This window comes from Centroberyx affinis, unplaced genomic scaffold (genome assembly GCF_046629955.1).
Source record: "Centroberyx affinis isolate AG114_WGS23_722 - 3 ecotype Tasmania unplaced genomic scaffold, CSIRO-AGI_Caff_v1 ptg000868l_1, whole genome shotgun sequence".
NCBI classification, from domain to species: domain Eukaryota; kingdom Metazoa; phylum Chordata; class Actinopteri; order Beryciformes; family Berycidae; genus Centroberyx; species Centroberyx affinis.
This window is the reverse complement of record NW_027279462.1, coordinates 10917-83005: the sequence shown is the minus strand read 5'-3', so window position 1 is coordinate 83005 and position 72089 is coordinate 10917. Positions and strand designations below refer to the sequence as shown.

The window sequence follows — 72089 nt, the reverse complement described above, 5'->3', positions numbered from 1 at the left end:
CAGACGATCGTTCAGGGAGAAAACTGGACAACGGAATACGTTTTTTCGCCTTTCCTATGTGGAAAAAACACGAAGGGAAGCAGGTTGAGGAGGTGACGAGAAGACGCCGGATGGTGTGGGTAGCTGCAGTAAGAAGGAAAGACATTAACATTCCTGCATCAATGAATGTGTGTTCTCTGCATTTTCAGTCGGGTGAGTTCTCTGGTCTCTAACTTTGACCTAAATTGTACAATATTTTCATTTTCATTTTTTATATTTCTTAAAAAATACACCTGCTCTCATTATCTTTCTTATGATGGTCTGTGAGTTTTAAATATAAGTGTGTGTGTGTGTGTGTGTGTGTGTTTGTGTGAGTGTGTGGAGCAATGGTTGAAATCAGAAAAACAGGCAAATATAAAACCACAACAAATGCTCAGGGATGCAACGTATTTATTACTTAGGCTACTTATTATTGTCTGTCCTGCCAGGCCATTTCATTTAGTTCTTCTGTCAGCATGAGATGTTGTTGAAATGATATTAAGATTTGCATCATTGTGTATAACCTACAAAATTGCTGTATTTACAGGACAACCAGCATATGAAATGCTGGACACCCATCCTGACTGGATGCCATCTTTGCTTTTGGGCCATGAAGTGAAAGTGGCACACAAAGAGAGGTTTGCATGTCAGTTAAGGAGACACTTAAAACATGAGAAGACTGGGGACAGGGCAGGAGAGGAAGTGGAGGAGAAGGTTCAACAGGAAGCGGACGAGAGGGTTCCACGGGAAGCGGACGAGAGGGTTCGACGGGAAGCAGACGAGAGGGTTCCACGGGAAGCGGAGGAGAAAGCACAAGAAGAAGAGGAGGAGGTGGCACAAGAAGCGGAGGAGAGGACACAACTGGAAGCGGACACGGCACAAAATCCTGATGACCAGAGTGTAGAGGAATGTGTGCTCTGCAAATCTAGGCATGATGAAATCATGCCTAGAAATCAAGCATTTCAGGACACAGTGAGTGTTTTGTACTCACGCTTGTCTCCACTGGTGCATTGGCCAGACAGAGAGAGTTTATGGGTCAGTATGCCGCACCAGTTTGTGGAGACATTTGAAAATCGTGTCGCTGCCATTGTGGACTTGTGGCTTTGAAGTTTTTATAGAAAGACCATCCAATCTACAGGCAAGGGCACAAACATTTTCAAACTACAAACACAGTCACACACTGAAATACCTCATCGGCATTACTCCACAAGGAGTTATTTCTTTCATCTCCAAAGGGTGGGGTGGGCGCACTAGTGACAAACGAATAACAGAGAACAGTGGTTTTCTAGACAAACTACTGCCAGGTGACATAGTATTGGCAGATCAAGGTTTCGACATAAAGGAGAGTGTGGGAATGATGTGTGCTGAAGTCAAGATACCAGCATTCACAAAGGGTCGGCATCAGTTGGATGCGGAAACAAGATGCATTGCACATCTCTGAATCCACGTGGAGAGAATTATCGGTCTTGTACGCAACAAATACAAAATACTGTCTTCAAAAATTCCAGTCAATATGGTTCTGCCATGTGAGGGTGAGAATGTGACATTCTTAGACAAAGTTGTTGCAGTTTGCTGTGCTCTGAGAAACGTGTGTCCAAGTGTTGTGCAGCGATTGCTAAAAAGTACGCTGCAGCCCTGTGCATTTGTTGTGGTTTTACATTGGTCAGTTTTCCCAATTTAACACACACACACACACACACACACACCTATGTTTACATTTCACAGTGTATGATAGATGAGAACAGGTGTATTTTCGATGCAATGAAAATATTGAAATTATGCAGGAATAAAATCTGTGACCACACACCATACTGTGACCAACTGCAGGGGACACCGTAAATGGACACTGTTAGAAAAAATGTACTGTTGTAGCTCTGTCCATGATAGTAGTTCCATTACCTGTGTTGTTGACCCTCAGCTACACTAGTCATAATCTCAGAGGTTGAACAAAGCAGAGGTCATGTAATTGTATCTCCCTGAGAATCCCCCCGCCCCCCCCCCCCAGTTTTAAAAGGCAATTTGACTAGTAGGATAATAATTGCTGTTGTTGAATTCATGGTTATGCAGACAATATGGAATTACAAGACGATAAAGCCATGCTACATGAGTCAAAATAAATTTATTTTTAGTGTTTTCAATGAACAGATTGCTCACAGATTGCTTTGTTAAGGCTCTTGTTTACATTTTTTTTACATGCCTTGTTTCTATTGTTTGTGAAGCAACTTTTTATATAAGGCTATAATAAAGACTTTAAACGACTGTCCTCTGTTTATTTAAGTACAGAGTGCTTCCACAAAGATCCTTTGTGAGATCACACAACTTGCTTATTGACCATAACTTAAGCTTGACTTTAAGTCAAGCTTAAAAACTTTAACCTGAGGAACTACACATAAATAACTTTGAAATCACAGGTCAGCTCAGGTCAGGCTGTAATGCAGCCTTTAACCCTTTTAAACATGAGCAAATTCACCTGATGAGCAAATGAGCAAAAAATTACCATAACATCATTAAAAAAATAATAATAATGATGTAATAAATAATAATAATGTAATATAATGTAATAATTACATAATAATAATGAATTAATGCAAAATAATAATAATAAAAAATACATTTTCAAGAAAATTACCAGAAAATAAGCAAAAAAAACCCAAAACTGAAAATTAGCAAAATAAATAGATAAATAAATAAATATAAAATAAAATAATAAAATAAAATATATTAAAAAATTACATATTTAAAAGTCAGATCAGTGATGCTGGATCAGATTTCTTGTGTTTAAATGCTGGCGTTTAGACGCCTTTGGTCACAAGCCCAAAACTTTAACCTGAGGAACTACACATAAATAACTTTGAAATCACACTTCACGTCTAATGTTTATAACATTGTTATGCAATAACATGTAAAATAACTCTTAAGTAACAGCTCATGTAATGTCAGTTTTAATAGCACATTTACTTTGAACAAGAGGGACAAAACCAGACATCGTCTGCTGCAGGGGCATCCTCAAGTCCGACACATTCGAGATGAAACCACTGGACTCTACAGTTTTCATTTTCGCATGCCACCATGTCACCTTTCTCTTCAGGTCCATGACACAGACACCATAGTGTTTTCTGTTTCTTTGTACACTGCTTTTTAACTCTGTTACTGGCCTTCCTTACATCATTTTGCTGTATTTCTCTTAGAGGCAAAGTTTTGTTGCTCACTGATGCTCGAGAGACTGTTTGAGTGAAGTGTTGTGCAATGAGCTCTGGGAGGGACACCGCCATGAAAAATTGTTGTGCCTTCTGTAGGCGTGCCCTCCAAAACTCAGGGTTTGGTTCTATGCGCAGAACAACACAGTCTTTGTGTCCAAACCACAAAATTGCAGTAATTACTGTCTGTCACAAATATTTGTGTTTGGACTTGTGTGTAATATTGGTGACCTTGTTTCAATTGTACCTCTCCATGGCATCGCTCATGGCAGAAGTTGCTGTCTTTGGCCAAAAGTGCCTCTTAAATGGAGTTGTTTCTGTACTTGGAAGGACACTTAATTTCAACACAACCTTTCCCACAGCAATTGCACCTCACTGTGCCATCTGGTGATGCTCCCACTTGAGGGAAAGCCGGGTTTTTGAAAAACCCACATGTTGCAACCTCTTGGCTGTTGTGTTGTTCCTTGGTTTTTTCGATATAGGTCTTCCTTGCCTTTTCTTCATGTGTTATGCCCCAAGTGACATCAGCTGTGGTACATTTGCTGTCCTTAGGATAGCAAACTTTTTTGACAGTTGACAGAGCTGGTGACCTGAGATCAGTAGCATAAACAGTGTGCATATTAGAGGCGGTGATCCTGCCTGCTCGAGCAGCAAACCAAAATGACGATTTCTGCTGTTTCCGTGTCCTCTTTTCAATCTGTTCAGCCTGATCCTCTGAAATATCAGCTTGTTTTTTTAGTGCCTGGCAGTGCTGTTCCAAAATTGACAAATTACATCCATCAAACCTGGTGTCACGTAGGCAGAGAAGGGATTTCAGATTTGTGACAGGCTGCACAGGGACTCTGAACAGTAATGTGGCAGCACACTCAGTATAGCAGATTTGCCACCTGCTTTATGGAGATCAGCGTAAAATTGTGTTAGATCCGAATGTGTAGGTGATGGTGTAGTGATCTTACTGGCACAAGTCCTCAAGCCAGGCCTGTTGTCAGTCTCACCATCCAGAAGACAGTTCAGTGATTTCCGTGTGGCAGCAGCAGAAGTGTAATCAATCTTATGGCCCACCGAAGCATGCACTTTGTTCACATTACTTGGTAGGATCCAGTATGCTGGTTTGTCTGTGACGGTCGTCATTTCCCTGCACCGGATAGTTGCTTCCACTTTGAAAAGCAGGGCCCCAACGTGAGTGCATGTCTCTACAACATCAGCCATGCATGTACAGTGGGCTGAGGAAACTTCACCAGTGGAGCTGATGATAACCCAAGCCTTCAGAGGAACCTCGCTGTGGCGCTGGGAGTGCATGACATGTTGCACAACAGAAATGTAATCAATGACAAATCATGTATGAATTATAATTATAATTATTATTATTAATTATGAATGAATTAGAGATGAGTAACAGCAGGGACCCTGCATACAAACCTAAAGGATCTTCTTTTTATGCACACACTGTAGGACTAACCTGTAATCCATATCTACTCGACATAACCAAATACTAAACATATCTGCCCACTGCAAGTAGAAAAACCCACGTTTTTTAACAAGGTCCAAGATTGTAGCAAATCTTTTTTATTAATAATGCGACTGATCAAACCCACTGCCTATGACTCAATAAAATAATCACATAGCTGAATGTTTTTGAAAGTTTTTTATTTTGTTTGGTTTAATAATTGGGCCAAAAAGAGGAGTGCCACCTTACCTTTGTGAGTATGACTGTGCTCTCGCAGTTTGCCGGCTTGTGAATTAACAGATCTTGCACCCAGCGACTGCAAAACTGTTCATGAGCTTCTAGGGATTTGTAACTTTTAAACTCACGCAAAGTGTATGCACTCAGTCCAAAAACAAGATAGTTTACAATGTCCAGGTATGAGTGGAGGTAGTGCATTGGGGTCTGTAATCCAGTCTTGGGCTGCCAAGTCATATGGATCGATGTTGTTTATCGCTGTTAGTTTGTCCAAATAACGTTGTTTGGCATTGACATTCAATTTCTCCCGGTAGGGTCCCTCTTCTTTTTCTTTTCCCTTCTCCATCTCCTTCCATCTCCATGACAGACAACACAAACAAACAGGTGTGACGTACCTTCACATTTCCTATATAGGTAATGCTATCGTAATCTAGCTAACGTTAGCTCGCTAACCTACTTGGCTGATATACCGCCTACGAGGAAACTTTATTCATTTCTCAAACGTCTTTAGCTTACCAAGCACAATTACACTCATTTCTGAGATAATATACAGCGTGGCATATATCTGTGAGTAACATGTAAATGCTCAATGTTTGTTTTTTTTAATACCAGCGTTTCTTCTTACCTGGGAATCACACATCGATCAGTAGCTCAGTTCAGTTGACAGGCGAACTCATGAACGCGCATGAGGCTCCTTTGGGGGGGAGGCGTTACGAACGAGTGGGAGGGGTTACGGGGCAGAGGGAGGGAGCAGAAAGGCTGTGTATGTTCAAATTCTACCTCTGTCTTGCTCTTTTCTCCAAAGTTGCCTACCCCAGCTTTAAATAATGTCTCTGTGGCGATTCTAAGCATATATAATTGTTTCTGTTGTGTATTTCATTTTTGTTTAGTAGCCTCTAGATACGATATGAATGCGATATGATAAGATGTGATTCAATATCATGGAAAAGGTTCCATTTTAATTCTACATCCTTTGACACTGGTTGCAATCTAGTAGGCAGACTTAAATCAACAGAATCCAGTTACAGCAGAGAAAGATTTACACTGAATGGGTCCTTTAAATGACCTGATAACATCCTACTTGGAATCTAATTTGTTGTTGATAGTAAAAAAATGTGAAAATCAGTCAACTCAACATAATACTTTCAAACTGGCCACAGTGTTTACTGATAATGCATTGCTGCAGTGTTACATAGTGTGAAGCAGGTAGGCGACACTTTCTCCTACTGCCTCATACTGCCACACTGTTGTCCAGTGGCTTTTCTTATTTAAGTGGGCACACTTGGGGTTTATAGACGTTTGGTGATGCATCACAGAGTTTTTCTCTGTTGTTTGACATTCTCTGATATTTTGCGTTCTCCGTTCGACAACGAGGGAAAAAGTTTTTATCTGCCTGAGGAGGAGAGGAGCCTCTTCCCTGCTCACAGACTGACAGACAGGAGGGAGGAGAGGAGCCGCCTCCCTGCTCACAGACTGACAGACAGGAGGGAGGGGAGGAGCCGGTTCCCTGCTCACAGACTGACAGACAGGAGGGAGGAGACGAGCCGCCTCCCTGCTCACAGACTGACAGGCATGAGGGAGGGGAGGAGCCGCCTCCCTGCTCACAGACTGACAGGCATCAGGGAGGGGAGAAGCCGCCTCCCTGCTTAATTTAAGAGTATTGAATTGTGCATTATGTGTTTTGCTGACAGGCAGCAGGCAGAGACACACAAGCCTAGATAGGAAGAGAGAGAAACACACCGTGCGAAACTAAATTAATTCAGTAGCCCGCATCGATTCAGTCGCGATTTGCTCTCAACTTTTGACAGATACAAGCTGTTTGAATCGATGTAGCCGTATCTTAAATATTTAGATCGGTCATCGATGTGAATAGGTGAATTGTTACACCCCTACCATCATGTCTGTTCTATCAGAAAGACCCGGTTTTAACAAGGCAGCCAGGCAACACTATCTGTCTCTTGCCAAAGGCTCCGTGTGCCTGGTGACTTACATTTGGATTGATATTACTGGAGAATACCTACAATGCAAAACCAAGATTCTGGACACAGAACCAAGTGGAGTTAAAGGTAAAGCAGATTGGGCTCTCCATGCCAGTACAACAAATCATATAGCTCCTGCACCTATTCATTTTTAAAATGTTTAAATTGGGAAGGTGGCTTTGTTCATTTGTACCATTGTATCGTACTGTGTATGAATTATATATATCTGCCTGTTTCATGTGACCATTTCTTTTGACAATGTGCACCCCTGATAGATATCCCAGAGTGGGACGCTTCCTGGTTGAGAGACGGGAGAGTGAACGAAGTCCTTTTGGTCCCGGTCAGAATGTTTCGAGACCCTTTCAACCTCGACCCTAATAAACTGGTGCTGTGTGAAGTGCTTGACAGCAACTGCGTGCCCACGGGTAACATATTACAGCTTTTAACTATGTCTGCCAATACACTTTGAGCTGCAGGACATAGAAGTAGTTTCAGGATGCTATAGGGGTTTTAGTCAGAATTGTTCTACAGGTTTGTTTTATGTACTCCAGATTTGGCAATTACTTTTGGGAAGAGTGCTAGAAAATGTATCTGTTTATCCCCATCTTAGTTACACATTATTTTCATATGAAAATATCTAGCAAGTGTAGAGTCAATTGGATTTACTGTTGTTACAAATGTACTTTATAAAGATTTGTGGATTAGTGTCACAACAAATTGCATAATAATTTAGATTTTAGCCTGTGATTTATGGGTTTGTCTATTAACCAATAAATCAAGTCCAAATGGCTCACCCAGAAACATGATGATGACAAGATGAGCTATTTTGAAAAAATAGTGAGTACTTTAGAAAGTACTTTACTGTTAGATTGTCTAAACAAATTGTCTTACAACCATGTCGCTGAATTTCATATAAAAGGGTGTTATATATTGTATATAACATGGTTCTCGGTTGTATGTCTTGCTTGATACACTGTGGCCCTTTCTTGGTCCTTTCTTGATCGTCCTTATTATATTCATGGCCTTTGTATCGTTTTGCATCGTCTGTGTAATATTTTCTCTGGTTATTTGGGCCCAGAGTGTGATGTTGTGCTGAATTTCTTTTTGCACACAGAAACTAATCAGCGTTCACAGTGTGCTAAAGTCATGGAGCAGGTGAGACAGTTTCATCCCTGGTTTGGACTGGAGCAGGAATACAGACTGTTTGGTTTGGACGGGCAGCTTTTCGGTTGGCCTCCACAGGAATCCTCAGCAACTCAGGGTCTGATGATAAATCTATGTGTGGGTTTTGGACTGAGAGTGATATGAGAGAAATATGTCATCTGTTTTATGTTACTTCAAATTTCTTTTTTGATATTCACAGTTGCAAACTGCAAATTCTTACGATGATTTTTACATTGCAAACTGGTTTTCCCGGTGGTTTTGCCCCCAGGGTATTGCAGCGAGCCAACTAACAGAATGTATGGCAGGGACATATGTACCAGTCACTGCAACGCCTGCCTCTACGCTGGTGTGAAGATCTGTGGCACCAATCCAGAGGGAAAGCCCTCCCTGGTATGCACACTGTCTAATGAGATATGATTTACTGATTTGGTGCCCAGAGGACATTAACCTCCAAACCTGAATGGAAAAGAACATGCAAATACTTAAGGGTTTGAGTTCACAGAATTTGAATGGAGCCTAAGGGCCCTGCCCCACTACAGCCATCAGCTGTCAGCCATGGAAGGAATGATTCCTTTACCAGCACTGAAAGATGCTCCACTGCTCACGTTGCGTCCGCATTGCGTTGCGTCCGCGTTGCGTTGCGTCCGCGTTGCGTCCGATGGCTGCGTCCAAGCGAAAAAATCACTGAGGTTCAATTCTCGATGGCTGATGCACGCGTTCTCCCTCATTGAAATAAAGTTGAATTGATTGTTTTCTGGTGAATCCATTCAAAAGTCAACGCGCTCTGTGGAGCAAGGAGAACGTCACGCTGGCGCAACGGTGATGGCAATGCGACGCAATGCTGGTAGTGGAGCTCTAACGGAATCAAGTGCCAAAGTGAATGTGTGTTTGTGTGGGTTGGAGCAGGTCAGGGAGTTAAACACAGGACCAAACAAGTCTAGATAATCACCTGATTTCTACTGTCTCTGCTCTCTGTGACCGATGTCTTTACCTGTTTAGTGGGAGTTCCAGGTCGGCCCGTGTGAGGGGATTGAAATAGGGGACCATCTGTGGGTGGCACGCTATATTCTGCAGCGTGTGTGTGAAGACTTTGGAGTTGTTGCCACCTTGGATCCCAAACCAATTGCGACGGCCCGTGGCACGTCAGGCTGTCATGCCAACTTCAGCACCGAGGAGATGAGGAGCGAAGGGGGACTTCAGTAAGTGAAGTGTACATGTGTCAGCCCGATGGCTGACGCACTAACCCTAACCTGTTTGTCTTCCTATCGGCCTACTTGTGAGGTCTTTCCATTGACTACATTCTTTCCTTAGCCCCTAGTCCTAACCCCTCTTCACTACATATTAACCCTTACCTAACCCTAATTCAAACCTAATCTTAATTCAAACCTTAACCCTAAACCCAAGTCCTAACTCTAAACTAGCCCCTTGAGTGAGGACTGCCCAAAATGTCCTCCAGCTAAAGGTTTTGAGGACTCAAACTGATTCTCACAAGGATAGAAGTACAGGAACACACCCACACACACACAAAACCCTCAAAACAGTCCAAATTCACATATCACACGCTCCTCCTGAGCCACTTAAAAAATAACTGCCTAAATCCAGTCTATTCCCTGGGAAACCACAGGCACATTGAGGAGGCCATCCGAAGGCTGAGCAAGCGTCACTCTCAGCACCTGCGTGTGTACGACCCGCACGGCGGCAAGGACAACCAGAGACGCCTCACCAGTCAGCGCTGTACCTCCAGCTTCTTTGACTTCTCTGCAGCCACGGCCCAACGCAACGTTAGCGTCCGCATACCTGGCCACGTCAGCCGGAAGGGCCGTGGGTACCTGGAGGACAGACGTCCCGCTGCCAACTGCGACCCCTACGCTGTGATCAGGGCCTTGGCTGAAACCTGTCTGCTGGGAATCACCGGGGAGGATTAGCATGGCAGCCTGAATGGGGAGGAAAGGGCATCTCACACACCCTATAGTGAAAGATGAGTTGTCAGTTGTTCTCAACCTTTTTGATCCACAACCCCTTAAAATGAAGCAATGCCTTCTGGTGACGCAGCTGTAAAGGCAAGCATACTGTATGCAGAGTGGTGAACAGTTCAGCCAAATAGTGATTTTCCCTTTAAAGGTTATTTCAAAGGAGGCCAAGAGGCTGAAAACTATTCAATATTTCACAAGAAAAAAGCAAAAATGATAAATCCTAAAATAACATTATCTTGTGACCCTGTGGATGGTCCCGACCCCCAGTTTGAGAACCACTGCTTTAGATGTAGTTGTACTGTAGCCTAACCTACAGTAAGTGCCTTTTTGCATCTTGCCACAGGGGAAATATTCTTGCAAGTTTTTAATGTCCACTGTCCCTGTTGAATAAAAAAATAAATAAAATACAAATAATGAGCTACAGAAAGTGGAAATCAGCTCTGTTTTTTTGGCAAACACACGTTCTGATGCCTGATATCTCTCTTGTCAAAGTTATTAGAGGTGTTACTCTTCACCAATGACTGTTTCAGCACCACAGACAGCTCCCTTCCTTCCACACATGCAGTGACATTTCCATCAATACAAACTGATTTCTATGGAAGCGTATCGCATGCATAATTCAAATGGAAATGTAATATGTAAAATGGCCATGTAATTCTACACTGTAATTTTAATTTGTCACTTGTATGTGCAGTTTTTGGCTCAAAATAAAAATTCAAATTCAATAATGTAATTTGCATTTGACATTTCCTATACTAGTATTGACATTTCATTTAAACAGAGATTTGCACGCTTTATTTTTAGCTTTATTTAAATGATGATGCAAATTGGAAAATTAAAATGTATTTCTTGAACTGCATAGATATGTTTCATGTGATTATGCAATAATGGTGTCAAAATTATAATTGATATGTCATTTACCTTATATGGTTTTGCACTCTCTAATAGAGTGTTTTACATTTCATTATCAAAGACAATATTATGCTGTAAAGGTGGCAAAATGCAAATGGTTATCCAAATGTAAAAAGCGAAACAGCGCCTCCTGTCTTTGCCATTTAATACACTCGCCACTGCGCTGATTCCCTGGCAAAATGCAATTGCAAATGCATTTCGAGAGGACTGCATTAACATTGTCACAGGCGTCCACCTGTCAGTCATCCCAGTAAGGCGGGTCTTGCGTTGCGCAATCAGAAGTAGTTCACAACGTTGAAAAGGAGAGAAGGCGGGGAGTTCTGTGAAGCTGGCCACAATATCATTTCCGGTTCTGTCGTCGAAGCACATTTTCTTTTCAAAATAAATGCCCGACGAGACTGCCACTTAAAACACGGTGGTGAGTCACGAAATCTCCCTAACTAATTGTTAATAATTATGCAAAATGTTTAAGAAGATCGCCCTTTAATGTCCACGAATCAAGTTAATGCTGAGCTGGAATAACAAATAGAAAGGTAGGGGGCCTACTGTAGAGTTTTATTGTAATAAGTAGTAGGCCTATAATTTCCTCATCGCTTTGATATAATAGAGTAGCTACTTAGAATGGAACTTGGAAATGAAAATGTTAAATAAATGTTTTTGACAACAAAATAGAACAACAAAACGATTTTCTTTAGTTTCAAAACTCTGTACAATTTTGGATAATACATAGGCCACAGAGAGAGAGAAAGAAATAACTGAAATAACTCGCTGCTGCTCTTTTCACCCAAATGTGAATGCATGAAGCTTTTGAGCTCGGCGACGGTTAGGTCATCTTTATTAATGAGCATGTCCTTAAACTGTCCTGGTTTAGTGATGCGAAGCATGCCTTGGATTATTAATAGTATCTCTCAAATACAGTAACTGAGAAAGTCCCTGGTCCTCTAAATCAAGCAGTGCTTCACAATGTAAATAAGTACATATGTAATCAAAACAACTCTCCTCATCACCCTTAGTTACACTAGAAGAATCAAGATTCGGTACCGGTGTAATGCACTCGACGACTTGAAAGAGTTCATCTGCTGTCAGCGTGTGAAGATTCTTCTTTATCTTCCAAGTCAGTCTTTTTCTTTCACTGTCATCCATGTCGTTCTTCTCTTCGTCGACCATGTTTCACAGTTCCAGTCACCTTCAAGCCAGTAGGGCTGCACTCTTCCAGCCAGGATCCCCTTCACTCTCTATGGTCACCTTGGCTGCCTCAGTCGCACACCTGCTGCTCCACCATGCTGGTCATGTGACGTCTGCCTTTGGTTCGTAGGTTAAAGGATCAGGACCAACAGCCGTCGGACGCTGATCCCAGCGGTGCCTCCAAATTTCTGGGGTCCCAGGCATGAGATACCCGTGAACAGGTAATTACTCCTGTTTAAAACAGGAAAAAGCAGAGACAGCAGACGTTAGTTGTATTCTTCAAGCAGGCTCTTCTCTGTCTCTATTAAACATTTCGTTTTCTCATCTAACCCATTTTGTTTCTCTTTTCTTTCCTTTTTTTTTTTATCAAAATAATCTTTCACAAAAATACAAAAATGGATTTCCATAACATCTCTTGAATTCCATATTCACATACAAAACTATGAATTCTCCAGTCTCACGCATCTGAATTAACAAATCTTTTGTAGTTACTATGAATCTATGAAAATTAATCACTAATATAAGGTTGGTGGTTTAAATTCCCTGTGGTAGCTAAACCATATTCAGTCACTATCCTTTTGTAGGCACTGAAATTATCAGGATATCTTTACTTTTAAAAGTATAAATGAAGCTGCCTACTGATCTAAAACAAAAACAACTAAACACAGTAACAGGAAAACTGCTATGGCAAATATAACAGGTAAGTACCGTATGTAGCATTTAGTAAATTCACATTCTAAATTCAGTAATAGTACAACCACAACTCACCCTTCTGAACGTGGCTACAGTGAATTAATCTGGTAACATGTAAACATTCAAATAACTTAGTCTTCAACATCTGTACCTTACATTTTCCACTTGCGTGTAATGTTAGAACTTAATTTTAACCATTTCCTTAAAATAAAAGTGTCAAGGAGCCATAAAAATGACAAAGAAAAATACTGACAGCGCGATCGCCATTTTCTCACAGGCCTACTTTCACTCAAAGGCTAGCATGCGTCCATTATAGACAACGAGAAAATTCTCCGTTTCCTACTTCACTAAACATGTATTTCTACCAACCCATTCAACATCAAACTTCATAATAATAAAGTTAGATATGTAATCATTACATTCCGTGCACCGGATGAGTTGTTGTTTAAAACAGGAAAAAGCAGAGACAGGAGACGTTAGTTGTATTCTTCAAGCAGGCTCTTCTCTGTCTAAAGAACGGAAGCCTGGCACAACTCTACAAACTAGCGCTCCTGTTTACCCAAAGCTCCCCCTGGTGGTGCAATTAGGAAGCTTAAATTAAAGCCATACAGCATATCATGAAATCTGGTTCACACAAATAAAAATACATCACTCATTTCAAACATAAAATGTGACCATACATTTGTGTGTGTCACACACTCCCCAACAAAAATAAAGTGGCTCCTGACATTTAGGCTACCTCTTAACTCGTTCCCACACCATTCCTCAAACTATTCAGCATTTAACAACATTCAAAAGACTTTTACCCTTCATAGACTCTCACCATGTGTAAACCGGCATGGTGTAAGGTGCTGCTAAGGTGTAAGGGTGTGTCAAGTCTGATGGTGGAATGTAATATGCTGGTGGGACAGAATAAGGTGATGGGTGGTATGGTTGTATACCCCAAAGTGGCATGAATGGTGCTCCAAAAACTTCTACAGTGTAAACTGAAGGATGTGGCTGAAGTGAAGGTTGGCCTACTGTAAGTGAATTGTGTTGGTGGCCGTTTATTACGAGTGGAACTTCTGATTGAGTTTGTTTGATCATCATCAGAGACAGACCAGGAGGCAGAGACACAAGGGGGGCAGGGAACACAAAGAAACACAAGGAAAACACAAGGGCAGGCAGAAAGCATGACACCTAGGTTACGTACAAGCAGTCAAGCACCCTGTCACCAGGTTCCTATGCTGGTCATATAATAGTACTTCTTCCCTGTAGCGGAGTTCTCCGACGCAATCCGTTAGGCTTCAGTCGTTGTCTTGGCCCATCTCTCTGCATAGCCTTTTGGGGTCTGAGCTTCCTTGTTCATGTTTCGCCTGAACAACAGATCCACTGGTAGGCACGGGTGGCAACCATATATAACCCAAATTTAAGAAACCAAGAGAGAGTGTCAAAAAACTCCACTCGAAAATTTTGATATGAACCAATGCAATTAAATTTGATATGTTCATTGCTTCAGTCTGTCTCAGATTGCCATTTAATTCGCAAGTCATCATTTTTTGCGTAAACAGTAGATGGCGTAAACCTCAGAAACGCTTTGGCTTTGCGTTTCTGAGGTTTACGTCTGCGTCTTTTCGACAAGAGTATTAAGGGCGGGGCTTTGGAGTTGTGTGGATCTGCTGCTCTTCTATTGTGTGGCTATACATTCCCATTTCTTCTCATTATGTGAAGTGCTGAGAGGAGAGCTCTACGATGAGAAGGTCAACCTAGGTCACCTTGGTCACTGGTCTTTGCCCAGCTGAAGTGAACACCAACTGTAGTACAACTGACTCCCATGCTAAATTATGACTCTTTCATTCTCTGCTCATGCCAAGACTGGGTATAACCTCAGATGTGTACTAGGGTTAGAACAATTTATCAGTTTTCCAATATAGGCCTTTTATTAGAAATCGGATATCAGATCGGATGTCAGTGTGGTCCACCTCTGATATGAGGGATATGATGCAGTGTCCCATGATGGTCTAAATGCTGTTTCAGAGGCCTTTCCACCTTGAGAAGAATAGTATTCAAGGAGAAACACTAAATACTTGGAATTTTCTTTGACATTTTAGGCATGAAAATTGTCAGTGTTAAAGATACTGAATATCGGCACAAATTATTGGCAGCTTCAATCCAAAAATCGTTATCTGTATCAGCCTTCAAATAGCTATATCGGTTGAATCCTAAACTGTTCTAGCCTGGTCAGAGCTAATATACAGGACGGCGCTAACATGCTTCTTCCCTCTTTTCTCCATAGGTGGATGTGTTTGCATACAGCATCATCCTGTGTGAGATCATTGCCAGGATTGAAGCCGACCCTGACTTTTTACCCAGGACGGAGGTAGGAATCTTCACCTTGTGTGTGTGTGTGTGTGTGTGTGTGTGGATTGAGACTACTGTATCAAACATTGGATGTTTAAAGGGATTTCAAGATGAAATCAGCTCTCTGACACTCTTATCTGCAACTGTCAACCCGCAGCCCCCTTCCCATCGGGACCAGGTTGTCTTTGCATGTACAACAGTTGAGTTGAGTTGTTGACAGTATTCTGTCCTTTCCATCCAAATAAGAATAACACAGTAAGATTTACCATTAAGATCTCAGCTCATGCAGTCAAATGGACCGGCCGCATTTGAAAACAAGTAGAGATTCTTTCCATGGTGCATGTGAGGTAATGAACTGTAGTTCTTTGTCTGTGTAATACTGAAATGGGGCTAAGCTGAGCCAAAAACAGCTGAACTAAACTACACAAAGCTAAAGAATGAAGTGGGCTGAACTGAGCTGATCTGAACAGTCAGGGACAACAACAGAGTACGGCCACTGTCATGGTGCTGACCTAAGCAGAGCAGCTAGATGAACTTCTAGTGATGCACTGTCTCATTTCTACTGAACTAAATCAAACTGAAGTTGATCTGCACTGCACTGTGCTGGCCTGATCACATGTTTTAGTTAAGTTCTGGAGCTGCAGTGGAAAAGAACAAAACGTGACCAGAGCTGATCTAACATTATTCAGCATGTGAACAGGACAGACTGAACTAATCTGTAATGCACTGCAGTGTTTTCTATACAGTGGTGGATGAAGAACATTTTGTCTCTACTTGTCATGGTTCTAATTAGGTTTGCAGTGATAAAAGCCCTCTTATTTACACATTTTCATCATTGTAATTATGGGTGGAAATTTTCTATAGCAGTCATGGCAGTGACATTTTGCAGGCCCACCATTGCTTCGTGAAAATAATGGAAACACTGCTGCACTGCACTGCAATGGCCTGGTCCCACATTCAGTGTATCTGAGGCACAGGCGTCACCACACAGCTGGAGTGGTGAGCTTTTGGAGAAGGAACAGGGCGGGGAAAAAAACATTTTCAGAAGAATGTTCAATAACTTGCTGACATGCAGTGAAACCAGTCATGCAGGCTATTGTGCGTCTGTTGTGGGGCCGTAGCCAAGACCGCAATGTTGTGCAAACACCTGAACAGTGAACAGAATACAAAATACAGGAAGTGTGAAAAGAAAAATACTCCATGTTTGTTTTGGTGGTGTGTTGAAGTAGCATGAGAGCTCATGTTTTCAACAGATTGGAGGGTTGCATGACTTAAGAACTCGGGTAGTTTGTGATTCCCAAATTCAGTTGGTCGTCAAGTATGTGATCCCCAAATCTAACCAGTTGTCACCAACTGTCTCTCTTCAATGACACAAGACGAATAGTCTGCAAATGCCAGTCAGTAAGTGTGTGGTGTCCAGTGTTTTCAGTGTGTTTCAGTTGCATAGTGTGTCTCCGGCTTTACTGGGGCTTGAGGTTGTTTGACTGCCTCAGATTACTTGCACTCAGTGACGGTATTATGCTGCTAAAACATTTTTCTCTACCTCCCTTGGTCTCTCTCACTGTCTCTCACTCCCTTCTTTCTTTTTCCACCTCTCTCCCATATTTTTTCTCCCTTCCTCCCTCCCTCAGGATGTAGAAGTGAGTCCCTACCGACGCCGCAGCTCTACCTGTCATCCCGGTGGCCCTTTGTGATTGGACGGCAGGTACAGTGGGGAGGAGGGGGACGGGCTAACGGTTACGGAAGAGCCCAGGGGTGCATCCCAAGTCTCTTAAATTGCATCCATGTTTTCCTCACTTGCGTCTTTTCCTTGTGTCTTAGTCCCTCCCACCGAGGATGCATGGAGAGACGCAAGGAAACCATGCGAGGAGAGAGGAAACAAGGAAATATGTTTTTAGAGAAATGAGACGTCCTTTCCTCTGAAGCGTCATGTGAAGTGACGTCCGTTTCTGCATGACAAAACGGGTTGTGGATGAAATAAACGTAATTTAGGTTCCCCATGTTCTTGCATTAACGTTATATATCAAAAAGCATAAAATAACGGGCATTTACACTTGTACTGTTTCTCTGCCATCTCGTTCAAATTTGCCAGATGTAGGGGCGGAGAATTGACGTCATGGCGTTCAGCTGAAAGTCTTCCGGGAAGGCTGCTCTCGTGTCTCCTCGCTCATAGCTCCTCAGAGATCCCTCCTTGCTCCTCGATCCTCGCTCCTCGGAGCAGAAATAAGAGCTTTGGGACGACCTTCAAAATGACGGACCAGAACGACTTCCGGTTCAAGCGAGGATCGAGGAGCGAGGAAATATCAAATAAGAGACTTGGGATGCACCCCGGGTCTTTGCCTCTGGCCCTCCCGGCCCTCCTGAGCAAAATGAGGTCATTTCCTGTCCGTGGTGCTGTCTAGTGGGTCTCAGTTTCCTTGTGTGTGGTTCGGCCGCCGTGGCTGCCCCCCAGCAACGGGCTTCGTTACCACGGCAGCGACCGTACCGGAACCTCAACGGTACCGTCACTGGCGGCAGCACTTCCTCGTCAACAACAGCTGCCACAGCAACCAAAGCCCTGCTGTGTCGCAGCACAATTGGACTTGTAGTGGCCGCTCCCTCAGTGCCCTGTGAGCCTGGCCGGTCTCTGCCAGAGGCTCAGACTTAGGTGGAGCTCACAATGGATTTGGCTTTGAACTTGTGAGATGCACCAGCACTAAATGTTGCTAGCAAGCAACTAACCACAGAATTGTTGCTATGCTACTATTGAAAACCCAATGTTGACTCCCAACACTTGCAACACTTGTGCTGTTAATCCTTTGAAATCACAAATTGCCAACAGTGGGGTAGTGTGTCAATGCGATCACCATTTTAGAGAGCGCCACTTGGTGGGCTGGTGGATTAAATACAACAAAAACACTGACAGTCAGACATGACTGTAATACTGAAATGGGGCTAAGCTGAGCCAAAAACAGCTGAACTAAACTACACAAAGCTAAAGAATGAAGTGGGCTGAACTGAGCTGATCTGAACAGTCAGGGACAACAACAGAGTACTGCCACTGCCATGGTGCTGACCTAAGCAGAGCAGCTAGATGAACTTCTAGTGATGCACTGTCTCATTTCTACTGAACTAAATCAAACTGAAGTTGATCTGCACTGCACTGTGCTGGCCTGATCACACGTTTAGTTTAGTTCTGGAGCTGCAGTGGAAAAGAACAAAACGTGACCAGAGCTGATCTAACATTATTCAGCATGTGAACAGGACAGACAAACTGAACTAATCTGTAATGCACTGCAGTGTTTTCTATACAGTGGTGGATGAAGAACATTTTGTTTCTCCTTGTTATGGTTCTTATAAAGGTTTGCAGTGATAAAATCACTCTTATTTGGACAGTTTATTAGCATTTTTATCATCATAATTATGGGTGGAAATTGGGGAGAAATTAAAATTTCTCATTTTCTACAGTAGTCTACAGCCATTTGAAAGTAATGGGACTGGGCCTTCAGAGATGGCATGGATATGTGTATAGTCTGGCAAATTAATTATAACCAGTGCTGTTTTATTTCACCACTAGAACTCTCTCAGGCTCAAATTACCTTACAATGCATTGACCGATGACCTTACAACCCCGTAATAGACTTATTCATATTCCAACCTTATGAATTCTGTAAAGGATTACACATTCAATAAGATATCACTTCTTATTGCAAGATCACTTAAGTACTGTAACACGTTGTTTGTTATTGTAAATCTGTATGACACAAATGCATATTTGTAAGTCATCTCTATTGCTAACGCCCATGAACTCACTGATGTGATTACAAATTGTGACCTACAGGAAAACTGAATCACACAATGTGAGGATTTACAACAAGTTAAAGCTATAATTAAAAACAAGCGATTACAGGACATTTCCCAGTGGGAGTTCACTTCCACACAGCAAGTCAGTGTTAATTTAACTCTGAGAGTGTAAAAGAGGAGAAGAAGAGAGAAAGAAGCCCATCACTCTTGGTAAATGGACCAGATTATTGGTGTCACTGAATGAAATCACTGAATTGGAGACATTTTTACAGTACTACTGATACAGCTACTCCCACAAGGCAACACAAGGCTAATCATGGGTATTGGAAGCTGAAATATTTAGGAAATGTTCAATTTGATGACATTTTGAAGGTTTCTGTTTGCACTGCCATGTTAAACAAGTGGCTTAGCCTGAGGACACACTAAATGACTAGGTTGATCATAGCCGTAATTTGGCTATGATTTGGCTACATAATTTTCGTCGGCACTAGTTGGGGTTAGTTGTACAGGGACTTGTTTTCCAAAAACATCTTAAGGCTAAGATGATCGTAGCATCCATCGTACGAAGCCTCTTTAGTTTGTGAGGTGTTTCCAAAAAGCATCTTAACTTAAGACGCTCTTAAAAGTGATCGTAGGTAACGACTGCTCCTGACCAGTCCTAGAATGCTAAGTGCGTCTTGAGAAGGAAAACTCCACTCCACCATGTCACCTGCAGGACTCACTGCAACTTTTTAACTTGAGAGTTTAAGGTTTATTAGGCTGTTTCTATATTATTTACTTTTATCTAATTTATTTTCATTTCATACTATATTCCTTTACTAGACCTATATTTTTCTCACTAATGATCTCTGTATAAAATGGAGGGATGTGGTGAAATAGAGTGGTGTGCTCCAGGAGAGGGGAACACTGAGTTATGATATAAAAAAAAAAGTGGTGAGCTTTTGGAGAAGGAAGAAGGAAGAGGACGGGGAAAAAAACGTTTTCAGAAGAATGTTCAATAACTTGCTGACATGCAGTGAAACCAGTCATGTAGGCTACTGTGCGTCTGTTGTGGGGCCGTAGCCAAGACAAACACCTGAACAGTGTGTCATTAAAACTGACAGCTGTCTTGATCAGAGACCAAAAGCTCTGATATGAATCATCACTCCTAAATCTGAGGCTAGTAATTAATTTTTTGCCCAGTGGCAAGTATCTGGAGCAACAGAAAAGACAAAAACATACATTAACATTAAACCCACGAACATACTGTACGCCTATTGCATTAGCAGTTGGCTGTAAACTCTCTGCAGGTAACTTAAATAATGCCTCTGTGGCGATTCTAAGCATATATAATTGTTTCTGTTTTGTATTTCATTTTTGTTTAGTAGCCTCTAGATAGATATGAATGCGATATGATAAGATGCGATTCAATATCATGGAAAAGGTTCTATTTTAATTCTACTACATCCTTTGACACTGGTTGCAATAAGAAATCTAGTAGGCAGACTTAAATCAACAGAATCCAGTTACAACAGAGACAGATTTACACTGAATGGGTCCTTTAAATGACCTGATAACATCCTACTTGGAATCTAATTTGTTGTTGTAAAAAAATGTGAAAATCAGTCAACTCAACATAATACTTTCAAACTGGCCACGGTGTTTATTGATAATGCATTGCTGCAGTGTTACATTAAACAATGAAAAACAATACAAACAACATAAAACAATGTAAACATGTACTGTATAATTGCTTTAAAAAATAATAAAGCTGACTGCTAATCTTTATGCTGGGGCAATGTAAACAGCTGAACGAACAAAAAAAAAAAAAATTCCATTGCAAACAACATGCCACTCCAGGTGAAGAGTGAAGCGGGTAGGCGACACTTTCTCCAACAGCAGATCCGTGGTGTTTGGTGTGTCACAGGATTTGTAGCGGTCTGTGTGTCGCAGGCTGCTCAGCAGCTTCTGCATACTGCCACACTGTTGTCCAGTGGCTTTTCTTATTTAAGTGGGCACACTTGGGGTTTATAGACGTTTGGTGATGCATCATATAGTTGTTTTTGGCTGGGGGTACAACAGCGGGGCCAGCCCTACAAACGCGAATGTCTGTCACTCACTGACTGACTGAGTGATCAAGTTACACCATTGGTCGGCCGTGGCACGTGGCACATCATAGGATCACAGAGCCAGAAATTTAAGTTTCGTTTTCTCCGCCATCTTGTGTCTCCGCTGAGATCGGGAGCCCATTTCTCCCACACAGCAAGCAGGCTGACCAATATCATGCATGTAAGCTGAAGCTAACTGAAGCTAGAATCTATGCAATTATATCCAGGGTCCAAAATTAACACTCGCCAGTCGCCAAATGCGGGTAAATTTAGTCTTTGGCGAGTAAATTATGGAGACCACTCGCCACTCTGGCCGGTAGAAAAAAAAGAATTTCCTACAGCGCTGGAGAAAGCTGCTGGTTTGCTGTCACTTAGATCTGCCGTGCTGCGTGTGTTGTGCGTAGTACATAATTGCGTCAGTCATCAAACCGTGCGATTTTCTTTTGTTACAGTACGTGAGGTAGGTCATCCGGGCAGTTGACACAGTGTTATATCTCTATGGTTGAAACAAACCCAGCCATGTGGAGATTTATTGCGGGAGTGGAGCCCCCAGGAAAGAGAAAGAAAACAGGCGAACTTCAGGCCGTTCACACTACAACGATATCGGCACCGAATATTCAGAGAAAAAATGGAGCATGACGACTTTACCGACGTGCTTTTATTTTACTTGCTCGCTAAAGTAAATAACGACAGAGCCGAAGGATTTGGGTTCATACATGGCCGCAAAAGAGAGAAGAGATGGCAGATAATAATGCTCTTTTATGGCGCTTTCATAACATTATTGTGCTTTGTTTATATGAGAGCTAATGGTACTAATGGTCACCAAGTGAAGCTATTCATTTCTTTACCAGTAGGAGACTCTGCACGCCACATCTACTGTGGATCAAAGAGTAAAGTCTCCTGTAGCCCATGTTGAGAGAAACACTTGAACGTCACCTTGGCTAAACGGGTTTCAACAGGATACTGGAGACACATGTTGTTACCTCCCGGTCATATTAAAAACATAGGATAATAGCACATTTGCAGTCAGGTTGGCCAAGCGAATATGCTATTTTCTTAGCATCATGCTAGCAGAAGGTAGTGATTTAACTAGCCTCCAGGTCAGTAAACAGCCTTACGGCTAATCCCAAGAACTGTTCCGATCCCGATGGGTTTGTCATGTTTCTTTTCAACATTTTTAGAGGCGATGGTCTTTGTAAACAGCGCCGGGTTCCTCTGTACTTCTGTCATCAGTTCCTCAGCAGCAGCTCCGTCACTGCAGTGAACTACTGAATTCTCCCACCACTTCTTTGTAGAACTTTAGTTTGATTGGTTGAAAATGTTTTATCGTTGTCTCTACCGCCAGAAAAATCGCTCTGAGATGGAACCAAGAATATAGTTCGTCGTTTTGGAGGTTTTTATAGTTACAGTTGTAGTGTGAACACAGACATTCTATTTACTTAGAACGATTTAAATCTTTTTATAGTTATAGTTATCTTTATAGTTATCGTTCTAGATGTGAATGGGCCTTTACTTATTTTTACTTGTTATTGTTAATTCCTCTGTAATTGTTATATTCTCAAACTCCTTAATAAATGATTTCTTGCACTTAAAGGCAAATACCACTGAATTTATTAATTCAAATGTGTTACACTTTAGTGTTGAAACAGTTGAATTAATATTTCTGCATACAGTTTATGTTACTACTACTATTACTGCACACTACTATAATATTGATTGAGAATCGCATATGAGACCAAGATGACATGCTAAATAGTAATAATAGTGTGATGTGAATGAGCTGTGGCTCATGTGACTCTCTGATCGGTGACGTAATAAGCATGGACTCACCGATTGACTGAACTGATTGAATACAGGTGGGACTGATTGCGAGCGCGGGAGAGACTCTTAACCAGACAAAAGACTGAGAGAGGTCGCATTCAGGAGGAGCATCTTGCTGCTGCGGTTCGGCACTCTTTTGGGAGGGAGGGTGTCGTTCGCAGTTATTTAGGACTGCCGGCGATGAAGACAGGCAGAGTAGGGGGTTAGTTGTTCCTGTGTTAGGAGGGGAGGTCTGCTGCCTCCTGTAGAAAGTCAGGGCCGGAACTGTAGAAGAGTGCAGTAGCCGTCACTGCTCCCTGCCTTACTTCCTGCCGTCTGGCGTGACACTGGCGCCCGACCGAATCCTGTCCACGCCGTCCAGCGAAGCCGTTTCCCCGGGGAGTTGGACGGCGTCTCAAGCTTAGACTCCGGGGGAGGGTCTCGCCGAGTGGGCGAGTTAAGTTTTAAATATTGTGTATGTATATTTGTATGTGTGTGTGTAGGTCGGCCTATTTGTGGTTTTAATAGTGTGGGAAGGGGGAACAGATGAGGGAGGGGCAAGTCCATAGGCGGGACATACAGATGGTTTCACTTTAAGCCGGTGGTAGTGGTGTATTGCAGTGCCTGTGCTGTGTTGCTTTGGTTGATAACTTGCAGTGCCTCCTGTTGAGAGGGTGTCAGCGTGCCGTGTTCGAGTGGTGTGCCTTAAGCTAGAGTCTAGCCCTGTGTGTAGTGGTTCTTCAGCTTAGTGGAAGCCTGGACTGTCCTGGTGTGGCTGGTTGCCCCTAGTTGTTTGTAGCCCCCCCTCACCTTTTATACATATATATATATATATTTGTCTGTAACGATTTAATAAAGATTGCTCTGTTTGTACTGTATACAACTGCATATGTGATTATTCAAAGGCTCTGGCATTAATAGCGGTATTCTGCTAAATACGGACAAAATCCACATTTATTACAATAGCAAATTGTAATAGTAAAAAGCAATTTATTATTTTTGGCTGGTAAAAAATCTGTCTGGCCGGTAAATTTTTTCATCTACCAGCCACCTTGGCAGGTAAGCCAAAAAGTTAATTTTGGACCCTGATTATATCACCGTTCATTTTGATGCATATGTGCGAGCTCAGTCCACCTGACCCCTCTGTTCTGTCGGGGGAGAGAGAGACACAAACAAGCATGGAGGTTTCATCATGCCGAGGGCTTATTTCCGACCTTCCCGAAGTTTCCCGGGGCCACGGTTCCGGCCGGTGCCCATAGCTGGGCGCCAATTTGTTCCCGCTGATCCAGCCGAGATTTCGGCGGGGGTCCCGACGCAGATGCGTCAGCGGGTGTCCGGCGAACAGCGTTTTCGGCACCGATGGGTACTAGAACGCCTGGTGCTTGGATCGGGAGGATCAATGTGGGCCATGGGCGCGGTGGAGACGACAGCGGTGGAGAGAGAGACGGGACGCGCTGGAATGGAGATCAGTATGGATGTATGGACTATTATTCTGTATTAGCAGTCTACAGCGGAGTTAGTTACACCATCGGTCGGCCGTGGCACGTGGCACAGTCATACACGGTCCAGCCATATACTAGGTTTTGACCTAGTCTTGTTCTCTGGAAAAAGTTTCTCTCTGCCTGAGCGAGGGAGGGGAGGAGCCGCTTCCCTGCTCACAGACTGACAGGTGGCAGGCAGAGACACACAAGCCTAGATAGGATGAGAGAGAAACACACCGTGCAAAACTAAATTAATTCAGTAGCCCGCTTCGATTCGGTCGCGATTTGCTCTCAACTTTTGACCGATACAAGCTGTTTGAAGGTTTCTGTTTGCACTGCCATGTTAAACAAGTGGCTTAGCCTGAGGACACACTAAATGACTAGGTTGATCATAGCCGTAATTTGGCTATGATTTGGCTACATATTTTTCGTCGGCACTAGTTGGGGTTAGTTGTACAGGGACTTGTTTTCCAAAAACATCTTAAGGCTAAGATGATCGTAGCATCCATCGTACGAAGCCTCTTTAGTTTGTGAGGTGTTTCCAAAAAGCATCTTAACTTAAGACGCTCTTAAAAGTGATGCTCTTAAAAGTGATCGTAGGTAACGACTGCTCCTGACCAGTCCTAGAACGCTAAGTGCGTCTTGAGAAGGAAAACTCCACTCCACCATGTCACCTGCAGGACTCACTGCAACTTTTTAACTTGAGAGTTTAAGGTTTATTAGGCTGTTTCTATATTATTTACTTTTATCTAATTTATTTTCATTTCATACTATATTCCTTTACTAGACCTATATTTTTCTCACTAATGATCTCTGTATAAAATGGAGGGATGTGGTGTGCTCCAGGAGAGGGGAACACAGAGTTATGAGATAAAAAAAAAAGTCTTCTGGTGCTGAGGGAACCATGAAAGAGACAAAACACTAAATGGATGGTGTCGGTGATTGTCGCAACTGGAGTGGTGAGCTTTTGGAGAAGGGACAGGGCGGGGAAAAAAACATTTTCAGAAGAATGTTCAATAACTTGCTGACATGCAGTGAAACCAGTCATGTAGGCTACTGTGCGTCTGTTGTGGGGCCATAGCCAAGACAAACACCTGAACAGTGTGTCATTAAAACTGACAGCTGTCTTGATCAGATAACAAAAGCTCCGATATGAATCATCACTCCTAAATCTGAGGCTAGTAATTAATTTTTGCCCAGTGGCAAGTATCTGGAGCAACAGAAAAGACAAAAACATATATTAACATTAAACCCACGAACATACTGTACGCCTATTGCATTAGCAGTTGGCTGTAAACTCTCTGCAGGTAACTTAAATAATGTCTCTGTGGCGATTCTACGCATATATAATTGTTTCTGTTGTGTATTTCATTTTTGTTTAGTAGCCTCTAGATAGATATGAATGCGATATGATAAGATGCGATTCAATATCATGGAAAAGGTTCCATTTCAATTCTACTACATCCTTTGACACTGGTTGCAATAAGAAATCTAGTAGGCAGACTTAAATCAACAGAATCCAGTTACAGCAGAGAAATATTTACACTGAATGGGTCCTTTAAATGACCTGATAACATCCTACTTGGAATCTAATTTGTTGTTGATGGTAAAAAAATTTGAAAATCAGTCAACTCAACATTTACTTTCAAACTGGCCACGGTGTTTATTGACAATGCATTGCTGCAGTGTTACATACACTAAAACAATGTAAACATGTACTGTATAATTGCTTTAAAAAATAATAAAGCTGACTGCTAATCTTTATGCTGGGGCAATGTAAACAGCTGAACGAACAAAAAAAAAAAAAAAAAAAAAAAAAGAACTCTGAGCTTTTCTAGGCAAGGGAGTGGGCTATTTTAGAACCACCTGTGGTAATTTGTAATTCCATTGCAAACAATATGCCACTCCACATTTTTTAAATAAGTCTCTGTTATGATAATGGCGCTAATATCACTGGAACTACCTGCAGGTGAAGAGTGAAGCAGGTAGGCGACACTTTCTCCAACAGCAGATCTGTGGTGTTTGGTGTGTCACAGGATTTGTAGCGGTCTGTGTGTCGCAGGCTGCTCAGCAGCTTCTGCATACTGCCACACTGTTGTCCAGTGGCTTTTCTTATTTAAGTGGGCACACTTGGGGTTTATAGACGTTTGGTGGTGCATCATATAGTTGTTTTTCTCTGTTGTTTGACATTCTCAGATATTTTGCGTTCTCCGTTTGACAACGAGGGAAAAAGTTTCTCTCTGCCTGAGCGAGGGAGGAGAGGAGCTGCCTCCCTGCTCACAGACTGACAGACAGGAGGGAGGGGAGGAGCTGCCTCCCTGCTCACAGACTGACAGACAGGAGGGAGGGGAGGAGCCGCCTCCCTGCTCACAGACTGACAGGCATCAGGGAGGGGAGAAGCCGCCTCCCTGCTTAATTTAAGAGTATTGAATTGTGCATTATGTGTTTTGCTGACAGGCAGCAGGCAGAGACACACAAGCCTAGATAGGAAGAGAGAGAAACACACCGTGCGAAACTAAATTAATTCAGTAGCCCGCATCGATTCAGTCGCGATTTGCTCTCAACTTTTGACAGATACAAGCTGTTTGAATCGATGTAGCCGTATCTTAAATATTTAGATCGGTCATCGATGTGAATCGGTGAATTGTTACACCCCTACCATCATGTCTGTTCTATCAGAAAGACCCGGTTTTAACAAGGCAGCCAGGCAACACTATCTGTCTCTTGCCAAAGGCTCCGTGTGCCTGGTGACTTACATTTGGATTGATATTACTGGAGAATACCTACAATGCAAAACCAAGATTCTGGACACAGAACCAAGTGGAGTTAAAGGTAAAGCAGATTGGGCTCTCCATGCCAGTACAACAAATCATATAGCTCCTGCACCTATTCATTTTTAAAATGCTTAAATTGGGAAGGTGGTTTTGTTCATTTGTACCATTGTATCGTACTGTGTATGAATTATATATATCTGCCTGTTTCATGTGACCATTTCTTTTGACAATGTGCACCCCTGATAGATATCCCAGAGTGGGACGCTTCCTGGTTGAGAGACGGGAGAGTGAACGAAGTCCTTTTGGTCCCGGTCAGAATGTTTCGAGACCCTTTCAACCTCGACCCTAATAAACTGGTGCTGTGTGAAGTGCTTGACAGCAACTGCGTGCCCACGGGTAACATATTACAGCTTTTAACTATGTCTGCCAATACACTTTGAGCTGCAGGACATAGAAGTAGTTTCAGGATGCTATAGGGGTTTTAGTCAGAATTGTTCTACAGGTTTGTTTTATGTACTCCAGATTTGGCAATTACTTTTGGGAAGAGTGCTAGAAAATGTATCTGTTTATCCCCATCTTAGTTACCCATTATTTTCATATGAAAATGGTTTGTATGGTTTGTCTATTAACCAATAAATCAAGTCCAAATGGCTCACCCAGAAACAAAGATGTGCTCCCTTTGAAAAATAGTAAGTAGTTTAGAAAGTACTTTACTGTCAGATTGTCTAAATAAATTGTCTTGCAACCATGTAGCTGAATTTCATATAAAAGGGTGTTATATATTGTATATAACATGGATGGTTCTTGGTTGTATGTCTTGCTTGATACACTGTGGCCCTTTCTTTGTCTTTTCTTGATCTTCCTTATGATATTCATGGCCTTTGTATCGTTTGCATTGTCTGTAATATTTTCTCTGGTTATTTGGGCCCAGAGTGTGATGTTGTGCTGAATTTCTTTTTGCACACAGAAACTAATCAGCGTTCACAGTGTGCTAAAGTCATGGAGCAGGTGAGACAGTTTCATCCCTGGTTTGGACTGGAGCAGGAATACAGACTGTTTGGTTTGGACGGGCAGCGCCTCCTTTGGCCTCCACAGCAATCCTCAGCAACTCAGGGTCTGATGATAAACCTATGTGTGGGTTTTGGACTGAGAGTGATATGAGAAAAATATGTCATTTGTTTTATGTTACTTCAAATTTCTTTTTTGATATTCACAGTAGGAAATTGCAAATTCTTAGGATGTTTTTCACATTGCAAACTGTTTTTTCTGGTGGTTTTGCCCCCAGGGTATTGCAGCGAGCCAACTAAGAGGATGTATGGCAGGGACATATGTACCAGTCACTGCAACGCCTGCCTCTACGCTGGTGTGAAGATCTGTGGCACCAATCCAGAGGGAAAGCCCTCGCTGGTATGGACAATGTCTAATGAGATATGATTTACTGATTTGGTGCCTAGAGGACGTTAACTTCCAAACCTGAATGGAAAAGAACATGCAAATACTTATGGGTTTGAGTTCACAGAATGTGAATGGGGCCTAATCAAGTGCCAAAGTGAATGTGTGTTTGTGTGGGTTGGAGCAGGTCAGGGACTTAAACACAGGACCAAACAAGTCTAGATAATCACCTGATTTCTACTGTCTCTGCTCTCTGTGACCGATGTCTTTACCTGTTTAGTGGGAGTTCCAGGTCGGCCCGTGTGAGGGGATTGAAATAGGGGACCATCTGTGGGTGGCACGCTATATTCTGCAGCGTGTGTGTGAAGACTTTGGAGTTGTTGCCCATGGCACGACAGGCTGTCATGCCAACTTCAGCACCGAGGAGATGAGGAGCGAAGGGGGACTTCAGTAAGTACGGCCTGATGGCTGACACATGTACACACACACACACACACACACACACACACACACTAACCCGTTTGTCTTCCTATCGGCCTACTTGAGGTGAGGTCCTTCCATTGACTACATTCATTCCTTAGCCCCTAGCCCTAACCACTCTTCACTACATATTAACCCTTACGTAACCCTAATTGAAACCTAATCTTAATTCAAACCTTAACCCTAAACCCAAGTCCTAACTCTAAACTAGCCCTTGACTGAGGACTGTCCAAAATGTCCTCCAGCTAAAGTTTTGAGGACTCAAACTGATTCTCACAAGGAAAGAAGTACAGGAACACACCCACACACACACAAAACCCTCAAAAACAGTCCAAATTCACATATCACACACTCCTCCTGATCCACTTAAAAAATAACTGCCTAAATCCCAGTGGTGGAAAGTAACTAAGTACATTTACTCAAGTACTGTACTTAAGTACAATTTTGAGATACTTGTACTTTACTTGAGTATTTCCATTTGATGCTACTTTATACTTCCACTCCACTACATTTCAGAGGGAAATATTGTACTTTCTACTCCACTACATTTATTTGACAGCTTTAGTTACTTTTCAGATGGAGATTTGACACAATGGATAATATAACAAGCTTTTAAAATACAACACATTGTTAAAGATGAAACCAGTGGTTTCCAACCTTTTTGGCTTTTGACATCTTACAAAAAGCAGTGTGTAGTCGGGTCACATTTCAGATGTCTATGAGTTGTTAACAGCTCCACCAAATAGTGATTTTTCCCTCTAAACCTCACATGGTTCATTTCAGTAAATGTTCAAATGATCCAATATTTCAGCAAAAATCAAAGATTAGAGAAAAAGTCCAAAAACTGAAAACAGATTTGTGTATCAGAACTTTGTCTTTTCTTCTTTCCTCTCCCATTAATCATCTCACGACCCTCAGATTTAGCTGGTGACCCTTTGGAGGGGCCCGACCCCTAGGTTGGGAACCACTGGACTAAACTAGCTAACTGTATATAAAGTAGTTCAAACTAGCTCCACCTCCAGCAGCTACAACAGTAACACACTGATGCTTCAGTATTAATAATCTAATGATGTCATATATAATAAAATATCAGTCAGAGGGACCAAACCACTACTTTTACTTTAATACTTTAACTACATTTTACTGCTAATACTTATGTACTTTTACTTAAGTAGGATTTTTTCATGCTGGACTTTTACTTGTAATGGAGTATTTTTACATTGCTGTGTTGGTACTTTACTTAAGTAAAGGATCAGAGTACTTCTTCCACCACTGCCTAAATCCAGTCTATTCCCTGGGAAACCACAGGTACATTGAGGAGGCCATCCGAAGGCTGAGCAAGCGTCACTCTCAGCACCTGCGTGTGTACGACCCGCACGGCGGCAAGGACAACCACACACGCCTCACCAGTCGGCGCTGTACCTCCAGCTTCTTTGACTTCTCTGCAGCCACGCCCAACGCAACGTTAGCGTCCGCATACCTGGCCACGTCAGCCGGAAGGGCCGTGGGTACCTGGAGGACAGACGTCCCGCTGCCAACTGCGACCCCTACGCTGTGATCAGGGCCTTGGCTGAAACCTGTCTGCTGGGGAATCACCGGGGAGGATTAGCATGGCAGCCTGAATGGGGAGGAAAGGGCATCTCACACACCCTATAGTGAAAGATGAGTTGTCAGTTGTTCTCAACCTTTTTGATCCACAACCCCTTAAAATGAAGCAATGCCTTCTGGTGACGCAGCTGTAAAGGCAAGCATACTGTATGCAGAGTGGTGAACAGTTCAGCCAAATAGTGATTTTCCCTTTAAAGGTTATTTCAAAGGAGGCCAAGAGGCTGAAAACTATTTCAATATTTCACAAGAAAAAGCAAAAATGTTAAATCCTAAAATAATCTTGTGACCCTGTGGATGGTCCCGACCCCCAGTTTGAGAACCACTGCTTTAGATGTAGTTGTACTGTAGCCTAACCTACAGTAAGTGCCTTTTGCATCTTGCCACAGGGGAAATATTCTTGCAAGTTTTTAATGTCCACTGTCCCTGTTGAATAAAAAAATAAATAAAATACAAATAATGAGCTACAGAAAGTGGAAATCAGCTCTATTTTTTTTGGCAACACATGTTCTGATGCCTGATATCTCTCTTGTCAAAGTTATTAGAGGTGTTACTCTTCACCAATGACTGTTCAGCACCACAGACAGCTCCCTTCCTTCCACACATGCAGTGACATTTCCATCAATACAAACTGATTTCTATGGAAGCATATCGCATGCATAATTCAAATGGAAATGTAATATGTAAAATGGCCATGTAATCCTACATTTGAATTTAAATGTATCACTTGTATGCGCCGTTTTTGGCTCAAAATTCAAATTCAAATTCAATAATTCTCATTTGCATTTCACATTTCCTATGCTAGTATTGACATTTCATTTAAACAGAGATTTGCATGCTTTATTTTTTAGCTTAATTCAAAGGATGATGCAAATTGGAAAATTAAAATGTATTTCCCGAACTGTATAGATATGTTTCATGTGATTATGCAATAATGTTGTCAAAATTATAATTGATATGTCATTTACCTTATATGGTTTTGTACTCTCTAATAGAGTGTTTTACATTTCATTATCAAAGACAATATTATGCTGTAAAGGTGGCAAAATGCAAACGGTTATCCAAATGTAAAAAGCGAAACAGCGCCTCTTGTCTTTGCCATTTAATACACTCGACACTGCGCTGATTCCCTGGCAAAATACAATTGCAAATGCATTTCGAGAGGACTGCATTAACATTGTCACAGGCGTCCACCTGTCAGTCATCCCATTAAGGCGGGTCACACTTGCTCGATAAATGAATAATGATAACAACAACAACCATAATCATAATAACTAGGATGCTGTCAGGGGCGGACAGCAAGGGTATAGCCCCGAAATTCCCCAATCCTCGAAGGCCCCATTAAGTCAAATGTAATAAAAAGCCATTCAATTCATTCCCCAATAATAAAGGATATGTACCTTAACTATTTCTTAACGCTCAATAATAAATTTAACTAATTAAATATAGCCACTAGGGTGGATGGCTGGGTTCATGCCAGTGCAGCAGCCAGAACTGAAACGTGGAAGTTTGCATTAGGATTACTGTCAGTTTTCATATCATATTAGGCTGTTGAGCCATCAGGCCCCAAGCTATCAAGTTCTGATACTGAACAATGTAATAGCAAGTTAAAAGGTGTCAATATCAAACTTGGTATTGACTTTGCTGTGTCTAGCCGTACACTCAAAATGCTGCTGTATGGCAAAATCTGGTCTTATCTGTATGGAAATTGGTGTGCATGTTCCACATAAAGGTTGGAACATGATTACCCAGTTTCATAGCAATTGGTGAAATTCTGTTTGAGTTGTAAGCCAAAATGTCATAGGCCACGCCCACTTTCACTAATGATGACCAAACGTCAGATTTTGACTAGGACATGGTCCTAGAGCATGTGTAGCAAATTTCGTGCAATTTCACCTATTGGATTAGGAGATACAGTTTTCTGGCCTTTGTGGTGCCCCCTATTGGTCAATATTTGAATGGCTTTGCACACATGTTCATTCATTCATTATATGTGAACACACTGTCCAAGTTTCATGATGATTGGACTCACAAAGTTATAACAATTTAGCTTATAGGCCACTCCTCCTTCACAACTTTAAGAGTATCTTCAAAACTACAGCAGATATCAACAATCTATAGACAAAATTTGCGTAGGACCATAGATGCTACTGACCGATTTTGGTGGTAATCGGTCAAACGGTGTAGGAGGAGATGTTAAAAATGTGTGTTTCAAATAATGCAAAATATCTCAAAAATTTTCCAGGCGGACCTTGAGGGTCCTTATGGCAAATGTAGAGTACGGTTAGGTGGACATGTGTACCGAGTTTCATGTAAATCGGACAAATGGTGTGGGAGATACAGCTGTTTAAACTTTTTAATTTTGACTTTTGATTATAGCGCCACCATCAGGCCGATTATAATCATGAACATATCAAAATCAAATCAGTTCTTCCTCTAGGGGTCATTAATTTCCATGCCAAATTTGAAAAGATTCTTATAAAAACTGTTCAAGTTATCGCGTTCACACGAAGGATCTGCGGCGGACGCAGTGGCGGGTGGGGTGAATCCATAATATCCCTGAAACTCTCATTGCGGGGATGTAATAACAGTGGTCTAGGTTAGTGATTCTCAACCTTTTTCATATCAAGGACCCCTAATTTAGTACATATTAGGGTAGATTTTGAAGAGATTTTGTCTCTCAGACCCAAATCTGATACAATTTTTATTATTAGATATGATTTTGTCCAGAATTCTATGACTATCTGTATTGTAGGTAGAGAGATAACAGAGAAACTATGATCAAAACAGTCATTCTTCTACATTATCTAATTGTGTTAACTTCTTGTAAACTAAATAATGGTGAAGATCAATTTGCTGGAACCCTCCCTGGTGGTTCCCTGGACCCCACGTTGAGAACCACTGGTCTAGGTAGGTACCAAGCAATGGGAGAATAAGGGAAGGCTTCCATCTAGTGTTTGTTATTGTCATTACTACACACTGGATGAAAGAGGTTTTTTTATGATTTTGTTTTTATTCAGTAGTATTTCTTTATTTTCATACTCTCAACATACAGTACATTATTAGTTTATCTTCCATAGTTACCTTGTCAGTATTTAAAACGATTCCTTCTATATGTTTAATAACTACACACATACAATACATACAATGTTGGATGAACAATGTTGCCAAAGCATGTAAATACATTCTTTATGCCTCTTTTTCTCAAGTTGCCACTTTATAGACTGGAAGTGATCCACTTTGCCTTCAAAATAAAAGTGTAAAATGTGTCAGATTACAAAAAAAAAAGCAAAACATAGCAAAATAATAATTACACTACTATAAAAACGATTATATATTGCATTATATTGAATTGTGTTATATTATATTATATTATATTATATGATATTGTGCACTGTATTTCCTGCTTAAGTTATTTCATAACTTAAACGAAAAAACATGCAGGAAGTATGGTAGGTCCACTATAGAATAAGGCCATTTCAGGCCAGCTGGCTCAGTTTCAGAATAAGCAACCAGTGAAATGGCAGATTTATATATAATATATAACTTAAATAAGAAGCCTATAGCCTACACCAGACAACTTAGAAGGATGTTTATTATCTTGTAAAAATCCATTTTAACCAATATTGGCACAATTGTTCCTGAAGGCTATAGTTTAGTTTAGTTGAGTTTATTTGCATATATTAAAAACAGATAACAATCAAGAAATATGTATACATAGGCTAATAAAAAAAAAAAGTACAACTGCAGGTGAGGTAAAAAGCCCAAGATGAGCTTCACTGAATACAGTAATTGCATAATAGTATTTAGTAAACTGGTACAACCAATATTAATAAATTATATGAATCTCTGGGATATATGATAAGCAATCAAATGACTATGAAACTATGAGCATTAGCAGCTGTCTGAAATCAAAACCTCTGAAAAATGATTTCATTATTACATTACATTCATTAATGGCAGAATTGTGTCAAGGAACCACAGCTAATTTTGAATGATGTACTTTTCCATTTACTCTAAAACTTTTCCATTTACATAAAAACTCCCCTGTGGAGCCTACAAATGGCTTTTTTGGAGATATTTTGACAAACCCTATTCGGAATCATTGTTAGCAGCCAGAGGCCTAGCAACCATGGGCGTAGGAAGCAGTTGGCCATGGGGGGGGGACAGACTTGGCTAAGGAGGTCCGGGGCATGCTCCCCCAGGATGAAAATTTGCAACAGTCATTTCTAGTAACTTTTAAAAAGACTATCTGATGAAATTGACCAGATAAATAAATAATAAAAAAAAGAAAAAGAAAGCATAAATGAACAGTTTGTCATGCAAAACAAGATGCCACATCAAACAATTGCTTTTTACAACCACCAATATAATTTTTTATCATATTATTTTTTAATCCTTTAAGATGTTTTGTGGCTCAGGTGCTAAACAAACAACAGATGTGACGTGATGAGCTGTTGGTTACTGTAGGCCTTCAGCCAAGCTATCTAGTTTGGCCAATTTCTCATTAATAATAACAATTGCAATAACAACAGTAAAAACATTCATCTTCATTCATTCAATCATTCAAACTTCACCACTTTGTCTTTCAATACCAAGTAGATAGAGACCTCAAAATAAAGGTTGAATAAATGTAATTTATTAGATTTAGTAGATTTTCCTGCCGAGTGTTGGACGTCCACAGCAGCAGGTGGAGTTTTCCTCACTCTCATGATGGTCATTGCTACTTGGATTGGGGCTTGGAGCGTGGCAGTATCAGCTCTCCTCTTCATGTGTGGCATGACCAGGGCATGCCCCAGCTGTTTCAGGTAGATCTGGTGATGTCGGCCATGTTCTGAAAACTTCCAATCTGGGAAGTTCCCCATCCAGATGATGAAGGCAGCGATGGCAGCAACATCAGCAGTGTTTAGGGTCACAGAGCACATGAGGAAATCTGTGTCTGCTGCATCTGTGTCTGTCTCCTTCAAAATGACTGACAGAGTGCCCCTACCCCCATTGATAGTGTGTGATACTTTAAATTAGGACCCATGGCAAACATGAACTCAATAAATAGTTCCATCTATTAAAACTGCATAGGTGGAATTGGGTGCTTTTGACCGGGGTCCCCCAGGACCCCAATACATTGGTATTTTTAAAAAGCACTAATTAAAACAGAAACAGAAAACGATGATACAGATGTCACTCGTTTCAATTGACCTGATTACCGCGTCACTGCTGCGGTGATGTCGCGGCGGCAGTGAAGAGTCTAAAATTATTTATCCAGGAGTAGTTGCAGTGCGCACCAACAACCACCAGGTGGCACATGTGAGCAGCACAGATGCAGTCTCTCTGTCTCTCACATGTCTCTCACCCACCACACCACAGTGTGGTCAGCAACGGCAGAGTGGCGCTGTCCGTATTTCCGCTGGAAAAGGGTGTGAATTTCCTCAGGTCTTTGTTTCACTTTCAGTATTATTTAGATGATGTAACATTCTGTAAAAATAAAACTGAAAGGGATTCTGAAACAGTCTACATAGTAAGATGTTTTGAATTGGGAATTGCAAGAAAGTTTCCTACCATGGTAATGGCTGTGCGTAATACAGTGGCTGCTTTGGCTTGAATCTACAGTTTGTCTGGCCCGCAGGTGATGCCAGCTGTGTGCCAGTCAGCACGTGTTTGTGGACAGCAGCGATGCTGACGTAAGGAAGAAAGATTTCTCACATACCGTGCTTTTAGCAAAACAATTAGCGTTGATGACGGACCTCCAAAATCAATGTGACCCTCTGTGGAATTGTCCACCATCAATATGCTAAGGAAATAAATGGAGGTCGTTCATGGCCTGATGGTGATGATAATGTTTCATGTAAATTAACCTCTCTTGGACGCTTGTATCACAATGCACCTGATGGCCGTTCCTGCCTGTACATTGTGATATAAATGTCCAAGAGAGAATGATAATGTTTCATGTAAATTAATCTCTCTTGTACACATTTGTATCACAATTACATGATGGCTAGAAACAGGCTGTCTGCAACAGATCTTGAATGCTCACAGTTTAACACACACAGAGTGGAGACAGATAACAGATTAAACTCAAGTGTATCACTCCCAAGTTTTCAACCATTTCTTTCAATTAAATGTCAATAAATCAGATTAAATGTCGTTTCTGGAATATGATCAAGAAATGCTTTCCAATAATTTTAATAGACTCTAAATTACGGCTGTGCCCAAATTTACATGTAACCTGCGCTGTGTAGACAAGCACAGTCCCGCACTGGACTCGAATTCGAATAAAAGTGGAAATAGGCGTAACAATCCTGTTTTTGTTTTTATTACACTTCTAATTTTAGGATATTAAAGTGTTAAAATAAGTGTTCTTCAATAAACTATTTAGCCAAGGAGTATTCCCACAGCGGGTCTTGAAGCCTCATTTCCCAGACCGTGGACGACTGCGCGGACCACTCAGCCAAAGTATACATTTATCACACATAGACAGTAGAGCGAAACAGAAGAGAGAGACGGAGACAGCGCTGTAGCTACGCTACGAGTCCCGACCTGCGCGCTGTTATTTGACATGTTTTTTCTCCCCAAAAACAAATATTTTTTTTAAATATTTGTACGAAATAAATATTCGTAAAAAACGACTATTTGTGCTTTTCCGAATACCGTATTCGGATTCAGCCTCAGCCAGTTCTACAGCTCCACTTCCTGTGGAGTCAACCAGCGGAAATACGGACAGCGCCGCTCTGCCGTTGCTGACCACATTGTGGTCAAAGGGGGTATATAGTAAAATTCTGTCAACAGAATTCAAGCACTCTGCTGCTACCTAGCGTCTACAGTTATCTAGTGCAGCCCCCACCTTTACCTTTATTAGGAACAAATTGATTGACAAAGTCATGAAAAGTTGGAATGATAGAATAAAGCACCTGTGGGATATGACAAAAAGTATATCTCTGGGGTCTGCGGGTACCCCAGAGGTAGGATGAGGGATATGAAAGAGATTATTCTCTAGCTCCCCAATATGAAAGAGTTTACTCTATTCGCCTCCTGGCCTGCCCATTTTGTCTGATTTTGCCCTCTAGTGGCTATTCAGAAAACTGTCTTCCTCTACCACTGCCTGCTGGTTCAGCAGCCAGCTGAGCTTAGTTTGTTGTCACCTAACTTTGGAGCAGCCTGCCTGGATCGCTGTAACAATTGACAAAGTGGCCAGAATTGAACATGAAGTTTCACATACAATAGAGGTTTACAATAATCAGTCCAGGTAGGAATATAATGTAAGGTGTAATTCATTCACTTTGCTAACAGTTAAACAATGGCTGGCTAAACTACAGTGAGTTTAGTAACTCATACTCATACTCAAACTCATACTAAGGTGTGTTGTAATCAGTAGTAAGGTATCCACACAAAGTACACACAGGAGTAACAGGTTCACCCTACCTTTATAACTTCCTTGAAGCAACAAGCTAGGAACAGCATGGCACATCATGTTATAATGCAGACAACAGCGACCTCTATTGGTGAAGTAAATAGTAAATTTAAGTAGTACCGTAGTATTAACTGTAAAACACAACATATTTCCCCCTTTGTTTAGGAGCTTACTGGGTAAGAAATAAGGCAAGTAAACATTCTCTTAAAGTAAAACTCAAAGGCTAAATCTTTTAAGACCTCGTCTATAAGACAATGAAACTTAAATGTCCTTTTCTTGCATAACAAACAGCAATATTCTTTTTAGTAACAATAGTGGAATAGTGCTGCCCTCCAGCAGCCTAAGCCCAATATAAAAATATATAACTATAAAAACAGATTTTTCTTAGAATTATGTATTCACATTATATGTATGCAATTATCAAAATATATGGTAATGTAATGCAGTTCTTAGTGGGTTGCAATGTCCTACTATTTAAGCTAGCCTATTATATCATTAAGCTAGTGCTATGCTATACCAAGCATTTTCACCTTGTTTTTTAAATTACTTACCTATGAATGCCCACACAAGGTTCCATGAAGACGAATCTAACATCAATTCTACAACTTTATGGTGGACTATTTCTTAGCAAGTGTTTGCCAAAAAATTTACTCATTTACCCCTCCGTCCACTTGACACGCAAAAAAGTGAAATTTACTATCCCATACCCAATCTAGGAAAACCATACAGCATTTTATGGAGGATCTAAATTTAATAGAGATTTGGAGAGAAATGAAACCAGATGACGTGGAATATTCCTGCTACTCTAGCACTCACTTGACTTACTCCCGAATCAACTATTTTTTGATTTCAGCAGCTTTACGCTCTAAAATTGAAGATTGTTTTTATAACAACATTGTCATCTCTGACCATGCTCCAGTATCTCTTATATATTCTGACATTAAACTAGTAGGGGAATCACCAAAGTGGCACTTTCAACCCAAATGGCTGCAAGATACAAGTTTTATAGAATATATTGGACAGCAAATTGACCTATACTTTTCAATTAATACAACTCAGACTTCAGCTTGTATTAGATGGGAAGCCTTTAAAGCTTTCATAAGGGGTCAAATTATAAGTTTCACCAGCTCCAAGTCAAAAAATACACGCCAAAAAATGACATTACTTGAAACTAAAATCAAAACTCTGGAGAGAGAAATTTTCCTCAGTAATTCGTCAGGTGCGCACAAGGAATTATTCCTACTTAGGGCTCAATATAACGAAATCTCCGCTGGTAGAGCTGCAGCAAGCTTATTGAGACTAAATCAATCATATTATGACCAGGGTGAAAAAGCTGGGAAACTGTTGGCCTGGCGAATCAAACAGCACCAAGCTGAAAAAACAATTAATTCAATTCAGGATGCAGGGGGAGATGTGATAGTAGACCCTCGGGAGATAAATAATACTTTTAAATATTTTTATAAGAAATTATATGCATCAGAGTATCCTCATGAAACTGATTCTCAGGCTAGCTTTTTAGATACCCTGAAGTTCCCCAATTTTTCAGAAGAATCTAAGAACATTCTTAATGCTGATTTGAGTGTGGAGGACATTTCTGATGCAATCGATAATATGAGGGGGGGGAGGTCCTCTGGCCCTGACGGGCTGTCCATTGACATCTGCAAGAGGTTTAAGAATAAACTTTGCACTCCCCTCCTGGAAATGTTCCTGGAATCTTACAAAAATGGTCTTCTGCCCCCTTCTCTGAGAGGAGCCCCGATCACTCTGCTTCTAAAACCTGATAAGCCGTGTAGCAAGTGTGATTCTTATCGTGCTATTTCACTTTTGAATTCTGATACTAAGGTTCTTTGTAAATCACTTGCGAGGAGGTTGGAGGGTCTCCTCCCGGATGTGGTGGGTAGTGACCAAAATGGCTTTATTCAAGGTCGTCAAGGATTTCATAGCGTCAGGAGAGTGCTAAATATTCTACATTCTAGAAAGGGGTCGCCTGACACTGCAATCCTATCATTGGATGCGGAGAAGGCCTTCGACAGGGTTGAGTGGCCCTACCTCTTTGAAGTGTTAACTCGTTTTGGAGGCGGCGAGAGCTTTTGTAAGTGGATAAACATACTATATACAAACCCTACTGCAGAGATTCTTACGAATAATACGGTATCTAAACCTTTTGGCATTCACAGAGGTTCTCGTCAGGGCTGCCCTCTTTCTCCCCTTCTGTTTACCCTTGCCATCGAGCCTCTAGCTATAGCTCTTAGGTCACACCACAAAATTTCAGGTATCGGAATAGATCAGATAGACCATCGGATTGCCCTTTATGCGGACGATATAATTTTGTTTCTTTCAGATTTGCGCAATTCCATTCCCGCACTTATGGATCTAATCAAAGATTTTGGGGTGTTTTCGGGCTATAAAATAAATAATGCAAAATCCTCAATTATGATGCTAAAGGAGGATGAAAGACATAGACCCACACCTCTGACTTCTTTTTTTAATTCAACTGAATGCTTTACATATCTTGGCATTCGCATTGTACCAGAGATTGACCGCATAGTCTCAACTAATTATGACCCCATCGTAGACTCAATAACAAAATTAATAGATAGATGGTCATCTATTCCGATATCTCTAATTGGCCGGATTAACATTCTGAAAATGAATGTCCTCCCTAAACTGCTGTATCTATTTCAGAATATTCCCTTGCCACCGCCACCATCCGTTTTTAAAAAACTTAATGAGATGTTTTCTACTTTTATTTGGAATAATAGACGTCCCAGAGTTCGTTTGTCCATACTATACTTGCCATATGACAGAGGGGTGCTCCACTTACCTAATATCCAGTGGTATTACTGGGCAGTTCAACTTCGCACTGCTATGTACTACTTTACTTCCGATTCTCTCCCTGCGTGGATGGAGATTGAAAAGTCCTCAGTTGTACCCAAATTACCCCTCAACCTTTATATTTACTCAGCTGATATTAAGAATCTAAGAAAACACACAAAGAATCCCTTTGTTTTTAACACAATTAATGTTTGGTATGAGGTACGGAAATTTCTGGGTGAAACACATTGTTTGTCATGTTTTAGCCCTATATGGGGAAACCAGAGTTTCATTCCGGGGAGAACTGATCCAGGTTTCCAACTCTGGGCCAGCAAGGGTTTAAAGAAAGTTCTAGATTTGTATAAAGATAAGATTTTTATGACATTTGAAGAACTTGTAGTGAAATATGATATTCCTAAAAATCACTTTTTTTTTAAAATATTTACAGCTAAGGAGCTTCCTCACAGCTGCTCATAACCAAAATCTATTAGAACCTCCTCTGTCTACTTTAGAAAATAAGATCTCAACCCATTGTAATGATAAGGGCAGAATTTCAGCTCTTTACAATATGCTAATGTCTGCCTCAACTGAATCATCTGTGTACAAACTGAATTCTTGGAGGGAAGATACCCAGGAGGATATACCACTGGACGAGTGGAGTAGCATTTGCACCAAAGCTCAGACACAGACTGTGAACACTCGGCTAAAACTATTACAATACAATTGGTTAATGCGAACATATGTAACCCCTGTTAAGTTAAATAAGTTTAATAGTATGAATTCAGATATGTGCTATAAGTGCAATCACTCTAAAGGGACTCTGTTTCATTGTCTGTGGGACTGTGAAAAAATTAAAGACTTCTGGAAGGAGGTATCCCATATGATATCCCAAATAGTGTCAGTAAATCTACCTCTCCATCCCAAAGTGTATATCCTGGGGTTATATCCATCCATTCCTTACCTAAAGAACAATGTACAGGCACTTATAGATATGTGCTTATTGCAAGCAAAGCGCCTGATAGCTCTCGTCTGGAAAAGCGTGAACAGGCCTCTAGCATTGGCCAATGGCTCAGGGAAATGTCGTCTTGCCTTGCAATGGAAAAGATAACTTATATGCTGAAGGGTAAACACAATACTTTCGAAAAAAATTTGTTAGGGGAAGTGATGTGGGTGTAATACTGGCTAATGAGGGGAATTCTGGGTAACTTATTATGCTTTGTGTTTAGGTGGGGTGGTGGAGAGAGAGTTTTTTTTTACTATTATTATTTATTTATCTCTTATATTCTATTTATTTTAGTTGACTTTATTATTATTATTATTTTTTTTTCTTGCAAATTATTATTTTTTTTTTTAATGTGATTATTGACTTTTGTTTTATGCTGATGTTGTTTTTCATTTACTTACTTATACATTTTCTGTTAAAAAGAAAAATCAATAAACATATTGATCAAAAAAAGAAATTTACTATGCCAATAAAGATCATAGATTTACATTAACTTAAACAGTACAGGCTCAACGCACATACTGCAGACAAATGTAAGACAATGTGCTGTCTAACAAATTACTTTACACCTCAGATTGACTTGAGCCTACAAATGCAATTTTAGGCTTTACACACAGAGCTATACTGTATCAAATTGAATTGCAACTCACATCAAAGACGTCATGCTAAAAATCATTGTTTCCACCATAAATTTTCAAAGGCCTGAATGAAGACTACATTACAGAGCATGACTAAAAAAATCATTAAACAGACATCTAATGCAACTTCAGCACCACAGACAAGACCCTACATACCACCAAATAAAGCAAGCTCAATGACTGTAGCAAGCAGTCACTTCAGGTGAGGTGATGTGACAGTGGGAACTGCAGAGAGTGAAAGGAGCAGCACATTGAGACGATGGGATGGACCTGGACTTTTGTCCAGACCGGCCCACCACAATCGGCCGGACACCAACCATCCTTGCTGGTGACTTCACAACACAACCTGTCAGCTCCATGGCTCAGACTAAACTGTGCCGGTTATTTGATGAGTACGTGGCACTGCTTCCCGGTTGGGTGGGGTTCGCCTTTTTAAGCACTGTGATTGGCTCGAAGGTCCATATAATTTTGGTTTGAATGTGTGGACCTGGCCCAGGCTCCATCCAACACAACCAGTGCTTCTGGTGAAAGAGGACCGAATTATCAGAGCTGTTTGAGGACGACCTACTGGAGCCCACTACCCGCCTGCCTCTCCCTGAAGGTGCCCTCATTTTTATGTGAGCCTACCACAAAATGGCTCCTTATCTCTTGCAAGCTGCATGAGCAGGCCTCCAGCCTTATGCAAACATACTTCTGCAAATCCTGCACATGCACATCATAACTCACAACTAACACATTTTGACAAATGTTTCTCTGTGTGTTGTCTGCAACATCTGCCAGGAAGTGTTAGTGACTTGTGGTTCACGCAGCAGCCCTCCTCGGCTCTCTCATAAGATGTGAGGTGGTTTTTCTAATTTATAACTTCTGAGCTCTGGGATATAAAGGTTAAAAAATCATCCTGTGTTTAGGATTCAAAACCTAGACCAAACTTTACTTCAGAGCATCAGCAGAGCTTTGGAAGGGCTTGACTGACGAAATAGGGTGAAGTAGTTTACTGAAGTATGGTGTAGTACGTTTTTTAGATGTTCTTACTGTACTTTGTATACTTTGTATAACTGCATGGCCAGAGGTCAAGTTGAAATAGGGGTGACTCTCCACATTTGGCTATATAAGCTGATAGCCCTTAGGTCATTCACTGTCAGGGTTTATAGTGGACAGGTTTGAGAAAACCAACTCAAACTAGGGGACCTAACAAAAGAGAGTTTAAGGACTGATTAACTGTAAATGCTGTTGGGCTGGGTAAAGTCAGGTAAGCAGGGGAGTGAATCACTTTATTCACTTATTATTACCTCCACCAATTACCTACATCAAGGAGGTAATGCATATGGTTTGAGTTACTGTTTATGAATATGTGTTCAAGCTGCTTAAAAGCTTTTTGAGGTGATCTGAAACTGAAAATGTAAAACAAATGTGTATCTCTGGACACATTTACACTATGTAGTTTCATTTTTATTTGATAGGTGAGACAGACGTGCACAATACTTTCTGCAATTTAACAGAACTGCAGCCACTTCTTGTAAATGCTGAAGGGAGGGGTGAGCAGGACAAGATGTTGAGAGTTTATGGACTGATTTCCTGTACGCTAAATGCTGTTGGGCTGGGTAGTAAAGTTATGCTATGATGAGATAAAAATAAAGTCCGGTAAGGCAAGTAGTCTATTTGCCAGCCTATAGAGCCCTATTGTGAACCCGGAAATGTTGAGTACCCCAAAGTTTTATGTTAGAAATGTACAGTATGGGTCCCCAGCAATTAGAAACTGCCGGATGCTAACTTGCATATGTTGGGCAATTTGCATAATTAGCATAATTAGCATTAATGAACATAATCACCTATATGGGCAATATTTCAGCAACTGCTTGGCCGATTTGGACAATATTGGAGTGGTTTTGGGGGTTATTGAGGATGCTGAATCCATTTCTGACATTTTCAAAATTCAAAATGGCCGTTTAAACCAGAAATGGCCATATTTCAACTCCCGGTGGGCCGATTTTGATGAATTTGGAGTCGATTTTGAGGTTATTTATATGCTTAATACATTGGACCTGCATTTCAGAATCAAAAGAGCTCAATGTCATTGGTGTGAATGTTGAGACGTAATATTTCTTCAAATTTCTTCAGTTCTGCTCGTGTTTTTTGCTGCGCAACATTGTGTCATTGACCTGTGTCATTGCCGCTGTGGTTACTGCTGCGGGCGGAATAACGGCTGGAAAAAAATATATTAATATAGGCATATATAATAATATAGCAATATATAACAATAAAGGCAAGGGAAGTTTATTTATATAGCACATTTCATACACATTGGCAATTCAAAGTGCTTTACATAAATACAACAAAAACAAAGACACAGGTAATAAAATATATAAAAAGTGAAAGTGATACACCCATATATGGGGGTGGGCTGGTGCATGAAGCCTTTATAAAAAAGGGACAGTTGTAGACAGACACTGCATCTACACTTCAGCTGCTCTTCACTGCATCAACTCTACACTCTGGAACCCAAACATGGCCAGCAAACCTGCCCGATACGGTAAGTCAATATACTACTCATACAATATACTATTCATGCTGTTCATGAAAAATACTTTATGGTGCATTAACTGAAACTTTTAACAAATATGTTATCGATTTACATCAATGATGGGCAACTGGTGGCCCACGGGCCATATCTAGCCTCTGCATCTCTTAAATCAAGAATAACCCGGATTAATGTATTCCCTATATGAGCTCTGGATAGATACAAACCCATAGGTGCGGAAAGGGGCGCTGAGGGTGCTGCAGCAGTGGAAATAATATTGTACCTTTTAAGTAATGTTTGATATATTATTTGAAGGACTTATCTTGCTTGTGTGAGCATTATTCTTTTTTGTGACCTTTTTTTTATTTTTCCCAATGAGAGGGATGCAGGTACCTTGACAATGACATTAATTATAAAAAAAGAAAATAATAATAATAATAAAAAAATAACAATAGCAACTAATTATAATAACAATAACAACCATAATAACAGTAATAATAATGATATAAATATACATATATGCACACACATACATACCTACATATATACGCACATATACATACATACACACGCATATATATAAAAAACACATATATATAATAATAGTAGAGACAATATATATTCAGTCTGCGGCCTGCCTTCCTCCTGCCTCTCCTCCTCCCCTCATACCGTAACATAACGTTACGTCAGTAGCGAATGAAAGAAGTGAAAGCACGCAGCTTTAAAACGACCAGCAACAGGAAAATGCACTGCACAGCTGACGCCTAAATGAAATGATTACTAGGAAAACAGACCGCCGTGCTACACTTGACAACATCTGGTGTCAGAGCACCATAACAGATGAAAATATAATCGGTGACAGCTCACCCGCACATTGACAACATTATTCATGTCTGCGCATAGGCCTTATGAACACAAAACACAAGTGTGTAGGTTGATTATTAGTCAAATAAATAATAAGTTCTACTTACATCATAGGCGTTTTCGCTTCTGAAACCCGCTTTTGTGTTCTTGTGTACTCCATCTCACTTACTTGCTGTCTTAACTCTTCTAACGCAGTAGTACGCATGTGTCCATAATCACCATAACCCAGAATTCCGCGGGGCGGGGGCGCATTTTGCACATCAAATCGCCCATTAATCCTTATTTAAACTTAATTTAGAAATGTAACATAGAGGAGTCAATAAACCATATGTAAAACAGTTTTATGCTATTGTATCGTTATTTATTTGGTGAATGAATGACATCAAGTATGACACCATGGAGCAGATGACTTGGCTCATTGAGTACTATAAATACTACAGTATATCTGTAACCGTAGTAGTTATGTGTGTATCGTAGACTCAGTGGTGCAAATCTAAAGCTAATAACAGTTGCATGATTCAGAGGGACGCGTGTGTGCGGGCCCCTATGCAGCTGCAGTAACTGCCGATATTCTAGTTTCTCCGCTGTACACACAAACTTACATCCTAAATTCCCCTCCCTGTGTGTGAATTCACCGCCCCTTTCCGCATCAATGTAATCGAATAAAGAACGAGTGTCAATTATTTCGCATGGATCAGGGCTGTTTGAAAGGGAGAGAACTGAAAAAAAAAAAATTCAAAACAATTTTTCTCTTCTCCCTTCCTCTTCCCTTTAAGTTGATGTATATTTAACTAAACTCTATGCTTCCATCCAGCCCTGAAGATTTTTCTGACTAGCATGGTTCATCCTCGTTATGGACAGCTCCATGAATACATAGTTTGTTAAAGACTGCTACCACTGATGAATTGATAATGAGTTAGAAGGTAGCCATCTTACAGCAGCCATCTTTTTAGCAGCAATGATCCCCAAAAACATCAACCGCCTCTGAGTTAAGTGTCAGATATGAATCATCATTCAATAACATTAGAAGTGGTGAACAGTCTAATTTCACTCGTATCGTTATAGACAATTTGTGTGAGACCCTTTCCCAGAATGCTTTGACCTCTAGACACTCCCATACCATATGCATAAATGTACCTATCAAATTTAGATTACATAAGGTGTGAGCATTATTCTGTTGGGGTCCAAGTATGAAAAAAAACGGATGGGTGAATTGTGTGAATTGCATTCTACCTCAGTGTCCTGAGGTGACTGCGTTAGGCCATTACACCAGGTCAAAATGTAGGGGCCGATGTCGGAGACAGCGCCATGTCAGCCTGACATAAACTTTTGGACACAGGAGATTTGGAACGGAAGCTTTTGAACAATTGTTTCAGCCAAGTTGGTTTTCGAAGTGGCAGTGGTTGCACTATGTTTCAGATAGAGACTGTGTTTTTTGCTTTGTCTGCTGCAAAGCGCGGGATAAAGGTAGGACATCATTTTGGTATTGTTGGTTAGTTAAATTTTTATTAGCCTACTTTAGAACATGAATAATAGTTGTATTAAATCTTGGTGATCCCCAAGTCATGAATGAACATCCTTCCACTATCTAATGAACAAAGGCTAAAAATTGTATTTGGAGCTATTAACTTAATTGGAATGCACAGTGTGTCAGTGTGTCAGTGTGTGTGACTATGCGCAACCATGCACGTCCATATAGTGCTAATAAGTAGGGGCTGCTGCTGTGATCTCGTCTTCATATTGAATATTTCTGAGTGTGGAGTTCTGGTTGCTCCTTGAGCTTCCTGCTTGTGTATTATCTTATTGGAATGTTTTGTGCACTTTGTAGACAATTCATTGCTCTTTGTTGTTCATGGTGTTCCCTTTTGGTTGCTGAGGGAGTGGATGTAGCTTGTAACTTGTGCAGGGATTGATGTACACTCCTCATTTTTATCGGAAAACATCTTTGCAGTACTTTGACTTCATGTGGACAAGGTTTCCTGACCGAAATTTGCCAATCTGAAAAGCTTTCTGAAATCCTTGAACCCTTTTCTGCCACACAAGTAAAACATATTGTTTGAAAATATTTGCAATAATGTATAAAATCTCACCTTTGTCCAAGTTATTTTCATATGCATGCTGCAACTCTTCTTCTACGCCTCTTTCCTGTGCATGCTTGTCCAGCTCAACATGTACGTTGTTTTATAATCTATGTGTGTCTTTTCTTTATGTGCACATTTATCTTAGTATCTAGGTTTATTATGTGAAGTGTGTTGAGACCCCTGTTGGTGATAATGCACTTTAAATAAATCTGACTTGATTTGACTTGACTTCTTTATAGAACCAGTTGAGCCATTGGGTGTTATAGAGAACCTTTCTAAAAGGGTTCCTAAAAAACATTTTCTGATACTAATACAGAACCTTTTTATTAAGAGGGCAGGAATCTTTTCTCCTATGTCTATGCATAATGTCCCTACATTAGACAACTATTCAGTTTATTACATGTTGCTGACATCATATGACCTGCTCTCTCAGTAGTGGCTGCTCATACATACATCTTTTGGCCTTCTCAAAGCAATTGGTGTAGGTGTATGGTACTAAATCTTATGAATACCTAGAGTGCTGATTCTCAGTTAATGTTATTCATTCTTCTCCTCAGAACACACCAATAATGAGGAGCTCAGGATCGTGATGGTGGGGAAGACTGGAATTGGGAAGAGTGCCACTGGAAACACCATTCTGGGGCGAAAAGCCTTTGAATCAAAATGCTCCCCTAAGTCTATGACTGTAGACTGCTCTAAGGCCAGAGGTGTGGTGGATAGACAGAAGGTTGCTGTTATCGACACTCCAGGCTTGTTTGACACCAGGTATTCCCAGGAGGAGACAATGAGAGATATGACCCAATGCATTTCTTTTGCTTCTCCTGGACCCCATGTGTTCCTGGTAGTGATCACACTGAGCAGATACACAGAAGAAGAGAAGCAGACGGTGCAGAAGATTCAGGAAACCTTTGGAAAAGATGCCGACAAATACAGCATGGTTCTCTTTACTCATGGTGACAACCTTGATACCTCTATTGAGGACTTCTTGATGGAGAGCGAAGACCTGCAGGAACTCGTGGACAAATGTAACGGCCACTATCATGTCTTCAACAATAAGATGAAGAATGCCTCCCAGGTCACCGAGCTGCTCAAAAAGATCAGAAATATAACAGCGATGAACGGAGGAAGCCACTACACCAGCGAGATGTTCCAAGATGCTGAGAGGGCAATCGAAGAGGAGAAACAACGAATCCTGAAGGAGAAAGAGGAGCAAATACGCAAAGAGCGAGAGCAACTGCAGAAGAAACTAGAGGAAAAATATCAAGAAGAGCTGAGGAAAATAAATGAGCGAGCCCAGGCTGAGAGGGAGAGGGAGAGGAAGGAGAGAGAGGAGGAGAGGAAGATGGAGAGGGAGGAGAGAGCCGAGGAGAAGAAGCAGGAGAGGGAGGAGAGAGAAGCAGAGAGAAAGAAAGAGAGAGAGAAGAAAGAAAAGGAGATGGAAAACCTGAAGAAAACATTAAAGGAAGCACATGATAGAGAACTAAAAGAGAAACAAGAAGAGTTGGAAAAAGAGCATGAAAGAGAGGCCAGACAGACAGCTGAAGAGAATAATCCAATGAACCAAATTGTTAAAGGAGCTAAATTGATTTGGCGTGGAATTAAAGGCTTTTTTTCATAATTTCAGCACTACGCAGTCTGTTGTAGTTAGTTAACTCTGATGTTGTGAACTGATAAACAGTTTTAAAATCTCAGAGTTAAATTAACACTGACTTGCTGTGTGGAAGTTTGGGAAATGTCCTGCAACCAATAGTTTAGCTGAGCTTGTTTTTAATTATAGCTGTAACTTGATGTAAATCCTCACATTGTCTGATTCAGTTTTCCTGTAGGTCACAATTTGTAAAACACATCAATGAGTTCATGGGTGTTAGCAATAGAGATGGCCTACAAATATGCATTTGTGCCATACAGATTTACAATAACAATATGTAGGCTGAGTCACTGGTATATTGTTATTTATAAGGCTATACTGAAACAACTTCCATTATATTTATGTACATACATTGTCCAGCGGACTAACAAAAATTACCGTTTACGCTCAAAAAACTTGTTTTTACTGAATGTAAAAAAGGCTCGTACAGAGTTTGGTAAAAAGAGCTTCAGTCTCATTTAATGTTTTTAAAACAATGGTTAAAGGTATGGAGGATGGTGAAAATTATAATTGTTTTTCCTCATAGTTTAAATTGCTTTTATATGAAACATTGAATATTTGTTGATCATGTATAATGCTGTAATGTGATGAGATCTTAGTTGTTGTGTCTGTAACTTTGTGTTGCTTTTCTTGGCCAGGTCCCTCTTGAAAAAGAGATTATTAATCTCAGTGAGGCTAACCTGGATAAATAAAGGTTAAATAAAAAAAAAAAGTGTTACAGTGCTTAAGTGATCTTGCAATAAAAAGTGATATCTTATTGAATGTGTAATCCTTTACAGAAGTCATAAGGTTGAAATATGAGTAAGTCTACTACAGGGTTCAAGCTCAAACATCAGTATTCCTAACTAGAAAAGGCTAAATGTTCTGAAGAAAATGTAAGAGTGCTTGCTGTCCTAGCAACAGTCCCTTTGACTTGGTGTTTGTACATGCACTAGGTAGTGGTAGTCTTTGCAGTAGAACTAGTAGTAGTGATGGAAGTGGTAGCAGTAGTAGTACACGTAGTAGTAGTAATAGTAGTAGTAGTAGTAGTACTAGCCTAGTAGTAGTACACGTAGTAGTAGTAGTAGTAGTAGCCTAGTAGTAGTGGTAGTCTAGTAATAGTAGTAGCAATAATAGTAGTAGTACTGTTCCCCCTCCATATACATATTAAAAGGAAAACTCTGGCAACATTTAAACCAATCAGACCAGCAATCTTTAAAATATCAAGCTCTTCTCTGCAACCAGCATTCAATACAATGTGATTCCCTGAACCAGCTGGTATCAGACCTCAGCAGCATGTCAACACCAAAACACTCACCAACACACACCTAGAGACCAACATACACCTAGAGACCAACACACACCTAGAGACCAACACACCTAGAGACCAACACACACCAAGAGACACAGTAAAGTGCATTGACCTCCACTTAAAACAGCGCTACACAGATAAGTGGAATGAAAAAGCAGAATAAACTTCAGCGCAATCTCACAGTTAACAGAGAAATTAAATTGGCCAAATACCTTCGCATTCATGAAGTTAAAGAAAGAACATTGTTAGGAAATATAGACTTGGGGACCATAACCTGGAAATTGAAAACAAAAAAAACTGGAAGACCAAAGACTCTGCAGCACTGCAATCTGATGAAAATAGAGACAGAAACACACTTTCTGTTCTCATGTCCAATGATAAGATAAGAGAAACCTATGACTCTAAATTGAAATAAATATTATCTGCTCTCTCTGCTACTATAAACCTATTTTATTATTAATATTGACTGTATATATATATATATATATATACATATATTTAATATGTATAATATTTGACTTCTTAATATGATTGTTTATTGTTGATGATTATATTCTTTACAGAGAAAGAATTAGGACAATACCCACTAATTATCAAACCTGTGCACTGTGCTGATCTCTGTACATAGACAGATTGTACATACATACAGAACAGATACATTTAAATACATTTCTTAGAAAAAAAATGCACACTTGCTTTAACAATGTAAACGTGTTTCCCATGCCAATAAAGCCCCTTTGAATTGAACTGAATTGAGAGAAGAGAGATACAGAGACAGATAGATTGATAGATAGATCAGAACAGACAGACACAGAGAGAGACAGGCAGAGACACACAGAGAGAGAGAAACAGACAGACTAACAGATAGGGAGGAACCCAACACAGACACACACACACACAGAGCGAGACAGAGAGAGAGGAGAGAGAGACAACATGTAAGTTTTCTGTTTTCCTCTGTCTCGTCAGCTGTTGATCTGTGTATGAAAGTGTTTGTTTCAAAGTTTCAAAGCGGCACATGGTCGCTGCTCATTGTGACAATGTAGAATATTAGTCACCTGCTTTAAAAAATACTAATCTGACAAACCGTGGCAGAAAAATTGGAGTTTGATTGTACACACACACACACACACACACACACAGAGGGAGAGAGAGAGAGGGAGAGTTTTTTTATTTTCTTTTTTTTTTTATTAACATAATCTTAATCTCTCAATATCTTGAAACCCCACATATTTGATATTTTTCTCTTATGTTATTGTATACTGCATATAAAATGTGTGTAACCCTTGTTACCAACAAACATTAATTCCTTCACATAGTTTACTGATCCTCACTCTCTTCCTCTGTCCAGGCACTGACTCTCTCGCATGCACACACACACACCTAGACTGATATTCATCTTGATGCTTTGGCAATATTGTCTGTGAACTTTCATGCCGATAAAGCACATTGAATTGAGAGTTTATGTGGAGACGAGTTCGTTCCCCAAGTTAGAGAAACTAGTGCAGTGCCCGTTCAGAATAGGCGTAGGCTATCATTCGCTTGCTTTGAGCCCCACTGCTGCACAGAGCGCTGTTCGCTTGTTTATTCAAAGTTTATTAATATTGAACGTGTTGCATGTCCAATCTGACACCGCACGTCCTTGGGTCCCCAGCAATACACCCGCCAAGTGTGAAGTAGATCGGACGAACGGTTCTCGAGATATGCGACGGACACACATACAGACAGACAGACAGACAGACAGAGAGATTCCTTGCTTTATAGTATGATGATGATTCAGAATCGTTTACACAAAAAACACCCTTCTGCTAATTCAATCTTATTGTAACTAAACATTCGGCCGCAAAAATAGTTTTCTTCAGTACATATTAACAGCATAGAGCCGTTGGAAAGTTCCGTAGTGGTAGATCGCGTCTCATAACCAGAGACGTTTGTGCACATGTATGCATCTGAATAAACGGCCATATAATATAGATGTAGCCTACAGATTTTGTGTGTGTGTGTGTGTGTGTGTGTGTGTGTGTGTGTGTGTGTGTGTGTGGAAGAGTTACAGTCCAGTCTTCTAACTCTCTCTCCCTGAATCCCCCGCAGCAGACGAGCCATAGCTGCGGCGTCAGTGCTGCATGCATCGGTAAAACGGCGATATGACATAAATGTATGGATTTCACTTTTCACGCTTCAGTTTAATACAATGCATGATACTGGTCACTCTGCTCTGGAAAATACTTATTGGACAAACCGTGGGACAAAATGAGAGCGCTGCTGTCCCGGTGTGTAGATAAACGTCAATGGCGGAAAAACGGGATCTCCACTGTCACAAACTACAGCTTAAGGGTTGCCAGATAAGATATAAGTATCCGGTTAGATTTATAGTTAATATCTCCGAAACCTCGGGACAGATCTCTTAGAAAAATACATGCGCACTCACCCGACGAAGAACGCACATTTCGATGTATGATATGTCTATGTAACGTAAAAACTGTAGATGAAGAAAGGTGCCAAAAAAGACGATAGTAATAGTGTGCTTTGCCTACATCAGTCCAATGCAGTCCACCTCTCTACATCCATATCTGTTACCACATCGAATATGAACACATTTTACTGTGCCATTTTACAGAAATTGATACTTAAAATCAGCCGAAAGCTCAATCAGAATATTTGCCATACACAATAACAAAACTGCTATAACTCCCTCTCCACCCAATTAGTCCTAAAATCCACCTGATTTTTCTTCAGTACGTGTCACACTGTGTGCATCATCAATATGAAGTCATTTTACTGAAGCATTTTGGAGATATGTATTAATGAAGCCCATGTATTACTCTGTCTCACATGGAAAAAATCCCAACTTTGACCTTTATTAAAAGACTTATTTCAAATAATTAGCTCACAAATCCAATGCAGTCCACTTCTCTACATCCGTTTCTGTTACCACATCAAAGATGAACAATTTTACTGTGTCATTTTACAGCAATTGACTATTAAAATCAGCCGAAAGCTCAATTTGCATATTTGCGTTATAATAGCCTGTCCACCCATAATTAGTCCTGAAATCTAAGAGATTCTCCTTGTAGTCTCAAACTATGTGAATCTTCAAGCTGAAGTCATTTCACTGCAGCATTATGGAGATATTAACTAATAAGGCCCTTGTATTGCTCTAACTGACTTTGATTAAAAAAAAAAATAATACAAAAAATAAAAAACTTAATTTGAAATAATTAGTTCACCAATCCAATGGATTACATTTACTTACATCTGTTTCTATTCCCACATCAAATATGAACACATTTTACTGTGCCATTTTAGAGAAATTGACACCATTTTAGTGAAATTAAAATCAGCGGAAAGCTCAATCAACGTATTTGCCATAACAACAGAAGTGTTATGACAGCCTGGCCACCCATAATTAATCCTTAAATCCACTTGATTCTTCTTCAATACGTCTCACACTGTGTGCATCATCAATATGAAGTCATTTCACTGCAGCATTTTGGAGATAATAAAAACTAATTTCAAATAATTAATTCACAAATCCAGTGGATTCCATTTATTTACATGTTTCTATTCCCACATCAAATAGAAAACACATTTCACTGTCATTTTTGAGAATTTGAAGCTTAAAATAAGATGAAAACCTCAATTTGCATATTTGCCATGAACAACAGAACTGCTATAACTCCCTCTCCAGCTATAATTAGTCCTGTAATCCAACATATTATTCTTCAGTAAGTCTAACTGTGTGCGCATCATCAATATCATATCAAAGTCATTTCACTGCAGCATTTTGGAGATATTAATAAATAATGCCCTTGAATTGCTCTCAGTCACTTGGAAAAAATCCCAAATTTGAGCTTTAGTAAAGAACTTCTTTCAAATAATTAGTTCACAAATCCAATAGATTCCATTGATTTACATCCACTTCTGTTCACACATGACATATGAACACATTTTACTGTCATGTTAGAGAAATTGAAACTTAAAATCAGTGGAAAGCTCAATGTGCATATTTGCCATACACAACAACAGAACTGCTATGACTCCCTCTCCACCCATAATTTGTCCTGAAATCCAGCAGATTCATCTTCAGTAAGTCTCACACTATGTGCATCATCAATATGAAGTCATTTCACTGCAGTATTTTAGACAAATTTATTAATAAAGCCATGGTATTGCAGTGGTATTGAGTCAACATAGTCAGTCAACATAGGAGGAGTTGAGAATGAGAACGGGTTGATACCAAGCAATGGGAGAATAAGGGAAGGCTTCCATCTAGTGTTTGTTATTGTCATTACTACACACTGGAGGAAAGAGGTTTTTTTTTAATTTTGTTTTTATTCAGTTGTATTTCTTTATTTTCACACTCTCAACATACATTATTAGTTTATCTTTCATAGTTACCTCGACAGTATTTAAAACGATTCCTTCTATATGTTTAATAACTGCACACACTTTTTTTTAAATACCTGTATGTTTAAAACGCTCTCTAATCTCCAAATATAAAAACCCCCACCCCTCTCTCTTCCTCAATTCAGTGTTAATTGTAATTCAGTTTGCTTTATTGGCATGCATGATGGATGAACAATGCCACTTTATAGACCGGAAGTTATCCATGTTGCCTTCAAAATAAAAGTGTAAAATGTGTCAGATTACAAAAAAAAAAGAAAATAAAAATATAGCAAAATAATAATTACACTACTATAAAAAATATTATATATTACATTATATTGAATTGAGTTATGTTACATTATACTGTGCACTGTATTTCCTGATTAAGTTATTTCATAACTTAAACGAAAAAACATGCAGGAAGTATGGTAGGTCTACTATAGCATAAGGCCATTTCAGGCCAGAGCTATGGCTCAGTTTCAGAATAAGCAACCAGTGAAATGGCAGATTTATAGATAATGTATAACTTCGATAAGAAGCCTTTAGCCTACACCAGACAACTTAGAAGGATGTTTATTATCTTGCAAAAATCCATTTAACCAATATTGGCACAATTGTTCCTGAAGGCTATAGAACTGGAGTCTAGTTTAGTTTAGTTTATTTGCATATATTAAAAACAGATAACAAAATATATATACATAATAAAAAAAAAGTACAACTGAAAATACATGAGCTTGTAAATCAGTTGTATCAGTGGCACAAAAAAATTCAGCCAATAGAAATCTGGGCTGAAAATTCTTAAAACATTACGGTGACAAACTGTCTGGCTATTGATATATAACATAATTAAACTGAACTTGGGCCCAATCCCAATGTCCACACTCACAGACTCACGGACTTTGAGGCTTAGAGCTGTCCCACTGTCAAATCATCAAGTGCATGAGGGTTCTCCCGCAGACATTTTGAGCCCTTTATGCATACTTTCCTTAAGTCCGCATTTCTGCAGACTTTGCCTGAGGGAATTACCCACAGTTCATAGCGTTGTGACGTTAAATACAGGGTTATCGTGGTTACCAGGGGGAAGCCCGGAAGTGTTAAAAAAAACGGTAAAGAAACATGGAAGGAGCAACTAACGTTACAAGAAAAAAGAAGTTCACATGTAAGTATAAACACATAGCGCACTGGTGATTCATAGCCAGAACTGTGTGTAGTCGTTTGTCCTACGATGGCATGATGAGGATTTCCAAATATGCTTTCATCAGATCTGATCCAACAACATTACTATTTTGTTTACAGACAGGGAGCGAACAACAAACACTGCAGTTCATCCAACTGCGGATGGAGTACGAGCCTCACTTTACCGGCCACAGAAATGAGTCTGCTCAAGGTTTCGAGTAAGTATTCAGCTAGTAAACTTTAGAAATGTCAGTTCATGATTATTTAGCCAGCCAATGGATGACTGTAAGCACAACAGGTAGAGCTGACACATCTGCTATAAACTGTGTGTGTGTGTGTGTGTGTGTGTGTGTGTGTATGTGGCATATAGTACTGACAGTCTGCTGTGGTAAATGTCCTGCTCTGACATTAGCATTTTATCCCAACACATAATGGACCCCCAACTTTGCTTTTCTCATCAGTTTGGTCAGAAAAGAGATGGGATTGGAGAATGAGCTAACAGCAAGTCAAGCCACTATGAAATGGGAAAACATAAAGAAAAAGTATAGGGTAAACCACTTATTATCTGGTATTATCTGATAAATGGGCCATTGGGTCACATGTAGGCTATTTCTGTATGTGGGTTTACTTTACACTGATGGTGAATCTTCGTGAATTATTTGCCTCCAGTCCTAAAAATAATCAGTAAGGTTATATCAAAAGATGTAATGTGTTAATTTAACCTTGTGTTTCTTACACCCTTTACACAGGATCTGATATTACCACTGACCGGATCAGGGATGGAGGGTGGCGAGGTGAACTGGCCTTTCTTCGAGGCAATGCACAAGGCTCTGGGAGAGAGGGACTCCATCAAGCCTCTGAACATAATTGCCACAGCAGTTGACTCCTCATCAGATGTTTCAGAGGAGCCCGATGAGGTGCCCGGTACCTCTGCTCCAGGGCCATCCACTACCCCAAACCAACTATCGGGGGGTTCCAAAAGGCCAACACCAAAAAAAAGAAAAAATGAGGTTGTGGAGTACCGAAAGGAGCACACGGAAAGGCAGGAGAAGAGGCAGAGGGAGCTGGATGACAGGGAGGAAGAGAGAGAAAAGAAAAAGCAGGAGCAGCTGGACACCCTTATTGGCATGTTTGGGAAGCTGGTGGAGAAGCACAAGTAGCCTTTTCATTTTTTTTGGTTTGAATATTTTAATTTATGGTTCTCAACCCTATGGATTTGTTTAATTTGCATTGTTTGAAAATATGCATGTCTATAAATTACATAGATTTCTGTTTCCTTAAATCAAATGATTCCTCTGTTCAAAGCTGTATGACATGAAACATGAGTTGCTTTTCATCCGTCTCAGTGCAGTGTTCTTTGAATTGAGGTCTCCAGCATGAATATTGAAAGAGTTTGCTTTAAGGGAGATTTGTGGGTGCAAAACAGAAATGTGTGTTGAAATGTCATTCTTGAGTATCAAAAAACCTGTAGATCGATTACAAACAAGAATCACAGAAGGCTAAGTAATGTGTACAAAATTAAATGATTTCAACAAGTTGAACAGAAATGTTTTAAGGGTAAAACAGGGTTGTGGTAGTCGGTATAAATGTGAACTAAAGGGGATTTGAGTAAGCCCAACATTAACGTAAATGTACAACAAAAATGCATCTGCTGGCATAATCATGATCCCCTTAATGGGGCTTGTAGGTGCTGGGGTGCCGATATGTGGGCATATAACCTGTCCCTCATGTGGGCCCCACTCCTCTCCTGGATGTCTTGTAGGTCATGTGGAGCAGGGGGACCAGGGTCTTCAGGCTGGAGCTCTGGTTCTCTCTTGAACCCTCACGCACTACAAGATCATCTGAGCCTCGTTTCCCAGTAACGATGGCTCTAAGAGGTAAAGAGTGTTTTTAAGTGTGATCCTACAAATGTTTGTTCATTACCTACATGCCTTTCTCAAAGCAGCACTTAGAGCGGGAGCGCGCCCATGTTAGTTAAGTGTATCCTATAGCAGCTGTGATGCAGTCAATATGAAAGTGTTTATTGACTTGGTTTGATAATAACGGATTAAGTTATGTGATATTGTGCAAATACATCAAAGAGGCTACTAAACAAAAATGAAATACACAACAGAAACAATTATATATGCGTAGAATCGCCACAGAGACATTATTTAAGTTACCTGCAGAGAGTTTACAGCCAACTGCTAATGCAATAGGCGTACAGTATGTTCGTGGGTTTAATGTTAATGTATGTTTTTGTCTTTTCTGTTGCTCCAGATACTTGCCACTGGGCAAAATGAATTACTAGCCTCAGATTTAGCAGTGATGATTCATATCAGAGCTTTTGGTCTCTGATCAAGACAGCTGTCAGTTTTAATGACACACTGTTCAGGTGTTTGTCTTGGCAACGGCCCCACAACAGACGCACAGTAGCCTACATGACTGGTTTCACTGCATGTCAGCAAGTTACTGAACATTCTTCTGAAAACGTTTTTTTCCCCGTCCTCTTCCTTCTTCCTTCTCCAAAAGCTCACCACTTTTTTTTTTTATATCATAACTCAGTGTTCCCCTCTCCTGGAGCACACCACTCTATTTCACCACATCCCTCCATTTTATACACAGATCATTAGTGAGAAAAATATAGGTCTAGTAAAGAAATCTAGTATGAAATGAAAATAAATTAGATAAAAGTAAATGATATAGAAACAGCCTAATAAACCTTAAACTCTCAAGTTAAAAAGTTGCAGTGAGTCCTGCAGGTGACATGGTGGAGTGGAGTTTTCCTTCTCAAGACGCACTTAGCGTTCTAGGACTGGTCAGGAGCAGTCGTTACCTACGATCACGAGTAATTGCTGAAGGGAGGGGTGAACAGGATGGGACGTTTTTAGATAACTCCTCACTATGATTTGCTGTCCATAATACACCCATATATGGACATGGGTTGGTCCATGAAGCCATTATATACAGAGGGACATTTGTAGACAGACACTGCAGTCTGCATCTACCCTCCAGCAGCATATCTACTCTGCACTCCCAAACATGTTCCGTAAACAATATGGTAAGTCAATAAATTAATGTATTCATATTGTTCATTAACAAATACTGTAAGATACATTAACTTAAACTTTTATTATGTTATGGTTTTACATCAATGATGGGCAACTGGTGGCTCATGGGCCACATCTAGCCTCTGCATCTTTTAAATCAAGAATAACACAGATTAATTTCTTCTCTATATGAGCACTAATAGGGGTCAGTGGCGAAACCAATTTTAACTGTGATCTCTGGATAGATACAGACCTGTAACAGGCATATTTGGGTGGCAGTTAAAAGATATTCTTATTGTCTTTTATTTCAGCCTTATTTCTTTCACATGAGCATAATGGACATCAGATATCTTGCACGTGACCTTCCCTCATTTTATCTCCTCTATTTTTGTCTGTGCACAGAATTTCACATAATATACTCTGGCGACATAGTCTGTGATACTTACATAGCTCTTGCACTTTAAGGTTTGAGTTTTTTGACCGATGTAGGCCTACTGTATGTTTTTCACTTATAATCAGTGCTGGAAATGGGCCGGAACGCAGCCCTCTGCCTCGGACCTCAATGTTTTGTCTGCTGAATATAACTGTAACTCAAGAAAATTTTGATTTGAACCAATGCAATTAAATTTGATATGGTCATTGCTTCTGTCTGTCTCAGATTGCCATTTAATTCTTCATGTGAACGCAAGTCATCATTTTTTGGTTTAAACAGCAGATGGCGTAAACCTCAGAAACGCTTATATCTGCATTTTTTCTACAAGAGTATGAGGGGCGGGGCTTTGGAGTTGTGTGGGTCTGCTGCTCTTCTATTGGTCAGATCAATGATTGAGTGACAGGCTTCTCGGTCCCTCCCAGTCAGCTCCCTGTGTGTGAACAGGAGAAGTAGAGAGGCTCGTATTGAGAGGCGTTGTACTATACACTTATCAATCGTCCTCCTAGGAATGGAAAATGGATTTATTTATAGATTATTTCAGAAATTCACTTCCATTACCAACTTCAAGTAAAATAGCCATATTTCTAATAATCAATTTATAAGAATTCACTGGCATTGTCTTTCACTTAGTAAAGAAACTCTGATAGATAGCAACTGTCACTTCATTATCACATTCTGTGGAACCTTCCTCTAGACTGCAAGTTATCTATTTTCATGAAGGAACACAATAAAATATATTAAATAAAAAATGGTTAATCAGAGTAAATAACCAAGTTGTTAAAACGATTTCACTGCTTATTTGGGTGTTTCACAAAGGGTTCTTTACAGAACGATAAAGGGTTTATGTAGAACCATTTGAGCCATTTGGTGCTATAGAGAACCTTTCTCAAAGGGTTCCTAAAAACATTTTCTGATACTAATACAGAACCTTTTTGTTAAGAGGGCAGGAATCTTTTCTCCAAGGTCTACACATATTGTCCCAACATTAGACAACTATTCAGTTCATTACTTACTGATAACACCATATGATCTGCTCTCTCAGTAGTGGCTGCTCACATATAAATCTTTTGGCCTTCTCAAAGCAATTGGTGTAGGTGTATACGTAAGGGATAATGCCCGACGAGGCATTATTATCCATTCATTCCTGATAATGGACTCCTCAAAGGGCATTATCCCGCTTATACCATGGTTACTTGCCAAAGAAAAAAAAATTAAGACCATTAATTTATATTTTCATGTGTTTTGTAATCAAAATCTAAAGTTTTTCACAAGCCATAACTCAGTTTCCCTGGTAACACCTGAGGGTTTGACTAATACCTGGAACAATCATTACCATCCCATAAGGTTCTTACACAATGGAAACGTTGTTCACTACTCCAGTAAATAGGGCGAACCTTAGATAGGACTTGGCAGTGGGAGATATTTCTAGTCCGCTCAGCTCATAGAACCCTTTGGCTCAGCTATGAGCCAGAAAGCTAACGTTATGCTAGCAACATTTAAAATCAATAACAAACAGTAAATATAATTTGACAGTATGTTTAACAACAAGACTAGCTAGCTATCCAGCCATGTCATTGTCCCCAAATCAATATCAAGATTTTCACGAACAAATGAGATAGGCCATGTGTCTGTCGGCCGCAGCCTGAAGTAGCGAGTTGAATAGCGAATGTGAGATGATCGCTTACCGTATGTGATGCAAAGTATCAGTCAGTTCAGAGGGGCAGTGTACTTCTTGCAGCTTGTGTATTACAGTCGCCATCCTGTGGTGTTCAGAGGATGAGGCACTATGCTGTGGTTACTCATTTTAGATACAGCGCATTAATTTAGAATGGTGAACAGACAGTTTCACTGGAACTACTTAGTAGGTGTCCATTATCAGGAATTAATGGACACCCTGCAGCCAATCAGAATTGAGTATTCAACCAGACCATGGTATAAAAAATGTTATGAATACTTAGAGTGTTGATTCTTAGTTCATGTTATTCATTCTTCCCCACAGAACGCACCAGATATAATAATGAGGAGCTCAGGATCGTGATGGTGGGGAAGACTGGAATTGGGAAGAGTGCCACTGGAAACACCATTCTGGGGCGAAAAGCCTTTGAATCAAAGTTCAGCGCTAAGTCTCTGACTGTAGACTGCGCTATGGCCAGAGGTGTGGTGGATGGACAGAAGGTTGCAGTTATTGACACTCCAGGCTTGTTTGACACCAGGCATTCCCAGGAGAAGACAGTTAGAGATATGACCCAATGCATTTCTTTTGCTGCTCCTGGACCCCATGTGTTCCTGGTAGTGATCATGCTGAGCAGATACACAGAAGAAGAGAAGCAGACGGTGCAGAAGATTCAGGAAACCTTTGGTAAAGATGTCGACAAATACTGCATGGTTCTCTTTACTCATGGTGACCAGCTCGAAACCTCTATTGAGGACTTCTTGATGTACAGCGAAGACCTGCAGGAACTCGTGGACAAATGTAACGGCCACTATCATGTCTTCAATAATGAGGTGAAGGATAGCCTTCAGGTCACTGAACTGCTCAAGAAGATCAGAAATATAACAGAGATGAACAGAGGAAGCCACTACACCAACAAGATGTTCCAAAAAGCCGAGAGGGCAATCGAAGAGGAGAAACAACAAATCCTGAAAGAGAAACAGGAACAAATACGCAAAGAGCGAGAGCAACTGCAGAAGAAAATAGAGGAAAAATATCAAGAACAGCTGAGGAAAATAAATAAGTGAGCCGAGGCTGAGAGGGAGAGGAAGGAGAGAGAGGAGGAGAGGAAGAGGGAGAGGGAGAGGGAGGAGAGGAAGAGGGAGAGGGAGAGGAAGGAGAGAGGAGGAGAGGAAGAGGTAGAAGGAGGAGAGAGAAGCAGAGAGAAAGAAAGAGAAAGAGGAGAAAGAAACGGAGACATGAAGAAAGCATTAAAGGAAGAGCATGATAGAGAACTAAAAGAGAAACAAGAAGAGTTGGAAAGAAAGCATCAAAGCGAGGCCAGAAAGAAGGCTGAAAAGAAGAATAGATTGTAAATCCTCACATTGTCTGATTTGGTTTTCCTATAGGTCACAATTTGTAATCACATGCACATTTGTAAGTCATCTCTATTGCTAACACCCATGAACTCACGGGTGTTAGTAATAGAGATGGCTTACAAATATGCATTGAATGCACTGAACAATAATAATAATACATATAGATGCAAGGCAGCGATGCACTGGGGTTCAATAGGACAAGAGATGGGAATAACCTGGATGCTACTGGGAAATGTTTGGAGCATATGGAGTTACAGTTATGCAGTTGTGCCAAGCAATTTTACCAACTCACAGATGAAGTGCTAGATGAATGTTGACATACTATTGACTATTATTTACATTGCTGACATGCTCACTGAGTACACACCGGACAGATCCCTTAGATCATCAAGCAAAGGTCTCCTAACTATACCTAGAATAAATTCTAAATCAGCTTATGGGGCCTTCAGCCATTATGGTCCCACTCTCTGGAATTCTCTACCATATGAACTAAGGTCTACTACAACAGTGTGTTCTTTTAAAAGCAGACTTAAAACTTATCTTTTTTCACAAGCTTTGCTGAAAAGGATGTGGTTAACTGTGTTAACTGTGTGTGTGTGTGTGGTTACTGTGTGCTGTCTTGAATGTACTGTATCTATTTGATATGCTTACCATCATTTTGTTATGTTCTTCCCATTTGTTGCTTTTTATCCTGAAGCACATTGAGTCTACGCTTGGTGTATGAAATGTGCTATATAAATAAATTTGACTTGACTAATAATGTGTTTTTCATGTAAGATGTCCTGGTGAGATTGAGAAGTGCAGGTGTTGCATATTTCTCTTGATAAGTAGTCTGTTGTTGTTTGGGCAGTGTGATGGCCGCATCTACAGCCACACAGTGAATGTCGGTGAACACTCCTACGCTCAGCGTTTGTTTAATTTACTTTGTTTCATTTAGTCATTACATTTCGCACTTTCAATGCACATACACACAAACAAATAAATGACTCGACACATGGCTTTTTGTTTCATATAGCATATCCACAACTTTATTAGCAAATAGACAGTACATGCTTTCTGAATTGTAGCATGCACATTTTAGTTAACACTGTATGGTTTATATTTCTATTTTGTTTCAGTTTGTTTCATTGTTCTAATTATAATTTCTTACCGGTGCTGTTGGAGTGGCATCAGGTCCATGGCTGAGCAAAAGATGCGTTAACTGCAGCTGTGGGTCTAAGAAGCCAGAAGCCGGGCCTGGGCGCTACCATTACTCGCCACGTCATGGGGGAGAACTATTTTATTGAAGATTTTGTTTAGTTCTCACTGTTTATGTTAGTTTATTATTATTATGGTTGCATGTTCTTTAGTTTAACTTTAGTTAAGAACAGTTGGCCATGTTTGTGTATTATTTGTTTAATTTATGCCTATCCCCCCTCTGTATTTATTTGGTCTGATCAGCCACTGTATATGTTCCCCCAGTGTGTCATTTTGTTAGGTCAGTTTGTTCTGTTCAGTTGTGTTTAAATTGGAATTATTTTAGTTAAATTCTGTTCAGTTGACCTCATTTATGGGCCCAGATTTATTGTTTATTATTGATCTTGCTTTTTGCATTTATGTTATGTACTTTGAGTTTTTGGGTAATAAAAGCCCTTATTTTTGAAAACCACACCTGCGACCCCTTTGCCTGCTTGCTTGGTCCCTCACAGGCAGAGATCCATTGCATTTGTACTTGAGCAAAATATGGTGAAGTAGCAGTGCAGTGTGTAATGTTAACATGTGATCTTGGTTTCAGATAAGAACATATAGTGTTATAGAGTATGTGGCTAGCTATATTTGATTGAGAAGCATTTGGAGTTGTTCACAATACACTGAGCAAATGGAAAATGCAAAGGTATTATGTACAGTTCTTGAGGATGACATAAGAAAACACTGAAAATTTAAAATGATGTAGATGTAAGCATTCACTGCACTTATCGCGATGTTAGTTTGACACCAACAAGATCCAGATCATGTTGAAGTTGCTTTGAAACAACTCACTTTAAAAGAATTCCAGAAATTACAACAAAGTTTCACTATTACTTAGTCTTTAATAGTAATTCCAGCAATAAGCATTATGGCATTTTTCAGCATGCCAGTAAGGCACTGCTGAGCCTCTTCACATTAGGGATTATTTGAATCCTAATTTCTTGTCCAAAAATTCACAAACACTTTACAAACATTAAACAGAAGATGAAAACATATGGAACATATGACTATGGTTCAGGAAAAGTGGAGTCATTGTTCAACTCATGTTATCTGTGTGCCAAATGGGACAAAGAATTTCCAATCCATGCTACTCACTGGAGCTAGCAGCAATGGGTTAATGCACATTATTGTATAGCAGCCTGTTTCAATGCAGTGCTTCAAACACAGGTGCAAACATAAATAGCAGGTAGTTCTGTTCGAATTATGCTTTCTGATTTTTCGAGTGCATTTAACACCATTCAGCCTCATCTTCTGGCCTTAAAATGGATGAATTGTAACCTCCATAGTTCGATCATTGCATGGGTTATGGATTATCTCATCTCAAGACCTCAGTATGTCAGACTAAATAATAGGCTCTCAGACATTATTCTTACTAAAACGGGGGCTCCCCAGGGAACAGTCTTATCTCCTTTTTTGTTTACTCTGTACACAGCTGATTGCAAACATAGTCAAGTATCTTGTCATCTTCAAAAATTCTCAGACGATTCTGCCCTGGTAGACCATATATCGAATGGCAAGGACCAGATTTATAGAGACGAAGTTGAGAGATTTGTCAACTGGTGTGAGGATAACTATCTGAATCTTAATATCAGTAAAACCAAGGAGCTGGTCGTCCATTTTAGAAAAAAGAAAGAGAAGGCTACTCCAATTCTCATTAAAGGTAATCAGGTTGAGATTGTTCCTTCTTACAAATATCTGGATGTTCATGTTGACAAGGAGTTGAACTGGAAAGAGAACACTAATGCTGTACTTAAAAGGGCTCAATCCAGGTTGTTCTTCCTCAGGAAGCTTAGGTCCTTTGAGGTTAGTAGGAAACTTCTGAATGTTTTCTATCAAAGCATTTTGGCCAGTGTCCTTTTTTATGCTGTGTTATGTTGGGGAAATGGCATTACAGTCAATAAGAACAGGATTAACAAACTGATTAGGCAGGATCTATAATTGGCTCAACTCCTGACTTCCTAGAAATTGCCATGGAGGAAAGAACCAGGAAGAGGTTTAAGACCATACTCGAATATGACAGTCATCCTCTGTATGGTATATGGAATAGCTTGAGGAGTACGTTCAATAGCCGGTTATTAATGCCAAGATGCTCTGCAGAACGTTTCAGGGAGTCATTTGTGCCTTCTGCTTTAAAGCTTGCCATCAAAGGGTGAATTTGCAATGGATTTGGATTTGGACATTGGTGCTCTATATTGTAGCCTATGTGTTGGGTATCTGAGCTGGGCGCCGATTTGTTACCAATGATCCGGCCGAGATTTCGGCCGGGGTCCCGACGACGATGCGCCCCCGGTGTCCGGCGAACAGCGTTTTCGGCACCGACGGGTAACAGGGCGCCTGGCGCTTGGATCGGCAGGATCGATGCGGGCCGTGGGTGGAGACGACAGCGGTGGAGAGAGAGACGGGACGCGCTGGAACGATCAGTATGGATGTATGGACAATTATTCTGTATTAGCAGTCTACAGCCAGGGGTTAAAATGGTCCGGAACGATCCGGAACGGCGTTCGGGCACCTTTGATTAATAAGTAAATAAATCTGATTGGCAGTTTCATACATAATAATGACAAGCGAGTTCACAGGGCTGCCAACTCTCACGCATTGACCAAGAGACTCACGCAATTGACATTTTTCACACGCTCTCACGCCACAAGTCATGAAAAAAGGAAACTGACAGCAGGACAGACGAGACAGAGCAGCACAGCGCAGCAGCGAGTTATTCAGACCATCTGAATAGCGAGAAATATACACAAATTATTATATTATATTATTATATATATTATATTATTATTATATAATTATTATATTGTAATTTATTCCCATGCATGCTGCTCAGAGTAACCTCAGTCAGCGGCTCTTCTGTGTCTCTCCCTCTCCTCTCAGGCAGGAGTGAGAGTGAGTTGCTATGGTTACGGGGACGCTCTGTGTCTGTCGCTCTGAAACTTTCTCATGATTCCCAATAATAGGTTTTTTAGGTTAGTATGCCTATGCAAGATCATGAATGTAAGCACCTCAATGCTGAAATCTAGTAATATAATATAATCTTTACATTTTTGGTTAACATTATACAGGGTTGCTGTTTCTTGACTTAATCCAAGAGGTTAGGTGGTGTAGAAATGCAGGAAATTTGTTTTAAATTACTATTTTTTTCTGCCCCCCCCCCCCCCCCCCTCTGAAACAGGGTTCCCCCACCTGCCAAATCCCACTTTAACCCCTGTCAACAGCGGAGTTAGTTACACCATTGGTCGGCCGTGGCACGTGGCACACCCATACACGGTCCAGCCATATACTAGGTTTTGACCTAGTCTTGTTTTTTATGTGGAGGACTAGGCTTTGTATTGCTGTATTGCTTGCACTCTAAAAGCCTATATCTTTGTTGTATGTATTGCCATTAACTGGTGAACTCGCATGTATCTGGACATTGGTGCTCTATGTTGTGTGTATTGGGTATTCATTGGCCTTGTTTTTATGTGTAGGACCAGGCTTTGTATTGCTGTACTGGCTGTACTGTAAAAGCCTATATCTTGTTGTATGTATTGGAATGCATTGTATTGTATCGGTATCACAATGGTTTTTTTAAAGTTTTTTTCTCTTTTGTATTGGCTCTGGCTGGTTCCTGATCAATATTTATGTTTTCTTGGAATGTATTGTTTCTCCTATGTGTTTTTATGGACTGTGTGATCTGTCTTCTATATCTGTCTGCTGTGGGATCTGTTTTTCCTATGCGCATGTGACCGACCCAATTTCCACAGTGCAGCAGTGTTTCCACTATTTTCACAAAGCAATGGTGGGCCTGTAAAATGTCACTGACATGACTGCTATAGAAAATGAGAAATTTTCATTTGTCCCCAATTTCCACCCATAATTACAATGATGAAAATGTGCAAATAAGAGTGCTTTCATCACTGCAAACCTTTATTAGAACCAAGTAGAGACAAAATGTTCCATCCACCACTGTATAGAAAACACTGCAGTGCATTACAGATTAGTTCAGTTTGTCTGTCCTGTTCACATGCTGAATAATGTTAGATCAGCTCTGGTCACATTTTGTTCTTTTCCACTGCAGCTCCAGAACTAAACTAAATGTGTGATCAGGCCAGCACAGTGCAGATCAACTTTAGTTTGATTTAGTTCAGTAGAAATGAGACAGTGCATCACTAGAAGTTCATCTAGCTGCTCTGCTTAGGTCAGCACCATGACAGTGGCAGTACTCTGTTGTTGTCCCTGACCGTTCAGATCAGCTCAGTTCAGCCCACTTCATTCTTTAGCTTTGTGTAGTTTAGTTCAGCTGTTTTTGGCTCAGCTTAGCCCCATTTCAGTATTACTCAGCCTTGACTGTCAGTGTTTTTTGTCACAGATCTGTGAGGACTCAAATGCAGACACAGGCGGAGGCAGGAATACAGTACAAAGTGGTTTAATCGGCAGGCGGTCTCGTACTCCAAACAGGCAGGAGGTCAAAACCAGAAAAGGCAAAAACTTAGGCAAAGGTACCGAAACGACTGGCAGAGAATCAAAGTCAAGAACTGGCAGGATCAAACCTGGATAGCAAATTAACAGGCAGGTAGAAAAAGTGCTGGAACAGACGAGGTACATCACTAGATGATCTGGCAGAGAACAAATGGACTGGTATAAATACACTACAGGACTAATGAGGGAATGAGGTGCAGCTCGGAGGGGCAGAGACAGGTGATGCAGGAGGCGGGAAGGTGAGTAGGCTGATAACATCCGGAGCCTGAACTGGAACTGGACTGGGATCTGAAAGATCATAACACAGAACAGACAAAAGGGAACTGGGAGTGGAAAACAAGACCAACAAGACTACACAGAGAGAAAAGGAGCTCAAGGAGATGAGCTGGCTGGACTCCTGACAGTTTTTGTTGTATTTAATCCACCAGCCCACCAAGTGGCGCTCTCTAAAATGGTGATCACATTGACACACTACCCCACTGTTGGCAGTATGTGATTTCAAAGGATTAACAGCACAAGTGTTGCAAGTGTTGGGAGTCAACATTGGGTTTTCAGTAGTAGCATAGCAACAATTCTGTGGCTACTTGCTTGCTAGCAACATTTAGTGCTGGTGCATCTCACAAGTTCAAAGCCAAATCCATTGTGAGCTTCGCCTAAGTCTGAGCCTCTGGCAGAGACCGGCCAGGCTCACAGGGCACTGAGGGAGCGGCCACTACAAGTCCATTTGTGCTTCGACACAGCAGGGCTTTGGTTGCTGTGGCAGCTGTTGTTGATGATTGTCAATGATTCTCAACCTTTTTCATATCAAGGACCCTAATTTAGTCCACATCAGGGCCACAGACCCCCAATTGATGAGATTTTGTCTCTCGGACCCAAATCTGAGAATATTTTTATTGTTAGATATGTTTTTGTCCAGATTTCCTTGACTCTCTGTATTTTAGGTAGAGAGATAACAGAGAAACTATGATCAGAACAGTCATTCTTCTACATTCTCTACATTCTCTAATTGTGTTAACTTCTTCTAAATTAAATAATGCTGAAGTTTAACAATTCATCAATTTGCTGGGGACTCCCTGGAACCCCCTCAAGGACCCCTGGTGGTCCCCGGACCCCACGTTGAGAACCACTGGGTTACGCTACAACGTTAACTTCACTTTGATCATTTTACAACAGCAGCGTAACATTCATAGTTCACCTCTGGGTTTAACATATTGTTGAAAGTTCAAAACATATAAGCATATTAGCAAGTTATGGCATACGATGGAAAACGCTTAATAAGCAACAGTAACTTGCATGATGATCTGTGTCCCTTGTCGGTCATGATCGTTTGTTTTCGTGAATGGCCGAATGGTGCCGACTGTTGCTGCCGCAAGGAATTGTTGTCTAAGTGGCATGGCTGCCACTTAGATACTTCCGTCATTTCACTCAGTTAGGAACCTTCCTAAGCAAAAAGACTATTCGACCGCAGCCCTGGGCTCTTCCGTAACCGTTAGCCCGTCCCCCTCCTCCCCACTGTGCCTGCCGTCCAATCACAAAGGGCCACCGGGATGACAGGTAGAGCTGCGGCGTCGGTAGGGACTCACTTCTACATCCTGAGGGAGGGAGGAAGGGAGAAAAGTAGGGGAGAGAGGTGGGAAAAAAAAGAAGGGGAGTGAGAGACAGTGAGAGAGACCAAGGGAGGTAGAGAAAAAGGAAGTGGAGGTTTTACAGGACGTGTTAGCAACATAATACCAGTCACTGTGTGCAAGCAATCTGAGCAATCTGTGCAAGCTGGAGACACGCTATGCAATTGAACACACTGAAAACACTGGACACCACACACTTAATGACTGGCATTTGCAGACTATTCGTCTTGTGTCGTTGAAGAGAGACAGTTGGTGACAACCGGTTAGATTTGGGGATCACAAACTACCTGAGTTCTTAAGTCATGCAACCCTTCAATCTGTTGAAAACATGAGCTCTCGTGCTCCTACAACACACCACCAAAACAAACAAGGAGATGGAGTATTTTTCTTTTCACACTTCCTGTATTTTGTATTCTCTGGAACTCGGCTCATTGGCTCCGCTCAGGCTTGAGTGGCTGACCAGCTCACACTACAGGAGGACAGCCTGTAGAGAGCTTACAGCCAACTGTTATCTCATTTAATGCAATAGGCGTACAGTATGTTTGTGGGTTTAATGTTAATGCATGCTTTTGTGTTTTCTGTTGCTCCAGATACTTGCCCTTGAGCAAAAATTAATAACTAGCCTCAGATTTAGGAGTGATGATTCATATCATAACTTTTGCTCTCTGATCAAGACAGCTCTAAGTTTTAATGACACGCTGTTCAGATGTTTGCACAACATTGCAGTCTGGGCTACGGCACCACAACTGGTTTGACTGCATGTCAGCAGGTTCTTGAACATGCTTTTGAAAATAGTTTTTTTCCCCGCCCTGTCCCTTCTCCAAACGCTCACCACTCCAGTTGCAACAATCGCCGATGCCACCCATTTTGTGTTAGGGTTAGGGTTCCCTCACCACCAGAAGACGTTTTTTTTTTTTTTTTTTTTTTACTAACTCTCCCGGAGCACACCATTCTATTTCACCACACCCATCCACTTTATACAGCGATCATTAATGAGAAAAATATTTTTTTTTGAGTACATTCAATATTCAACTATTTATTTTATTACATGATCTGCAATTATTAAAATATGTAAAGGTTTTCACATGGTAACAGTGATATGGAGTTAATGGAATACTGTAAATCTGTACAAAATGTAAAGTTTCAAAAATCTTGGAACAGTTTAGATGTTTTTAGTTTGAAAACAACTATACAATAGTACATGATCACAATATTTATCATAACTATTAATTATTTAGTGTAACAACATGTTCTATACAATAGTCCATGATCACTGATATTCAATTCAATTCAATTCAATAAATCTTTATTGTCCCCGGAGGGCAATTCTGGTGCAGCATAAAAAACATGGGAGAAACATACTGTACATACGACAACAACAAAAACACTATAAACCGTGAGTAATAGCAAACATCAAGTTAGCAAAGTGCAATGAGTATAGAAAACAGATTGCTGAAAATAATTTCTCTGTAGTAGTTGTTTTCACCTGTGCCATCTGAGTTTGTGATGAGAATATTAGTCAGTATAAGCACCTACTTCATTTTACAAATGTCACAGTGTTACAGTATGGCTGAGTTTGAGGGCCTGCCATGATTTTTCTTAAACAGCTCGGGCCTAAATGTTAGTGTATTGTGAAAGTACAGGTCTGTAGGAGTGTTTTGACATATAACTTGTGCAGTAGTAATGAGGTGACCTGTGCAGTGTACAATCTAGTCTAATTACAGTTGTAAATGGCACATATTATGGCATTTTTCATTATTATTATGGCATCAAATATTAGGGTCCTCATTTATTGGATTTGACGATTAAATACAAATTAATTGGTTTAAAACTGTATTTCTGCACATTTAAACGTTTCTTGCGCTTTTATTTTGAAGGTTAGTTACCGGAAGTCTTGTTTTCCGGATATTCTGGTCAGT

The 72089-nt window shown here is 40.5% G+C and overlaps 3 protein-coding genes and 2 pseudogenes across 3 annotated transcripts in view; 4 read left to right on the top strand and 1 right to left on the bottom strand.

The window, feature by feature from the left end:
- The window catches only part of LOC139645476 (uncharacterized), a 4839-nt pseudogene extending 579 nt beyond the window's left edge, over positions 1-4260 (top strand).
- Positions 4261-6578: 2318 nt separating this feature from the next.
- LOC139645472 (glutamine synthetase-like) lies at positions 6579-10709 on the top strand. The gene is made up of 6 exons (XM_071521192.1): positions 6579-6962; positions 7151-7300; positions 7990-8136; positions 8308-8429; positions 9039-9238; positions 9664-10709. The coding sequence occupies exons 1-6, from the start codon at positions 6794-6796 to the stop codon at positions 9962-9964; spliced, it is 1089 nt and encodes a 362-aa protein (XP_071377293.1). The 5' UTR covers positions 6579-6793; the 3' UTR covers positions 9965-10709.
- Positions 10710-26710: 16001 nt separating this feature from the next.
- Positions 26711-31161, top strand: LOC139645473 (glutamine synthetase-like; annotated as a pseudogene).
- A 13712-nt stretch (positions 31162-44873) lies between these two features.
- LOC139645474 (GTPase IMAP family member 9-like) lies at positions 44874-62804 on the top strand. Its single transcript, XM_071521193.1, has 3 exons — positions 44874-44934; positions 48425-49024; positions 61830-62804. Exons 1-3 carry the CDS (start codon positions 44910-44912, stop codon positions 62564-62566), a joined length of 1362 nt encoding a protein of 453 aa, XP_071377294.1. The 5' UTR covers positions 44874-44909; the 3' UTR covers positions 62567-62804.
- An 8417-nt stretch (positions 62805-71221) lies between these two features.
- LOC139645475 (GTPase IMAP family member 9-like) overlaps positions 71222-72089 on the bottom strand; it is a 6226-nt gene continuing 5358 nt past the window's right edge. Inside the window, exon 2 of the mRNA XM_071521194.1 lies at positions 71222-72089. This exon is cut by the window's right edge and continues 1451 nt beyond it. The gene's annotated coding sequence lies outside the window, so the exon portion shown is untranslated.

Coding starts and splice junctions, on each gene's coding strand:
- LOC139645474 (XM_071521193.1), top strand. CDS start 44,910: ATGGCCAGCAAACCTGCCCGATACG. Junction 44,935..48,424: donor CAGCAAACCTGCCCGATACG/GTAAGTCAATAT, acceptor TCTTCTCCTCAG/AACACACCAATAATGAGGAG. Junction 49,025..61,829: donor CAGCGAGATGTTCCAAGATG/CTGAGAGGGCAA, acceptor TCCCCACAGAAC/GCACCAGATATAATAATGAG.
- LOC139645472 (XM_071521192.1), top strand. CDS start 6,794: ATGTCTGTTCTATCAGAAAGACCCGGTTTTAACAAGGCAGCCAGGCAA. Junction 6,963..7,150: donor AGAACCAAGTGGAGTTAAAG/GTAAAGCAGATT, acceptor CACCCCTGATAG/ATATCCCAGAGTGGGACGCT. Junction 7,301..7,989: donor CAGCAACTGCGTGCCCACGG/GTAACATATTAC, acceptor TTTTGCACACAG/AAACTAATCAGCGTTCACAG.